The 72,089-nt window shown below is 42.8% G+C and overlaps 3 protein-coding genes across 3 annotated transcripts; 2 read left to right on the top strand and 1 right to left on the bottom strand.

Moving 5' to 3' along the window:
• The first annotated feature begins 12,645 nt into the window (after window positions 1–12,645).
• On the top strand, window positions 12,646–32,983 carry abcd3a (ATP-binding cassette, sub-family D (ALD), member 3a). Its single transcript, XM_065019252.1, has 21 exons — window positions 12,646–12,814; window positions 14,402–14,438; window positions 14,541–14,642; window positions 16,160–16,248; window positions 16,943–17,012; window positions 17,559–17,656; window positions 18,691–18,814; window positions 19,199–19,255; window positions 19,352–19,494; window positions 19,661–19,730; window positions 19,903–19,972; window positions 24,853–25,042; window positions 25,271–25,435; window positions 25,614–25,677; window positions 25,893–25,970; window positions 26,107–26,172; window positions 28,354–28,563; window positions 30,037–30,141; window positions 30,337–30,393; window positions 30,634–31,426; window positions 31,468–32,983. The coding sequence occupies exons 1-20, from the start codon at window positions 12,702–12,704 to the stop codon at window positions 30,709–30,711; spliced, it is 1,986 nt and encodes a 661-aa protein (XP_064875324.1). The 5' UTR covers window positions 12,646–12,701; the 3' UTR covers window positions 30,712–31,426; window positions 31,468–32,983.
• Window positions 32,984–36,316: 3,333 nt separating this feature from the next.
• On the top strand, window positions 36,317–40,674 carry LOC115127205 (tartrate-resistant acid phosphatase type 5-like). Its single transcript, XM_029656849.2, has 6 exons — window positions 36,317–36,497; window positions 36,975–37,165; window positions 38,232–38,359; window positions 38,609–38,800; window positions 39,492–39,639; window positions 39,788–40,674. Exons 1-6 carry the CDS (start codon window positions 36,428–36,430, stop codon window positions 40,025–40,027), a joined length of 969 nt encoding a protein of 322 aa, XP_029512709.1. The 5' UTR covers window positions 36,317–36,427; the 3' UTR covers window positions 40,028–40,674.
• Window positions 40,675–42,091: 1,417 nt separating this feature from the next.
• On the bottom strand, window positions 42,092–67,266 carry LOC115127206 (tissue factor-like). The gene is made up of 6 exons (XM_065019251.1): window positions 67,030–67,266; window positions 49,421–49,529; window positions 45,750–45,943; window positions 44,948–45,132; window positions 44,012–44,186; window positions 42,092–42,568 (listed from the first exon to the last, which is right to left on the bottom strand). The coding sequence occupies exons 1-6, from the start codon at window positions 67,100–67,102 to the stop codon at window positions 42,423–42,425; spliced, it is 882 nt and encodes a 293-aa protein (XP_064875323.1). The 5' UTR covers window positions 67,103–67,266; the 3' UTR covers window positions 42,092–42,422.
• Between the last annotated feature and the right edge of the window lie 4,823 nt (window positions 67,267–72,089).

The following is a 72,089-nucleotide window of genomic DNA, read 5'->3' as shown; positions in this document are numbered from 1 at the left end:
GTGGACCTAAGTTCATCTTTCAGTCACCCACATGGGTATAACCAATGAGGAGATGGCACGTCGGTGTATGCTCCTAAAAACCAATGAGGAGATGCAAGAGGCAGGACCAATTTCTATTTTAGTACAGCCATATTCTCTAAAATGATGTTGGAGGCAGCTGGATAAATGAACATTAAATTCTCTGGCAACAGCTCTGGTGGCCATTCCTGCAGTCAGCATGCCAATTGCACTCTCCCTCAAAACTTGAGACATCTGAGGCATTACGTTGTGTGACAAAACTGCACATTTTAGAGGGGCATTTAATTTTCCCCAGCACAAGGTGCACCTGTGCAACGATCATGCTGCTTAATCAGCTTCTTGATATTTCACACCTGTCAGGTGGATGGATTTTCTTTGCAAACGAGAAATGCTCACTAACAGGGAAGTAAAGACATCCGTGCACAACATGAGAGAAATAAGGTTTTTCTAATTATTTACAAAAATATATATTTTATTTCAGCTCATGAAACATGGGACCAAGATTTTACATGTTGCATTTATATTTTTGTTCAGTATATATCAAACACAAACATGAAAGTCATCATTACCCAAATATGTTGCAATACAAATTGAGAGTCTACATAACATGAGCCAGGAGAAACCAATGGTCATTTATCCCTAAAACACTTAATCAGAGTAGTTAGGCCTGAAATGACTGAAAAAGCAGAGATTTTACTAAATCAGTATATATTTGACTGAAACTGCAAAGATTTAACTGAAACAGACGAGATTTTACCAAAAGAGTAGAGATTTGACTGAAGTGTAATCTGGAAAGGCACATAGTTTCCTGCCTTGTGATGACAGAAAAAGAGAGGGGGTCCAATGTAAATAGGTCTATAATCAATCTCCACAATAAACTTCCTGTCCCAGTCCCACTGGGGAGGAGAGAAAATAAACCAGGATCAGAGCAGGCAGCGCTGTCCAGGTAAACGGGCCGGGTCTGAAACGACACCCTATTCCCTATATAGTAGACAACTTTAGACCAGAGCCCTATGGCATCCTATTCCCTATATAGTACACTACTTTAGACCAGAGCCCTATGGCACCCTATTCCCTATATAGTGCACTACTTTAAACCAGAGCCCTATGGCACCCTATTCCCTATATATTTTAGACTACTTTTGAACAAAGTTCTATTGGAGCTCCCTAAGGGCCCTTGGTAGGTTGGTAATCCCAGTGACGCCATTCCCCCAGGCTGTCGACGTCCTCTCTCCTCTCTGCCTAACAATGGAGATGTCTAGAGACCAGGGAGTCTCTCTCCTCTCTGCCTAACAATGGAGATGTCTAGAGACCAGGGAGTCTCTCTCCTCTCTGCCTAACAATGGAGATGTCTAGAGACCAGGGAGTCTCTCTCCTAACAATGGAGATGTCTGTCTCTCTCTCTCCTAACAATGGAGATGTCTAGAGACCAGGGAGTCTCTCTCCTCTCTGCCTAACAATGGAGATGTCTAGAGACCAGGGAGTCTCTCTCCTCTCTGCCTAACAATGGAGATGTCTAGAGACCAGGGAGTCTCTCTCCTCTCTGCCTAACAATGGAGATGTCTAGAGGAGTCTCTCTCCTCTCTAACAATGGAGATGTCTAGAGACCAGGGAGTCTCTCCTCTCTGCCTAACAATGGAGATGTCTAGAGACCAGGAGTCTCTCTCCTCTCTGCCTAACAATGGAGATGTCTAGAGACCAGGGAGTCTCTCTCCTCTCTGCCTAACAATGGAGATGTCTGGAGTCTCTCTCCTCTCTCTCCTCTCTGCCTAACAATGGAGATGTCTAGAGACAAGGAGTCTCTCTCCTCTCTGCCTAACAATGGAGATGTCTAGAGACCAGGGAGTCTCTCTCCTCTCTGCCTAACAATGGAGATGTCTAGAGACCAGGGAGTCTCTCTCCTCTCTGCCTAACAATGGAGATGTCTAGAGACCAGGGAGTCTCTCTCCTCTCTGCCTAACAATGGAGATGTCTAGAGACAAGGGAGTCTCTCTCCTCTCTGCCTAACAATGGAGATGTCTAGAGACCAGGGAGTCTCTCTCCTCTCTGCCTAACAATGGAGATGTCTAGAGACCAGGGAGTCTCTCTCCTCTCTGCCTAACAATGGAGATGTCTAGAGACCAGGGGGGTCTCTCTCCTCTCTGCCTAACAATGGAGATGTCTAGGCCCTGTGTCTGTCTGTCTGTGTCTGTCTGGGGTATGGAGGCATAATACATTTTTGAGAGTGGCCCTGTTTAATTTGGGTGGAAGAAGAAGGGAATACAAACAAATGCAGGCCAGCAGCTCTCCTTAGCATCGTCTTAACTTCACGCTACTGCTTTTTTACATCTATGTAACATTGCAAAAATCAGAAACGTTCTGCCCCAAAATGATGCAGAAAAATGTATCCATGCTTTTGTTACTTCTAGGTTAGACTACTGCAATACTCTACTTTCCGGCTACCCGGATAAAGCACCAAATAAAGTTCAGTTAGTGCTAAAAAACAAACAAATGTGATCATATTACTCCAGTGCTAGCCTCCCTACATTGGCTTCCTGTTAAGGCAATGGCTAATTTCAAGGTTTTACTGATAACCTACAAAGCATTACATGGGCTTGCTCCTACCTATATTTCCGATTTGGTCCTGCCGTACATACCTACACGTACGCTACGGTCACAAGACGCAGGCCTCCTAATTGTCCCTAGAATTTCTAAGCAAACAGCTGGAGGCAGGGCTTTCTCCTATAGAGCTCCATTTTTATGGAATGGTCTGCCTATCCATGTGAGAGACGCAGACTCAGTCTCAACCTTTAAGTCTTTACTGAAGACTCATCTCTTCAGTGGGTCATATGACTGAGTGTAGTCTGTATTATGTAGATTGATGAGGAAAAAATATAATTTAATACATTTTAGAATAAGGCTGTAATGTTGCAAAATCTGGAAAAAGGTCAGGGGTCTGAATACTTTCCGAATACACTGTAATTATAAATATGGCATCAAAATGTTAAATCTGAGAATGAGCTCGCCCGTGGTGGTTAGACAACCCTCAACATTCTGGTCCGTAGCCCTCCGTGGGATCGACTGTGCCACAAAAGAATGCTGAAGTGGCAAAGATGTTATCCACGTTTATAAACACAGGGTCGCTAGTTATTATTTGTGGTCATAAACATTATTTTCAGTTAACTCTATGAGGGGGAGGGTGTTCAATTTATTTGACAGTACAAGAGGGTCATGTGAAAATATTTTTAAAGTTGAGGAGGGGGGTGAATATTTGTATCACACTTTGAGTTGGACCAGCCCCCCCCCAGTAAATTGGACTAGCCCCCCCAGTAAATTGGACCAGCCCCCCCAGTAAATTGGATTAGCCCCCCAGTAAATTTGACCAGCCCCCCAGTAAATTGGACTAGCCCCCAGTAAATTGGACTAGCCCCCCAGTAAATTGGACTAGCCCCCCCAGTAAATTGGATCAGCCCCCAGTAAACTGGATCAGCCCCCCAGTAAATTGGACTAGCCCCCCAGTAAATTGGACCAGCCCCCCCAGTAAATTGGACTAGCCCCCCAGTAAATTGGACCAGCCCCCAGTAAATTGGACCAAGCCCCTCCAGTAAATTGGACCAGCCCCTCCAGTAAATTGGACCAGCCCCTCCAGTAAATTGGACCAGCCCCCCAGTAAATTGGACAAGCCCCCAGTAAATTGGACCAGCCCCTCCAGTAAACAGGACAAGCCCCCAGTAAATTGGACAAGCCCCTCCAGTAAATTGGACTAGCCCCCAGTAAATTGGACAAGCCCCCAGTAAATTGGACAAGCCCCTCCAGTAAATTGGACCAGCCCCCAGTAAATTGGACCAGCCCCCCAGTAAATTGGACTAGCCCCCCAGTAAATTGGACCAGCCCCTCCAAGTAATTTTCGAGCTGTCCAGTATTGAGATTTTAAAAAATTAAAAAATAAACGCATAAAGATGATCATATAACTAAGGAAAGTGTTTTGTTCATAATAACACATTTTTTAATTATATTTTGTAAATGTATTTATTCAACCTTTATTTAACTAGGCAAGTCAGTTAAGAACAAATTCTTATTTACAATGACGACCTACCCCGGCAAAACCCTAACCCGGACGACGCTGGGCCAATCACGGCCGGTTCTGATACAGCCTGGAATCTAACCAGGGGCTGCAGTGACGCCTCTAGCACAGCCTTAGACCGCTGTGCCACTCGGAAGCAACATTATCTTTGACAATCAAATAAAGTTATAATTATTATTATTCAATACGCATGTTCAACATTTTTCTTGAAAACATGTATTTTTGTTGACGTCACACTCTCTCTCTAAAGCTGTAGCTAGCACCTTGCAAATGACAACAGTAGGATTACAATGTGTTGATAGGCTACATTAAAGGGAACATATCTATTTGTATGAGTTATTACGGTAATATGAACATGTCTATGTATTATAAACACTTTTGTGGTTATATGCGGACAACATTTTACCCCAATTCTCCTGGATATCCTCATCCATAAGATCTGACCTAACTGTACAGAAATGTCTGAATCATGCAGCCAAAAAGTAATTCCATTGCTGAGATAAAATGCATTTCCTTTGTATTTCCCCCCAATATTTAACCAAAAATCACATCGTTTTATATAGAAATATCCACTTCTTCACCTCTGTAGGTGCCTATATACGAGCGATGGTTCTGTCAATCTAAGAGTCGCCGCCAGTTACTATTTCATCAAATAGGCTAGAGCAGCCTAGCACACTCACCTGCTGTGCGCTCCTGAAACATTACACCTCGTAAAATCCCCGCACAACAGAATCAATGCGTCTTTCCTAAAGCCTCTCTGTCTGAGGCGCTACTAAAACTTCCCCAAAATTGTGATTTTTGTCGGACGTCCGCCTCTCGGCTCACACTCCGGGCACGAATATCCTCCTCCTCTTCTCACGTGACTCAGTGGGCAACTTGTGATTGGTTGGTCTATGCGACTTGTGAAGAAGAGGTTTGGGTCCCATCCCCTCCCTAACATCAGGTGTCTTATGTTTTGTTGTGTCGTGACTCAATTGGTCTCGTCTAACTGGTGAGTCATTAAGTGTCTAATTAAACTGAACAATATGGATGGAGGGTGAAAGAGGCATAGTTGAATTTCCCCCACAACAAAAACCTGAATGTAGCCTATATAACCTACACTCGAATAGCCCAGGATTTCCCAAACACGGTCCTGGGGCAACCCCTGGGTGTACATTTTGGTTTTTGCCCTAGCACTACACAGCTCATTCAAATATCCAACTCATCATCAAGCTTTGATTATTTGAAGGGGGTCTGGACCGAGTATGGGAGACCCTGATGCAGACCTATATGGTGAAGGATTCAGAAATAAAAAAACATCTGGTATATAACTATATATTTCAAATGTATTATGCAAAAGTATTTGTTTTATTCAGTTACATGGTGCAGGGCTACAATAATTACAATTAGTGTTGTATGAATTGGCTACATTAAAAAATAAAAATAACTTTTATTGGTGTGGTAGATCTGATCTCAATGCTTTAGGTCTAATGCCCATTTCATTCAGCTAAAAGAAGAAGAATTGGAGAAGAAGCCACAATTTATTTATTTATTTATATTATTATTATGTTTTCTTCTTGGGCCTCTATAACTTTATCTATTGTTTTTATTTTTGTTGTTGTGTGATTTGGATTAATCCCCTCTACCACACGGAACCCCACTAATCTACTGACGGAACGCAAGAGGTGGCTAATAACAGACCTCCATCCTATGCTAGCTTGCTACCGATGGCCTGGCTAGCTGTCTAAATCGCCGTGACCCCCAACCAACCTCTCCACTCACCGGACCCTTTGGATCACTCGACTAAGCATGCCTCTCCTTAATGTCAATATGCCTTGTCCATTGCTGTTCTGGTTAGTGTTTATTGGCTTATTTCACTGTAGAGCCTCTAGTCCTGCTCACTATACCTTATCCAACCTATTAGTTCCACCACCCACACATGCAATGACATCTCCTGGTTTCAATTATGTTTCTAGAGACAATATCTCTTTCTTCATCACTCAATACCTAGGTTTACCTCCACTGTATTCACATCCTACCATACCTTTGTCTGTACATTATACCTTGATGCTATTTTATCGCCCCCAGAAACCTCCTTTTACTCTCTGTTCCAGACGTTCTAGACGACCAATTCTTATTGCTTTTAGCCGCACCCTTATTCTTCTCCTCCTATGTTCCTCTGGCGATGTAGAGGTGAATCCAGGCCCTGCAGTGCCTAGCTCCACTCCTATTCCCCAGGCGCTCTCTTTTGACGACTTCTGTAACCGTAATAGCCTTGGTTTCATGCATGTTAACATTAGAAGCCTCTCCCCTAAGTTTGTTCTATTCACTGCTTTAGCACACTCTGCCAACCCGGATGTTCTAGCTGTGTCTGAATCCTGGCTTAGGAAGACCACCAAAAATTCTGAAATTTTAATTCCAAACTACAACATTTTCAGACAAGATAGAACTGCCAAAGGGGGCGGTGTTGCTATCTACTGCAAAGATAGCCTGCAGAGTTCTGTCCTACTATCCAGGTCTGTACCCAAACAATTTGAACTTCTACTTTTAAAAATCCACCTCTCTAAAAACAAGTCTCTCACTGTTGCCGCCTGCTATAGACCACCCTCTGCCCCCAGCTGTGCTCTGGACACCATATGTGAACTGATGGCCCCCCATCTATCTTCAGAGCTCGTGCTGCTAGGCGACCTAAACTGGAACATGCTTAACACCCCAGCCATCCTACAATCTAACCTTGATGCCCCCATCTCACACAAATTATCAATGAACCTACCAGGTACTTCCCCAAAGCCTTAAACACGGGCACCCTCATAGATATCATCCTAACCAACTTGCCCTCTAAATACACCTCTGCTGTCTTCAACCAAGATCTCAGCGATCACTGCCTCATTGCCTGCATCCGTAATGGGTCAGCGGTCAAACGACCTCCACTCATCACTGTAAAACGCTCCCTGAAACACTTCAGCGAGCAAGCCTTTCTAATCGACCTGGCCGGGGTATCCTGGAAGGATATTAATCTCATCCAGTCAGTAGAGGATGCCTGGATATTTTTTTTAAATGCCTTCCTAACCATCTTAAATAAACATGCCCCATTCAAGAAATTTAGAACCAGGAACAGATATAGCCCTTGGTTCTCCCCACACCTGACTGCCCTTAACCAACACAAAAACATCCTATAGCATCGAACAGCCCCCGTGATATGCAGCTGTTCAGGGAAGCTAGAAACCATTATACACAGGCAGTTAGAAAAGCCAAGGCTAGCTTTTTCAAGCAGAAATTTGCTTCCTGCAACACTAACTCAAAAAAGTTCTGGGACACTGTAAAGTCCATGGAGAATAAGAACACCTCCTTCCAGCTGCCCACTGCACTGAAGATAGGAAACACTGTCACCACTGATAAATCCACCATAATTGAGAATTTCAATAAGCATTTTTCTACGGCTGGCCATGCTTTCCACCTGGCTACTCCTACCCCGGTCAACAGCACTGCACCCCCAACAGCAACTCGCCCAAGCCTTCCCCATTTCTCCTTCTCCCAAATCCGTTCAGCTGATGTTCTGAAAGAGCTGCAAAATCTGGACCCCTACAAATCAGCCGGGCTAGACAATCTGGACCCTTTCTTTCTAAAATGATCTGCCGAAATTGTTGCCACCCCTATTACTAGCCTGTTCAACCTCTCTTTCGTGTCGTCTGAGATTCCCAAAGATTGGAAAGCAGCTGCGGTCATCCCCCTCTTCAAAGGGGGGGACTCTCTTGACCCATATCTATCCTACCATGCCTTTCTAAGGTCTTCGAAAGCCAAGTCAACAAACAGATAACCGACCATTTCGAATCTCACCATACCTTCTCTGCTATGCAATCTGGTTTCAGAGCTGGTCATGGGTGCACCTCAGCCACGCTCAAGGTCCTAAACGATATCTTAAACGCCATCGATAAGAAACATTACTGTGCAGCCGTATTCATTGATCTGGCCAAGGCTTTCGACTCTGTCAATCACCACATCCTCATCGGCAGACTCGACAGCCTTGGTTTCTCAAATGATTGCCTCGCCTGGTTCACCAACTACTTCTCTGATAGAGTTCAGTGTCAAATCGGAGGGTCTGCTGTCCGGACCTCTGGCAGTCTCTATGGGGGGTGCCACCGGGTTCAATTCTTGGACCGACTCTCTTCTCTGTATACATCAATGAGGTCGCTCTTGCTGCTGGTGAGTCTCTGATCCACCTCTACGCAGACGACACCATTCTGTATACTTCTGGCCCTTCTTTGGACACTGTGTTAACAACCCTCCAGGCAAGCTTCAATGACATACAACTCTCCTTCCGTGGCCTCCAATTGCTCTTAAATACAAGTAAAACTAAATGCATGCTCTTCAACCGATCGCTACCTGCACCTACCCACCTGTCCAACATCACTACTCTGGAAGGCCAGAGCCTAAGTAGTTGTAGTTGTCCACGTATTCTAAGTCAGAACTTAGAATACGTGGACAACTACAAATACTTAGGTGTCTGGTTAGACTGTAAACTCTCCTTCCAGACCCATATCAAACATCTCCAATCCAAAGTTAAATCTAGAATTGGCTTCCTATTTCGCAACAAAGCATCCTTCACTCATGCTGCCAAACATACCCTTGTAAAACTGACCATCCTACCAATCCTCGACTTTGGCGATGTCATTTACAAAATAGCCTCCAATACCCTACACAACAAATTGGATGCAGTCTATCACAGTGCAATCCGTTTTGTCACCAAAGCCCCATATACTACCCACCATTGCGACCTGTACGCTCTCGTTGGCTGGCCCTCGCTTCATACTCGTCGCCAAACCCACTGGCTCCATGTCATCTACAAGACCCTGCTAGGTAAAGTCCCCCCTTAGCTCGCTGGTCACCATAGCATCTTCCACCTGTAGCACACGCTCCAGCAGGTATATCTCTCTAGTCACCCCCAAAACCAATTCTTTCTTTGGCCGCCTCTCCTTCCAGTTCTCTGCTGCCAATGACTGGAACGAACTACAAAAATCTCTGAAACTGGAAACACTTATCTCCCTCACTAGCTTTAAGCACCAACTGTCAGAGCAGCTCACAGATTACTGCACCTATACATAGCCCACCTATAATTTAGCCCAAACAACTACCTCTTTCCCAACTGTATTTTATTTATTTATTTTTCTCCTTTGCACCCCATTATTTCTATCTCTACTTTGCACATTCTTCCATTGTAAATCTACCATTCCAGTGTTTTACTTGCTATGTTGTATTTACTTTGCCACCATGGCCTTTTTTGCCTTTACCTCCCTTCTCACCTCATTTGCTCACATCGTATATAGACTTGTTTATACTGTATTATTGACTGTATGTTTGTTTTACTCCATGTGTAACTCTGTGTCGTTGTATCTGTCGAACTGCTTTGCTTTATCTTGGCCAGGTCGCAATTGTAAATGAGAACTTGTTCTCAACTTGCCTACCTGGTTAAATAAAGGTGTTCTCAACTTGCCTACCTGGTTAAATAAAGGTGTTCTCAACTTGCCTACCTGGTTAAATAAAGGTGAAATAAAAAAATAAAAAATGTACTGTATAACAGCATGGTCTTGGTCTAGCCAGCATTGGCTGAGAATGACACCTAGTGAGCAGAATAAAACGGTTGAAATATTGGTTGTTTTTCCTGGTCCATAGTAGCCTTTTAATCCACCAGGTGGCAGACGTGTGCTGACAACACTGCACTCATAAAAATGGCTGTTTAAAAAAAAAATGTATTTGTTTATTTATTTAACTAGGCAAGTCAGTTAAGAACAAATTCTTATTTACAATGATAGCCTACTGTGTAGAGAGGATCAACACTAATGTATCATGGGTAAATTGTGACTGGCTGATCTACAAATAAGAATGAGCAGTTATTTATGATGCAAGGTTCTTTGTAGATCTGTCAGTCGGCTGTAGGCCTATGTGACATGTGTGTTGAAGAGCGCCCATCACCTCAGACAGTTCACTCCTTTTTTTAAACGGAACAACAAAAGCATGAGGGCGCGTTGGAGCGGATCACTTTTGTCAAGTCGGTGACCATCATTGATCACCGCTTGTCAGTGTGTTGCATTATGGGGATTTATATTTGGAAGAAAAAAAAATGTCCAACATATCGATTGCATGAACTTTGCAACAACCGTGTGATTAAAGGTCATGAGGTTTTGCCTGTAGTCGGCTGGCTTGCATTCATTTGTCACATGTATTATAAGTTAGGATTTTCCAAAATGTTATGAATTTGCAAAACGTATATATGTTACGAATTCTAGCTAGCTCGTTAACATTAGCTGGGTTAGGGATTAGGTTAGGGTTAAATTAAGGAGTTAGGTTAAAGGGTTATGGTTAAGGGTATTTTCCTAATGTCTATTTGTAATGTTGAAGGGTAGGCCTATTACTGTATGTACAGTTCTGGCCAGTAATATAACTATTTAGAAATATTAATTAAAATACCCGTGTATGTTCATTTTGGACTGTTCATGTTGTTCGTGAACGCCAAACTCCACTCAGACCCCTCAAAGGAGCCCCGAAGCGAACTGAACTGAAACCGTCTCCAGAGGTGGTCTGAGTTCGTTTTGCTTGAATTCAGCGGTCCAATTTCCTTTTTTAGGGCAATGTGACGGGTTTACCCACTAGTAATTATCAGTCGGAAGGACGTTCAAGTTTTTCCCAGTCATATGTGGTAAATTCCCACTTGGTTACGAACGTAGCATTACATGTGCCCCCAGAGCTCTCTTTAACGAAGTAAGCTGTGTGAATTGTTCAGTTAGTTAGGAGCCCATTGTACCGTCAGTTATTGGCTATTTAGATTATTGTTTTTAAAGTCTAAATCAACTGTGTAGTGGTGTTAGGGCAAAAAATCAAAACGTGCAGCATTACACAGCGGATTCAAATAACAAATAATTATCAAGCTTTGATGATTTGATTCAGTGTAACGGATGTGAAACGGCTAGTTTAGTTAGCGGTGCGCGCTAAATAGCGTTTCAATCGGTTACGTCACTTGCTCTGAGACCTTGAAGTAGTAGTTCCCTTTGCGCTGCAAGGGCCGCGGCTTTTGTGGAGCGATGGGTAATGATGCTTCGAGGGTGACTGTTGTTGATGTGTGCAGAGGGTCCCTGGTTCGCGCCCGGGTATGGGCGAGGGGGACGGTCTAAAGTTACACTGTTACATCAGCTGTGTATTTCTAGGGCAAAACGTGCGGGGCTCCAGGACCGAGTTTGTTTACATATCCTAATAATTAGAAAAATTGCTCAGAAAACCAGGTGTTTTAATCAGCATATGCTTACTTCGATTTTTGACTTTACACCGATTAAGATACGGTGTTTAAATGACTATTTCCATACGCTGATTCCATAGGCATAAATCACTTTAATATTTAATCATATTTTAATTATTTGTGTTCATGTAAACGTACTCACTAAAGCATACTTACTTCTATTGCTACTTGCAGTATCAGTTCGAGTCGCCGATGGAGCGCAAACCAAATCTTTGAAATGTGGACTCACATTTAATTGCGGTATTCTGGTTGGGAAGAAAAATGCAATCATCACCTTCAATTAAGATTAGGGTCTCAAATCCATCCAACCCTCATTTGCAGTATTTAGGTATTTTTCTTCCAAAGATCAAATGAACTCACAGATTGGTATTGGGTAGCCTACTGAATGTCAGAGTCACTGAGGCTTTTAAAAAAAATCCTTATTTAACCCTTTCATCTACACGGAATAAAGTGGATTTATTAACAAGTGACATCAATAAGGGATAATAGTTTTTACCTGGTCAGTCTGTCATGGAAAGAGCATGTGTTCCTAATGTTTTGTACACTCAGTTTATATAGGCACATTCCACTAACCAAAACCATTGTCAAATAAACCGTACAGTCACATTCCACTAACCAAAACCATTGTCACATAAACCGTACAGTCACCTGCTTTTACAGTCATCTTTGAGGTGGGACCACACACCAGCACATCGACAAGTGAGTGTATTGCATACCGAACCCCGCCCTTGAGATAACGTAGCGGCATCACGATTTCAATGGTAGAGTTGAACCACTTGGTGCAAAATAACTAGATTTTACTACTGAAAGACCAAAATCACTATTGCAACGAGCTGTCAAAATGAAGACGAGACTTGACGTGTTTCACTATAACTAAGCGTAAAAATGTATGGTTTACGATAAATAAAAAAAATGTTTCTCCATGAAAAGTGGCTCTTTCATTCTCCAAACGGTAGGCTGGAGAGACCAATACCCAACCTATTCAGAAAAAAAATGTTTTCTGTAGATGATATTCGGCGATATGATATCATGCCATTGTTTATTTCCATGTCCTTGCTGTAACCGAGCCTAGATAAAAGCTGCACTCATACTTGCAATTACACAGCTTTTTCATTTTAATATCATCATGTCATATAATTATCCATGGGCTTTAGAATAGCCGGGATAAACGGATTATTCTGAGGTGTTCTGATTTTTCTAAGCCATAGCATGGTCAGTTATTTGAACCATTTCCTTCGACCCTACTGACCTATGCTCTCACTCGTCCGCGGTGACGGACTACTCTCATTTGTTCCCTGCCCACTACCCAGCATGCCAGTCGGTGCGCACTGATCCACTGATACTGTCGGTAATATGGCGGCCGTCAGTAAGTACCTGACAGCTAAAAACTCTTCGATAGCTGGCGGAGTCCTACTCGTTTTATACATCCTGAAGCAAAGAAGAAGAAGAGGAGGCAAGTCAAGCGGGTATGTTGCTGGGGGAAAAAAGTATAATCGAATCTCTGTTGTACTTTAATTGTGCGTAGCTAGACTGCCCATGCAGCGGGTTATTGTGTCACAGAACTTGTGGCCAGCAAGCTAAGAAACGTTTGCCCACTTGACGGGTGTAAAGTCTGAAAGTCAGAGAGATGTTGTAGTTGTATAATATCGCAGGTCTCTATAAGACAAAGGAGTTGATGGCTGTGCATATCGCATGTTGTAACATTAAGTTTGTGTTCTTATATCTCTGTCAATGTAAATCTCCATTCTCATTAGCAAACAATAGAGGTCTTTATACCCCGGTGCAGCTGGAATAGTCGCATGATGTGTATAAACCTTGATTTGCTAATGTTTTTTTTCCCCATTTTAATGAGGCATTGACGCCACCGGCAGCCATAGTGGTACTCCTCGGAAGGAGTGGTCCTTCCAATCAAATCTATCTATAAAGCCCTTTCATCAGCTGATGTCTCAAAGTGCTGTACAGAAACCCAGCCTAAAATCCCAAACAGCAAGCAATGCAGGTGCAGAAGCACGGTGGCTAGGAAAAACTCCCTAGAAAGGCCAGAACCTAGGAAGAAACTTAGCTAGCTTTGTCTTACATCCGAATTAGACGTTCATCCATCTTTCTCATGTCAAAGTGTTTAAGGGTAAGTTTAGACATGAACTCTGAAATCGTACAGGTAGGCATTAACTCTGAAATCGTACAGGTAGGCATTAACTCTGAATGATTAAGGTTTGGGATAGGATTAAAACAGAAATCTCAAAAACCACTTTCTGTCGCTGGATTCGACCTTGCAATCTTTGGAGTCAGAGGCTGATGCTTACTGCCATCCCCATATCGAATACTGTCTTGTATGTCAGGTGACCTGGCTGGTCCTCGATTGGGGAAAAAAAATGGACTTATACAGTATTTCAATAAAATTATTTTAGGACAAAATCATGTGCTTTGAAGTATGCCTTTGTTGTCGTGGGGATGGTAACACAGTACTTCAACAAATGTTTTTGTCTTTCTATTTTTAATGTTCAGTTCACATAATATAACTTAAGTATGTAATAAGATGTCAGTAATATAATATACTTTTCAAAAATGAATATAGATGTTGATAAATGCATTTCTATAACTTTCAGAATCTTTTTTTTAATTTTTTAGAAACTGCGGGAGGAGTACCAAAATGGCTGTGCGGTGGTTTCAATACCGCCCCCCCCCCCCCCCCCCAGTCAGTGTCATCTAGGGTTAAAATCTCGATAGTTCATTGGCTAATCAGGGCTAATATTTCAACAATGTAACAGAAGTCACTGTTGCTTATTAGCAGCTTGCTGTCCTTTGATGTAATTTTTGAAAATGTTCTTAGACAGTTAAAAATTGCACATTCGTTAGAAGTTCAATTCTGTGTCAAGACTCAAGTGATCTCTCTTTTTTTTTTTTTTACATTCAACCTTCACACCATTACACTCGATTTACGATGATGAAACTAAATCAATTTGACCCTTGGTATATTGTGTTCATTGCATGATGTTGCACGTGTCTAGTTGGAACGGTTGTATCTGACTATGTGCCGTTTACATCGTTTACAGCAAAAAAGGACGCTCAGAACTGGTGGTGAGCAATGAAGTAAGTACACAAGCACGCGTGCATCCAACAAATGTATGAAACTCTCAACTACATGCCACATTTGTCCCCTGACACCTGCATTTGGCTCTGTCATTTGTGAAGGACAAAGCAGCCAAGAAAGACCGTGCTGCGGTGGACTATGTCTTCTTCCTCAGAATCAGTAAGATCATCCGGATCATGGTGCCTCGCTGGTTCTGCAAAGAGGTGGGCCTTGTTGTTGTTGTTGTTACAGACCAATATGGTCACATATTGAGCAAAAAAAAACAAGCTCAGAGGAGTTCCCAGTGGCATTTTATAAGTCTGTTATTATGTCATGTGAATAATATTAATTAAAGGGGATGTTCCACTATTTTTTGTTACATGTGGCCTTATTTTTATTATGTGGTTGTAGCAGAATTGGTTGTCACGTTTTGCTGAGTCATCACTTGTGATTGGCTACAATGCATTATGACAAGTTCTCCACGACACTCCTATTACATCAGAATCTCATTCTGGATGTCTCTGCACAAAATGTTAGACTTTTATTTTTCTTATTCACTGTGCCATAAATTCATGTTTGAATGATGCTGTTTACAAAAAAAATGGATTCATGAGACAGAGGATTTATTTTATTTTTTCAAGAATTGAGTGCAGAGACATACAGAATGAGATTCTGATGGAATTTGAGTTGGTTTGGAGTGTTTTTGGAGAGCTTTACAACCTGCTTAGACACATTTTCATAATCCATTGTAGTCAATGGCAAGTGAGGACTCTGTAACGAAACAATATATATATAATAGTGGTTTGGGGATCAACTACATGCACAGAAAGAGTGAAAATAAGGCCACTTGTAAAAATGGATGAACTTCCACGGTAAGTAGAAGTTCTAGGCCGATAAGTTGTGTTCTGTAGCACCACGTGATAAGCATTAAACCTTGGAAGTAATTCGTCTCTGTGGTAATCGGCCTTGTCTTGTACAGATAGATCTGTGCTCCTTCATTGCGTCACTTTTACGGCCACAACTTATCTCTTCCTCTGTGCACGTTTGTCTCAACAGACATTTTAGTTCATTAAGTGTGGTCATTGACAATTTGCAAACGTTTTATAGTCTTGTGTGTTGTATAAAATAAATAAAAAACACCCACAGAGCCCAAACAGACCTGTCATACTGATCAGTTTGTTTGATAAGTCAAGGTCACGATGATATGAAGTCTGTTGGGTGTATCAGAGTTCATCCTCTACTGAATGAACTCTAAAATTACTAGTTGTTAGATAAGGACAGGACTATTCTACCAGTCGTGTTGTTAGATGAGGACAGGTCTATTCTACAGGTCATGTTAGTTAAGGACAGGTCTATTCTACCAGTCATGTTGTTGGATGAGGACAGGTCTATTCTTCCAGTCAGTTAGATAAGGACAGGTCTATTCTTCCAGTTAGTTAGATAAGGACAGGTCTATTCTTCCAGTCAGTTAGATGAGGACAGGTCTATTCTTCCAGTCAGGTAGATGAGGACAGGTCTATTCTACCAGTCAGGTAGATGAGGACAGGTCTATTCTACATTTGAACTGCCATGTATTAGTCATTCATCTAGTTTGCTCATATTATTTCCAATACAAACATGACATTGATTTGCTTAAAGAACTGTCCATTGCATTGTTTAATATGTGTATTTAATCACCTGATGGATTTGCTCATCTGGTCTGTTCCCTTCCACTTCTTTATTCCCTCCGTTGTCATCACAGACAGGATACCTTGTTCTCATAGCTGCCATGTTGGTGACCAGGACATATTGTGACGTCTGGATGATCCAGAATGGAACCATGATTGAAAGGTGAGAATCACTGAGATAGAATTAGAACGCTTTTATTCTATGGTTAGAACCCTGACTTGCCATGTGACCTGTGATTCTTCACTATAGCTAGATGACCAATGACTTTTGGTGGATGTGATTGTGTTGTTGGGGGGTTAAAATATGGTGGTCTGGTCCCCCCATGCACAGATTCAGCCTGATACTGGACTAAGACGCATGTTCAATGGAGATAATTATTTTAAAGTGTGCTTTTTAGTCCAGGATGAGGCTTTATTCCAGGTCTGGGAAACCAGCCCCGGATCATATTAACTGAATTCCTGCGCATGAAAATACATGCCTTTCAATCTCCCACAGTGGTATCATTAGCAGAGATATCAATGTACTACATGATTCTATATGTGTTATTTCATAGTTTTGATGTCTTCACTATTATTCTACAGTGTAGAAAACAGTAAAAAATAAAGAGAAACCCTGGAACGAGTCGGTTTGTCTAAACTTTAGACTGGTACTGTATGTGCTTGAGTTTAACGGGGTTTTTCCCCCATGACCATCATGGCAGAGGAGTTGGCTGAAGCATAAACAGATCTTACTGAGGCTAGAACCTAGGCACTACCGTTACAGATGAAATCCATTCAGCTGCCAATGTCTTGCCTAGCTGTGTGTCCCATGTCACTGACCCCGTTGGTTCGTTCTTGTGCATGTTTTGGGTCTGCAGCGCAATTATCGGTCGTTCCAACACCGATTTCAAGAACTACTTGTTCAACTTTTGCAAAGTCATGCCACTTGTAAGTGTGTTTTTTTTTTTTTTTGTTATTTCATTGCATCCAACAATTGACTCGGTTTTTCTAGATGTCTGTGGATTTGATTTGCCTCTGATATATAAATGTCATGTTACAGTAGTTGGTTAGTTTCACAACGCCGACTCCAGTCTACTTTCTTATTCTGTTTTAAAATCTCAGGTCGTCTGATATTATTATTATTAGCATAATAATATTGACTGTATATTATTCGTATCCTCTCTTAATACTGTAACTCATCACTTCCTAATATCATTTATATTTGATATATAATTAATCAATAACCAGATAATAGGATCGATCATACATTGCCTGGAAAACTGGAGAATATTCTGTTTGTTATATGTACGTTTTTACAGAATGTATCTCATCCTCTAGACAATTGGTGTTTAATTTTCTCTGCATGCTTTGTATTCAACTGTCTCTTTGCCTGTGGCTTGAACAAATCCAGATTTAATCTGTGTTTGGACAGTGTACTAAGGTTGTGTTTTGATGAAGAGCTGATGTTAAAGTGTATGTTTTGTTGACTGACAGATTGCATTGGTGAATAACTTCTTGAAGCTGGGTCTGAATGAGCTGAAGCTGAGGTTCAGAGTGAGGCTAACCAAACACCTCTACGACGAGTACCTCAAGTAAGCACTGTCTACCGCGCTGTCTGTCTACCGCGCTGTCTGTCTACCCTACTGTCTACCACGCCGTCTGTCTACCGCGCCGTCTACTGTCTGTATACCCTACTGTCTACCACGCCGTCTGTCTACCGCGCCGTCTGTCTACCGCGCCGTCTACTGTCTGTATACCCTACTGTCTACCACGCCGTCTGTCTACCGCGCCGTCTACTGTCTGTATACCCTACTGCCTACCACGCCGTCTACTGTCTGTATACCCTACTGTCTACCACGCCGTCTGTCTACCGCGCCGTCTACTGTCTGTATACCCTACTGTCTACCACGCCGTCTACTGTCTGTATACCCTACTGTCTACCGCGCTGTCTACTGTCTACCGCGCTGTCTACCGCACTGTCTACTGTCTGTATACCCTACTGTCTACCGCACTGTCTACTGTCTGTATACCCTACTGTCTACCACGCCGTCTGTCTGTATACCCTACTGTCTACCGCACTGTCTACAGCACTGTCTACCGCGCGGTCTACTGTCTACCGCGCTGTCTACTGCCTGTAAATCCTACTGTCTACCCTGCTGTCTGTCTACCCTGCTGTCTGTCTACCCTGCTGTCTGTCTACCCTGCTGTCTGTCTACCCTACTGTCTGTCTACCCTACTGTCTGTCTACCCTACTGTCTGTCTACCCTACTGTCTGTCTACTGTCTACCGCACTTGTCTACCGTGCTGTCTACTGTCTGTATACCCTACTGTCTACCGCGCTGTCTACTGTCTGTATACCCTACTGTCTACCGCGCTGTCTACTGTCTGTATACCCTACTGTCTACCGCACTGTCTACTGTCTGTATACCCTACTGTCTACCGCACTGTCTACTGTCTACCGCGCTGTCTACTGTCTACCGCGCTGTCTACTGTCTGTATACCCTACTGTCTACAGCGCTGTCTGTCTATGGCACTATCTTCTGTCTACTGTCTCTTCTCATAACCTTACATTCCCATAGTCAGTCTGTCTGTAATTGAACTCACTCAAAATGTGTGTCATCCCCAGAGGATACACGTACTACAAAATGGGCAACCTGGATAACCGTATCGCTAACGCTGACCAGCTGCTGACTCAGGATGTAGAGAGGTTCTGTAACAGCGTGGTGGACCTCTACTCCAACCTCAGCAAGGTACTGTAGTCTACACACCTAAACTATCATGCTGACTACTGTTTGTTTAAGACCGAAGTATACATTCTTGTCTATATCTTCTCGTGTGTGTGTGGTTCCAAGGTGTATGTTTAGGAATTTGTATGGTTGTTGTAGTACACCTTAGTCTATCATTAACTTGTTGTGTAAATCGTGATATTGCTGAAAGCTGTTATTTGTATTTATTATTGATCCCCATTGGTTCCTGCCACGGAAGCCACTACTCTTCCTGGGGTCCAGCAAAAATGAAGGCAGTTTATACAATTTGACAATACATTGACAGATTTCGCAACACACTGTGTGCCCTCGGGCCCCCTACTCCACCAGGGAGATCTACATGTTAACACTACTGCATATCCCCTTTAGCCTCTCTTGGACATTGGACTGTACATCTTCAAGCTGACGTCTGCCATCGGTGCCCAGGTGAATACGAATTCAGATTCCAGAAGCAACCAATAGATTCCATTCAGGTTTTTTAGAACGTACTGAAATATATTCTGTATGTGATGTCACCGTCAGGGCCCAGCGAGTATGATGACCTACCTGCTGGTCTCAGGCCTGTTCCTGACCAGACTACGACGGCCCATCGGTAAGATGACGGTGACAGAGCAGCGCTACGAGGGAGAGTACCGATATGTCAACTCGCGACTCATCACCAACAGGTGTGAAGGCCTGGATCTGAGTACATCATGGGTTGTCAATAGAGTGCTTTTATGGCCAGAAAAAAAAAAAAAAAATGTTTTAGTTGAAACTTGTTAAATCACCCCTGTCGTGGTGTTTAAAAAAAAAAAAAGAGAACTAAATAATGTTTAACGTGTTTTGTCTTAGTGAGGAGATTGCCTTCTACAACGGGAACATGAGAGAGAAACAGACGATTCACTCGACATTTAAGAAACTGGTGAGTTACCGTTAGTCCTGTGTGCCAGTCCGAGGTACATTAAAGATCTGTCTTCACTTCTGTCTAAACGGACAAACTGCTGATTTGTGAGTTTAAAAGTGTTTTGATAATAATGCCGTGATACAGAGAGCCTGGCCAGAGAGCGTATCACTGATGCCTTCTGTCTTCACAGGTCGACCATTTGCACAAGTTTATCTTCTTCCGTTTCTCCATGGGCTTCGTGGACAGCCTGATCGCAAAGTGTAAGATCTGATGTTTTAAACCCTACATATTAATATGGTGACATGGCCAGAGAGAGAGCTGTATATGGTGATATCGTCAGTGACATGGCCAGAGAGAGAGCTGTATATGGTGATATCGTCAGTGACATGGCCAGAGAGAGAGCTGTATATGAGCTGTATATGGTGATATCGTCAGTTACATGGCCAGAGAGAGGTGATATCGTCAGTGACATGGCCAGCTGTATATGGTGATATCGTCAGTTACATGGCCAGAGAGAGCTGTATGGTGATATCGTCAGTTACATGGCCAGAGAGACATGGTGATATCGAGAGAGAGCTGTAAATGGTGATATCGTCAGTGACATGGCCAGAGAGAGAGCTGTATATGGTGATATCGTCAGTGACATGGCCAGAGAGAGAGCTGTAAATGGTGATATCGTCAGTGACATGGCCAGAGAGAGAGCTGTATATGGTGATATCGTCAGTTACATGGCCAGAGAGCGAGCTGTATATGGTGATATCGTCAGTTACATGGCCAGAGAGAGAGCTGTATATGGTGATATCGTCAGTTACATGGCCAGAGAGAGAGCTGTATATGGTGATATCGTCAGTGACATGGCCAGAGAGAGAGCTGTATATGGTGATATCGTCAGTTACATGGCCAGAGAGAGAGCTGTATGGTGAATCGTCAGTTACATGGTGCCAGTTACAGAGAGAGCTGTATATGGTGATATCGTCAGTTACATGGCCAGAGAGAGCTGTATATGGTGATATCGTCAGTTACATGGCCAGATGAGCTGTATATGGTGATATCGTCAGTGACATAGCCTGTATATGGTGATAGTCAGATGGCCAGAGCTGTATATGGTGATATCGTCAGTTACATGGCCAGAGAGAGAGCTGTATATGGTGATATCGTCAGTTACATGGCCAGAGAGCTGTATATGGTGAGCGTGTAGCTGTATGGTGATATCGTCAGTGAGCATGATATCGTCAGTGACATGGCCAGAGAGCTGTATATGGTGATATCGTCAGTTACATGGTGCCAGAGAGAGAGCTGTATATGGTGAGCTGTAAATGGTGATATCGTCAGTGACATGGCCAGAGAGATAGAGCTGTATATGGTGATATCGTCAGTTACATGAGCATGGGCCAGAGAGAGAGCTGTATATGGTGATATCGTCAGTTACATGGCCAGAGAGAGAGCTGTATATGGTGATATCGTCAGTTACATGGCCAGAGAGAGAGCTGTATATGGTGATATCGTCAGTGACATGGCCAGAGAGAGAGCTGTATATGGTGATATCGTCAGTGACATGGCCAGAGAGAGAGCATGGTGTTACAGTGACAGCCAGAGAGAGAGCTGTATATGGTGATATCGTCAGTTACATGGCCAGAGAGAGAGCTGTAAATGGTGATATCGTCAGTTACATGGCCAGAGAGAGAGCTGTATATGGTGATATCGTCAGTTACATGGCCAGAGAGAGAGCTGTATATGGTGATATCGTCAGTTACATGGCCAGAGAGAGAGCTGTATGGTGATATCGTCAGTTACATGGCCAGAGAGAGAGCTGCCAGAAAAATGGTGATATCGTCATATGGCCTGTATATGGTGAGAGTGACAGCCAGAGAGCTTATATGGTGATATCGCCAGTTACATGGCCAGAGAGAGAGCTGTATATGGTGATATGACATGGCCAGAGTGACATAGCCAGAGAGAGAGCTGTATATGGTGATATCGTCAGTTACATGGCAGAGAGAGAGCTGTATATGGTGATAGTCAGTTACATGGAGAGCTGTATATGGTGATATCGTCAGTTACATAGCCAGAGAGAGAGCTGTATATGGTGATATCGTCAGTTACATGGCCAGAGAGAGAGCTGTAAATGGTGATATTGTCAGTTACATGGCCAGAGAGAGCTGTATATGGTGATATCGTCAGTTACATGGCCAGAGAGAGCTGTATATGGTGATATCGTCAGTTACATGGCCAGAGAGAGAGCTGTAAAATGGTTACATAGCCAGAGAGAGAGCCTTATATGGTGATATCGTCAGTTACATGGCCAGAGAGAGAGCTGTATATGGTGATATCGTCAGTGACATAGCCAGAGAGAGAGCTGTACATAGCCAGAGAGAGAGCTGTATATGGTGATATCGTCGTCAGTTACATGGCCAGAGAGAGAGCTCAGTTACATGGCCAGAGAGAGAGCTGTATATGGTGATATCGTCAGTTACATAGCCAGAGAGAGAGCTGTATATGGTGATATCGTCAGTTACATGGCCAGAGAGAGAGCTGTAAATGGTGATATCGTCAGTTACATGGCCAGAGAGAGAGCTGTAAATGGTGATATCGTCAGTTACATGGCCAGAGAGAGCTGTATATGGTGATATCGTCAGTTACATGGCCAGAGAGAGAGCTGTATATGGTGATATCAGTTACATCATATGGTGATACATGGCCAGAGAGAAAGCTGTATATGGTGATATCAGTCAGTGACATGGCCATCGTCAGTTACAGAGAGAGCTGTATATGGTGTAAATGGTGATATACATGGCCAGAGAGAGCTGTATATGGTGATATCGTCAGTGACATGGCCAGAGAGAGAGCTGTATATGGTGATATCAGTTACATGGCCATGGTGCCAGTTACATGGCCAGAGAGAGAGCTGTATATGGTGATATCGTCAGTTACATGGCCAGAGAGAGAGCTGTTACATGGCTGATATCGTCAGTGACATGGCCAGAGAGAGAGCTGTATATGGTGATATCGTCAGTGACATGGCCAGAGAGAGAGCTGTATATGGTGATATCGTCAGTGACATGAGCTGTATATGGTGATATCGTCAGTGAGCCAGAGAGCTGTATATGGTGATATCAGTTACATGGCCAGTTACATGGCCAGATGGCCAGAGAGAGCTGTATATGGTGATATCGTCAGTTACATGGCCAGAGAGCTGATGGTGATAGCTGTATATGGTGATATCGTCAGTTACATACATGGCAGTTACATGGCCAGAGAGAGCTGTATATGGTGATATCGTCAGTTACATGGCCAGAGAGAGCTGATCGTCAGTTACATGGCCAGAGAGAGAGCTGTATATGGTGATATCGTCAGTTACATGGCCAGAGAGAGCTGTATATGGTGATATCGTCAGTTACATGGCCAGAGAGAGCTGAGAGCTGTAAATGGTGATATCGTCAGTTACATGACATGTGCCAGAGAGAGAGCTGTATATGGTGATATCGTCAGTTACATGGCCAGAGAGATGGTGAGAGCTGTAAATGGTGATATCGTCAGTTACATGGCCAGAGAGAGAGCTGTAAAATGTCAGTTACATGGCCAGAGAGAGAGCTGTATATGGTGATATCGTCAGTTACATGGCCAGAGAGAGAGCATGTGATATCGTCAGAGAGAGAGAGCTGTATATGGTGATATCGTCAGTTACATGGCCAGAGAGAGAGCTGTATATGGTGAGTCAGTTACATGTATATGGTGATATCGTCAGTGGCCAGAGATCAGAGTGAGCATGATATAGCCAGAGAGAGAGAGCTGTATATGGTGATATCGTCAGTTACATGGCCAGAGAGAGAGCTGTATATGGTGATATCGTCAGTTACATGGCCAGAGAGAGAGCTGTATATGGTGATATCGTCAGTTACATAGCCAGAGAGAGAGCTGTATATGGTGATATCGTCAGTTACATGGCCAGAGAGAGAGCTGTATATGGTGATATCGTCAGTTACATCAGCTGTATATGGTGATATCGTCAGGCCAGAGAGATGGTGATAGCTGTATATGGTGATATCGTCAGTTACATAGCCAGAGAGAGCTGTATATGGTGATATCTGTTACATATGGTGATATCGTCAGTTACATGGCCAGAGAGAGAGCTGTAAATGGTGATATCGTCAGTTACATGGCCAGAGAGAGCTGTATATGGTGATATCGTCAGTTACATGGCCAGAGAGAGAGCTGTATATGGTGATATCGTCAGTTACATGGCCAGAGAGAGAGCTGTAAAATGGTTACATAGCCAGAGAGAGAGCCTTATATGGTGATATCGTCAGTTACATGGCCAGAGAGAGAGCTGTATATGGTGATATCGTCAGTGACATAGCCAGAGAGAGAGCTGTATATGGTGATATCGTCAGTTACATGGCCAGAGAGAGAGCTGTATATGGTGATATGGCCAGAGAGAGCTGTATATGGTGATATCAGTTACATAGCCAGAGAGAGAGCTGTATATGGTGATATCGTCAGTGACATGGCCAGAGAGAGAGCTGTATATGGTGATATCGTCAGTTACATGGCCAGAGAGAGAGCTGTATATGGTGATATCGTCAGTTACATGGCCAGAGAGAGAGCTGTATATGGTGATATCGTCAGTGACATGGCCAGAGAGAGAGCTGTATATGGTGATATCGTCAGTTACATGGCCAGAGAGAGAGCTGTATATGGTGATATCGTCAGTTACATAGCCAGAGAGAGAGCTGTATATGGTGATATCGTCAGTTACATAGCTGTATATGGTGGTCAGTTACAGCCAGAGAGAGAGCTGTAAATGGTGATATCGTCAGTTACATGGCCCAGAGTTACAGAGAGCTGTAAATGGTGATATCGTCAGTTACATACATGGTGGCAGTTACATGGCCAGAGAGAGCTGTATATGGTGATATCGTCAGTTACATGGCCAGAGAGAGAGCTGTATATGGTGATATCGTCAGTTACATGGCCAGAGAGAGAGCTGTATATGGCGGCCAGTTGATTTCTGCACTTCTCCGACTTGCCGCTGTCCATCCGCCACATTTTATCGTTGCTTGGCCAGACGAACATAAAATAACATTGTTCATTGCATCACCTCCTATACTAAACCAGTGCTTGGGTCTCTTCCTTCCCTCAGACATAGCCACTGTGGTGGGCTACTTGGTGGTGAGTCGGCCCTTCCTCAACCTAGCCGACCCCCGCCACATGAACAGCAGCCAACCTGAGTTGCTGGAGGACTATTACCAGAGTGGCAGGATGCTACTGAGGATGTCCCAGGCTCTGGGAAGGATCGTACTGGCTGGTAGAGAGATGACCAGGCTCTCTGGGTGAGACTTCTCTCTTCCCAATACACTATGATCCAATCACATATTGGATGGTATTTGATTCAATTCCATTTCTAATTCAAAGTAGTAGCCTGTTCTAGACATAGACCACTAAACTGCCTTATCTTTCCATGACCACTTCATTCTTCTGTCGGTGCTTTCCATGCTTTCCCTCCGTAGTGCTTGGGTAGGAGGTGTTCTGAGCTAGGCTGGTCTCGCTTCTTCTCCCAGGTTCACCATGCGTATCACTGAGCTCATGAAGGTCCTGAAGGAACTGAACTCTGGGAAGTACGAGCGTACCATGGTCTCTCATCAGGACAAGGAGTCAGAAGCCGTAGAAAGAGTCCCCCTTGTCCCGGGCAGCGGACAGATCATCAACGTTGACCACATCATCAAGTATGTGTGACAAAGCCTCTGTACAAAAGCCTCTCTGCATTTCTGTACATTATATTGGCTGCATAAAATCTCTTTTTAATATGTTACCCTCACTGAAGTTGTCCACGACCAAGGGGTTTTCTGAGGAGGAGTGGTCAGTAAGAGCAGTGTCTTTGACTGTTTTGTTTTGGTGCTGCAGGTTTGAACACACACCACTGGCAACACCCAATGGAGATATCCTGATCAAGGACCTGACCTTTGAAGTAGGCATCTCTTTCTTTTCTCTATGCTGGATAAGTCTCACTGAGAACATCTGGTTAGGACAATAAGACATAAAGAACTTTTTTTTTTTGTATTTTAAAGTCGGGAATGTTCAGACCACTTTGATTTTAATGAGTGATGTATTTAAAGTTTGAATGGTCACGCTGGATGTTACAATGAGGTTATTCTTTCTCTCTCTCTCTCTCTCCTCCCCCAGGTGAGGTCTGGTACCAACGTGTTAGTGTGTGGGCCCAATGGCTGTGGCAAGAGTTCACTCTTCAGAGTCCTGGGAGAGGTGATGAATGTTCAGTTTTATGTTCTATTGATATGCCTGTGGAGGATGGAAGTACTGCAACAAAATCAATGATTTGCGCTGACGTAACTTAAGAGTGATAACCCCTGGAGATAACATTCGGTGTGTTTCTCCATAGCTCTGGCCTCTGTTCGGAGGGCAGCTGACCAAGCCTGAGAGAGGGAAGCTCTTCTATGTTCCTCAGGTAACTAAATGGACACCTTGAGTATTTTATATGACTAATTAGGGATGTAACGTATTCGTACCAAACCGTTTGGTATGGAACCTCTGGTTTGGTCCACACTGTAAACCCAACTGCGTTGTAGGCCTGTGCCTGTTGAGTAAAACCGAGCCGGGAGAAACATCTTCAAGCTTTACCGTTAAAACACCATGATCAAAATTCAAATATTAACTGGCACAGTTCAAACTGTCCTTTTTGTGAGGAGCAGCCGGGAAGTACCTCTGTACTATGGTGAGTGGTGGGACATTTTTAGGAACATTTTGTCTTCCCAGTAGGTTACAACCGCGATGGGAAAGAGAGTTGTGGATTAAACGTTAACAGTATGTCTCAAACGCTCTAAAAGAAAAGCCAATGCAGCTGCCAACACTACCAATACGTTGACACATTTTACACCGACATCAGCCCAGTATACCAGAGCAAGACGGAAACGCAAATGAACAACAACACAACATCGTCTCCCTCTGCGTTCAAGCAGCCCTTTCTAATCGGCAGCTGATTGTAACCGGGCCAAAGAAATGACAAGAATGATAGATGGGCTATGTTTTATATTTTTTTACAGTCTTTGGGTTTATAGCCGCGGATATGTGGCCGTTCTCGGTGGTTGAGAATACGGGATTTTTCAGCACCTCGTGAAAGAGACTCACTCATTTCAGTAAACGGGTAGTACCCACTCTATATAAACAAGCCAAAGTTTTCAATGAATTGGCTAATGCACCTTGTGTTACACTCACTTAACCAGTGACAGCCCGTCACATGACCCCGGAGTGGGAGATGTACCGTGCTACAGACACGTTTATGGCACGGAAGAAGGCGGTGTCATGGTGCGTTCGTAACCAAGTGGGAATTTACCACATGCTACTGGGAAAAATCCACTTGAATGGCCCTCCTACTAGTGGGGAAAATCGTCAGTCATCCTGAGCACGCACGTCTCCACACATGGTGACCTCTTGACATCACCTACTAAGGAAATGGTCCCTATAACAGCATTTTCGGGCAGTTAAATGCAACAACACATGATTTATTTAAAAAAAGCTATCTATTAAATACAATTTTGAACTCTATCGTTTGTTTTTTCGAGCCTGACGACTGTACTTTTAGTTTATGGTTGACACAACTTGTTGGCCATTGTCCAATCGCCGTTCCTCAACTAGTTCAATCGCATGAATGCATCCAACTAGTATTTACGACTTCACAACTGGTAAATTCCCACATCCCACATAGTTACGAACGCGGCATCAGAGTGAAAACTTGACAAGCCCAAAATAACAATCCTGTCACAACAGACAAGGGAAGGAACGCTGAACGTTGTGAACGCTGAACGTTGTGAACGCTGAACATTGTGAACGCTGAACGTTGTGAACGCTGAACATTGTGAACGCTGAACGTTGTGAACGCTGAACGTTGTGAACGCTGAACGTTGTGAACGCTGAACGTTGTGAACGCTGAACGTTGTGAACGCTGTGAACGTTGTAAAGCGCTGAACGTTGTGAACGCTGTGAACGCTGAACGTTGTGAACGCTGAACGTTGTGAACGCTGAACGTTGTGAACGCTGTGAACGTTGTGAACGCTGTGAACGTTGTAAAGCGCTGAACGCTGTGAACGTTGTAAAGCGCTGAACGTTGTGAACGCTGTGAACGTTGTAAAGCGCTGAACGTTGTAAAGCGCTGAACGTTGTGAACGTTGTAAAGCGCTGAACGTTGTAAAGCGCTGAACGTTGTAAAGCGCTGAACGTTGTAAAGCGCTGAACGTTGTAAAGCGCTGAACGTTGTAAAGCGCTGAACGTTGTAAAGCGCTGAACGTTGTAAAGCGCTGAACGTTGTAAAGCGCTGAACGCTGTAAAGCGCTGAACGTTGTGAACGCTGTAAAGCGCTGAACGTTGAGCGTTGTGAACGGCATTTCATTCCCCTGCTGCACTGAAACCGAACCGTTGCCCCAAAAACTTAATGAATGCCGAACCGTGGGTTTGGTGAACCGTTACACCCCTATTACCGTATTCTATTCCATGTTTTGGCAAATTGTAAATTGACAGCCAACTCTAGTCTGTCTGTTTACATCTCATTGTAGAGATCCTCCATGACCCCTGACCTCTTCCATCTTATTGTACAGACCCAACATGACCTTTGACTTATTGAATCCTATTATAGAGACCGTATATGACCCTTGGCACCCTGAGGGATCAGGTGATTTACCCTGACACCTATGAGGAACAGAAGCGAAAAGGAATCTCTGACCAGGTGTTGAAGGAGTACCTGGACAATGTCCAGCTGGGTCACATCCTGGAGAGGGAGGGGACCTGGGACACCGTACAGGACTGGATGGACGTCCTCAGTGGAGGAGAGAAGCAAAGGATGGCGGTAAGACGGATGAGAGGAATACTTCCTGAATGGAATAGTTTTTATTTGAAATTTTAAAAAATACAATCTAAATGGTTTCTCGTACCTCATTGGAGATACTTCACCATCTATCGTCAGGTTATCACCGAGTGACATCATACTGGCCTTCTAAAAACTAGGTATTTAGGGTATATGAACAATGTTTTATAGGATGTGACATACTGAAAATGTAGGCGGAGCCTAACGTGTTGTTTATTGCATTAGATTAAACTAAATACTACCATTTAGTACTCGGGAATGTACACTGAACAAAAATATAAACGCATGACCTGACATAAAATATCCCCGAAATGTTCCATATATCAAGAAGCTGATTAAACAGCATGATCATTACACAGGTGCACCTTGTGCTGGGGGGGACAAAATAAGAGCCACTTTAAAATGTGCAGTTTTGGCCCAGGCTCTGTCGCAGCCGGCCGTGACCGGGAGGTCCGTGGGACGACGCACAATTGACCTAGCGTCGCCCGGGTTAGGGAGGGTTTGACCGGTAGGGATATCTGTGTCTCATCGCGAACCAGTGACTCCTGTGGCGGGCCGGGCGCAGTGCACGCTAACCAAGGTAGCCAGGTGCACGGTGTTTCCTCCGACACATTGGTGCGGCTGGCTTCCGGGTTGGAGGCGCGCTGTGTTAAGAAGCAGTGCGGCTTGGTTGGGTTGTGTTTCGGAGGACGCATGGCTTTCAACCTTCGTCTCTCCCGAGCCCCTACGGGAGTTGTAGCGATGACACAAGATAGTAATTACTAACAATTGGATACCACGAAATTGGGGAGAAAAGGGGGGTAAAATTTTATATATATATCAACAAAAAAAAAGTGCAGTTTTGTCGCACAATGCCACAGATGTCACAAATGTTGAGGGCGCATGCAATTGGCACACTGACTGCAAGAATGTCCATCAGAGCTGTTGCCATATAATTAAATGTTCATTTCTCTAACATATGCCGCCTCCCAACGGCATTTTAGAGAATTTGGCAGTACATCCAACCGGCCTCACAACCACAGACCACGTGTATGGCATTGTGTGGGCGAACGGTTTGCTGATGTCATTGTTGTGAACAGCGTGCCCCATGGCGGGGTTATGGTATGGGCAGGCATAAGCTATGGACAACGAACACAATTGCATTTTATCGATAGCAATTTGAATGCACAGAGGTACCGTGATGAGATTCTGAGGCCCATTATTTTTTATTGTTTTAATGTATCTGTGACACAGATGCATATCTGTATTCCCAGTCATGTGAAATCCATAGATTAGGGCCTTATTTGTTTATTTCAATTGAACAATTTCCTCATATGAACTTTAACTCAGTAAAATCTTTGAAGTTGTTGCTTTTTATTTTTGTTCAGTGTAGTTTTAGTAATGTAGTATGCAAGACAGATTTCGGACACAAGCCATTTTTTGACTTGGTTTGGTCTGCTTCACGTGTGTCTGTAGATGGCTCGGTTGTTCTACCACAAGCCCCAGTTTGCAATCCTGGATGAGTGCACCAGTGCTGTGAGCGTTGATGTGGAGGACTTCATCTACAGCCACTGCAGAACGGTACGGCCTTTTAGCCCGGACTCGTAGCATGTACTGCTATATGTCTGAGTGTTTTACTTCTGAATCTGTCTTTTTTATAATTCTCCAGTTTTGAATAAATAATAATATACGTTACGTACAAGTGGTCTGCAGCATGGTTCATCTAGTTGTTTGGTGTGGTTGTCTAGCTGCTTATGTCTGGTCTGTTTTCAATAGGTTGGCATCAGTCTCTTCACCGTCTCTCACAGGAAGTCTTTGTGGAAACATCACGAGGTAAGATCGCAACCTTTTCTGGAAATACTGGGGGGAGTTTGTGGCTACTGATGTGTCCATATACTGTTGGGAATGCTCTGGGAGATTACTGTGGGGGACTACTTCTGGCAGTTTTTAAAATATGTATATTTTGTTGAATTTGTGTCATGTAAACAAAGGGTTTATCTAAGTTGTCTCTGGTGTAACCCCCAAACCCAAATCCTTTTTGGGTGAACTGAGACTGAGCTTTGTTTTTTCCAGTACTACCTTCACATGGACGGGAGAGGGAACTACGACTTCAAACCCATCACTGAGGAGACCATTGAGTTTGGCTCCTAGACGAACAACACAACACACACACACACACCATAATTTGGCCTAGAAAAAGTTGCTCACTAATTCTGCACTTAAAACCAAGTTTTTGAAGTAACCCTGTTTTTTTTTTGTTTTCTTTTTGACAAATCTGTATTTAAAAGCATCTTGTTAGTCACGTGATTGTATATAACTTGTAATTTATGGTCCAAATTGGTCCAAACTCATGCAGATTACAGAATGGGCTAATCCCAATCCAGATGAATTATGTTTGTGTTATACAACTGTGAACTGAATCATGCTTCATAATGATTAAGATGAGTTAGCCCCTACAGAGGACTCTAATCTGATGAATTAACACAGGGAGGTGGTTGTTTTAGTGGTCTTTTAGACACGTCACTGAGGGCAGGTAACAGTATAAACTGCTATCTTGTCTTTTTTTTTTTTTAAAGGTAAATGTATAATATGCAAATGAAGCTGCTTGTTTCCTCTGCTGGGGTGAAATCCTTCCATGTGCTTTCCTAGCCTGGTCGCTGATATTTGTACTGTCTGGGACCAGGCTAGTCCATCTAGGCCTTTCCTAGCCTGGTCGCTGATATGTTTGTACTGTCTGGGACCAGGCTAGTCCATCTAGGCCTTTCCTAGCCTGGTCCCTGATGTTTGTACTGTCTGGGACCAGGCTAGTCCATCTAGGCCTTTCCTAGCCTGGTCCCTGATGTTTGTACTGTCTGGGACCCGGCTAGTCCATCTAGGCCTTTCTAGCCTGGACCAGGCTGGGACCAGGTCCATCTAGGCCTTTCCTAGCCTGGTCCCTGATGTTTGTACTGTCTGGGACCCGGCTAGTCCATCTAGGCCTTTCCTAGCCTGGTCCCTGATGTTTGTACTGTCTGGGACCAGGCTAGTCCATCTAGGCCTTTCCTAGCCTGGTCCCTGATGTTTGTACTGTCTGGGACCAGGCTAGTCCATCTAGGCCTTTCCTAGCCTGGTCGCTGATATGTTTGTACTGTCCAGGACCTGGCTAGTCCATCTAGGCCTTTCATAGCCTGGTCCCTGATGTTTGTACTGTCTGGGACCAGGCCAGTCCTATGCCTTTTCGTATAGTGGTCCCTGATGTTTGTACTGTCTGGGATCAGGCTAGTACTATGCCTTTTGTAGCCTGGTCCCATGATATGTTTGTACTGTCTAGGACCAGGCTAGTCCTCCTAGGCCTTTCATAGCCTGGTCGCTGATATGTTTGTACTGTCTAGGACCTGGCTAGTCCATCTAGGCCTTTCATAGCCTGGTCCCTGATGTTTGTACTGTCTGGGACCCGGCTAGTCCATCTAGGCCTTTTGTATCCTGGTCCCTGATATGTTGGTACTGTCTGGGACCAGGCTAGTACTATGCCTTTCGTAGCCTGGTCCCATGATATGTTGGTACTGTCTGGGACCAGGCTAGTACTATGCCTTTCGTAGCCTGGTCCCATGATATGTTGGTACTGTCTGGGACCAGGCTAGTACTATGCCTTTCGTAGCCTGGTCCCATGATATGTTTGTACTGTCTAGGACCAGGCTAGTCCTCCTAGGCCTTGGGTTATGAAGCCTGACCTACTGTAGAGTAAAGAGGAAGTGTTGCCTGAAGCTGGAGAATCCCTGTCCCCAGGTGCTTCCTCTATGGCTTTTTCTCCGTTTTGTCTTTCAGCGTGTTCTCACCTCCCTCTGAAAACGCATTGAAAGAGAAGGTCTGAGGAGAGGAGCCTTGGGATTTCTCCAATGTAGTTTGAGAAAGAGATGAGGAAAGGGCCGATGAGAGGAGCCCGGTGTGTGTTCGAGGAAGACTCTGAATCACTCACATTTACAAATCATCTATCACAAATAAGTTTCTGCACAGCGCTCGGTTGAATCCCCTGGACCAGGTTTTCTGTCTCCTGTCTTTTTAAGCATTTACGTACATAATCAGTCATTCTCTCCAGCTGCTTGTAGCAGTATGTGGACTTGGCACTAGATGACAAATCGACTGATCTATGAGAATTGTGTGACGTGTGTTGTTCTTCAGAGTGATCAGTGGTGCAGTTGATCTGCAGAAACCCAGAAGGCTTTCTCCCCCTACCACAACAGTAACCACTACTATAATATACTGACTGTAACAATGGTGTTATTGTTTTTTTGTGAACTGTAAAGAAACAGGCTCTGTAGAACTCATGGTTATATGGGAGAGAGACTGTGTAATATAGTGATTTGACTCTTTAAAAAAAAAAAAGTGCATGCACCTGCAATAAACTGTATCAACAATGCATTTTCATTAAAACAGAGAGACTGGACTCTCTGTTTTATCACAGGGACTATTTCAGTTGCCAAATGTTGTTGAACCTTGCAGATGGAAATGCTTTAAATTGAGCCCACGTAATTCCTTGTTCTAGTTGTCAGATAGGCATGTTTGTTCTACATGACATATTTCTATCTGGAAAGTTCCAAAATGTTATATCCTGCTGACAGTGTTTAGTGGGCTTCTGTTTTATGTCTTTTTTTAAATCTCTAAAGGATTCAGTATTAAGGAGAAAGTAACACACTGTGGTAGGTAGGTAACACTGTGGTAGGTAGGTAACACTGTGGTAGGTAGGTAACATGAGGGCGGGAAGTAGGTAAGTAGGTTACACTGTGGTAAGTAGGTAACACTGTGGTAGGTAACATGAGGGCGGGAGGTAGGTAAGTAGGTTGCACTGTAGTAAGTAGGTAACACTGTGGTAGGTAACATGAGGTAGGTGGATATGTACCACTATGTGGTGGGTACAGTTGAAGTCGGAAGTTTACATACACTTAGGTTGTAGTCATTAACTTGTTTTTCAACCACTCCACAAATGTATTTTTAACAAACTATAGTTTTGGCAAGTCTGTGTCATGCACAAAGTAGATGTCCTAAGTCATTTTTTTCCAACAATTGTTTACAGACAGTGAAATAAACTATCACAATTCCAGGGGGTCAGAAGTTTACAAACACTAAATTGACTGTGCCTTTAATAAACCGCTTGGGAAATTCCAGAAAATTGTCCTGGCTTTAGAAGCTTCTGATAATTGACATAATTTGCGTCAATTGGAGGTGTACCTGTGGATGTATTTCAAGGCCTTACCATCAATCTCAGTGCCTCTTTGCTTGACATCGTGGGAAAATCAAAAGAAATCAGCCAGGACCTCAGAAAAAAATGTAGAACACAAGTCTGGTTCATCCTTGGGAGGAATTTCCAAACGCCTGAAGGTACCACATTTATCTGACAAGCTCTGTCAGGAAGAATGGGACAAAGTCACCCAACTTATTGTGGGAAGCTTGTGGAAGGCTACCCGACACGTTTGACCCAAGTTAAACAATTTAAAGGCAATGCTACCAAATACTAGTTGAGGGTATGTAAACTTTTTTTTTACTAGGATTAAATGTCAGGAATTGTGAAAAACTGAGTTTAAATGTTTTTGGATATGGTGTATGTAAACTTCTGACTTCAACTGTAGGTAGGTAACACTGGTAGGTAGGTTACACTGGTAGGTAGTAACACTGGTAGGTAGTAACACTGGTAGGTAGATAGCACTGGTAGGTAGATAGCACTGGTAGGTAGGTAACACTGCTAGGTAGATAGCACTGGTAGGTAGGTAGCACTGGTAGGTAGGTAGCACTGCTAGGTAGGTAGCACTGGTAGGTAGGTAGCACTGGTAGGTAGGTAGCACTGGTAGGTAGGTAGCACTGGTAGGTAGGTAACACTGGTAGGTAGGTGAACCCTGACTTGGACACAGGGAGAGAAGCACTCCCTGAAGAATGGTAAGTATAGGTGACTCCTCCCTGAATAATGATTAGATCTTGAGGATGACCCTGAATAATGCTTGAGGGACTCCTCCCTGAATAATGATGGGATTGAGGAGACTCCTCCCTGAATAATGATTAGATATTGAGGATGACTCCCCTGAAGAATGATTAGACTCCTCCTGAATAATGATTGATTGGATGACTCCTCCCTGAATAAATAATGATTGAGGATGACTCCTCCCTGAATAATGATTATTGAGGATGACTCCCTGAATAATGATTAGATGACTCCTCCCTGAATAATGGATGATGACTCCTCCCTGAATAATGATTGGGTATTGAGGATGACTCCTCCCTGAATAATGATTGGGTATTGAGGATGACTCCTCCCTGAATAATGATTAGATCTTGAGGATGACTCCTCCCTGAATAATGATTAGATCTTGAGGATGACTCCTCCCTGAATAATGATTGGGTATTGAGGATGACTCCTCCCTGAATAATGATTGGGTATTGAGGATGACTCCTCCCTGAATAATGATTGGGTATTGAGGATGACTCCTCCCTGAATAATGATTGGGTATTGAGGATGACTCCTCCCTGAATAATGATTGGGTATTGAGGATGACTCCTCCCTGAATAATGATTGGGTATTGAGGATGACTCCTCCCTGAATAATGATTGGGTATTGAGGATGACCCCCCCCCCTGAATAATGATTGGGTATTGAGGATGACTCCTCCCTGAATAATGATTGGGTATTGAGGATGACTCCTCCCTGAAGGGTAAAGGTTAAAAATGCACCTCTTCAAACAATACCTGTGTTCTGTCCTCTGTGACATGTCATGTTCTGAATGAACTCCATAGACTTTATCTGTTATCCTTCATAGATTTAGATTTTGCTTCATGAGGACACTTGAGTAGCTCATAGATATGTTTCATACAGGGGCATCATGTAATGTAGCTAAGGACTTTTCCAATTCCAAATTTGAACCTTGGCTCAGAGTCATAAAAAAAAGTAACCTGAGTCGTAATTTTTTTTTGTTGCCTTGAACACGCCCTTTCTCGGTCTTACTGGGTGAAAGGTCATTGATATCCAACTACAGGCTTTTGGGGCGTAGAACTAAAGTACACACATGATGTGGCCTGACCATTCTTTCCCATCAAAATCATTAGATCAAGAGACATACTGAGTGAACCTTTATAGCCAGGCTATAGATTAAGTCAGGTGTTAAAGTTCTGTTTTTATTTATTTATGTGCTAAATGTCTTGTTTTCATGTAATTGTATTCATATACCGTACAGTACCTGTCGAAAGTTTGGACACACCGACTCATTCCAGGGTTTTCCTTTATTTTTTTACTATTTTCTACATTGTAGAATAATAGTGAAGACATCAAAACTATGAAATAATGCATATGGAATCATATAGTAACCAAAATAGTGTTAAATAAATTGAAATATATGTTCTATTTTTTATTCTTGAAAGTAGCCACCCTTTGCCTTGATGACAGCTTTGCACACTCTTGACAATCTCTCAACCAGCTACACCTGGAATGCTTTTCCAACCTATGCTGATATCTTGTATGTAGCTCATTTATTTACATTCCAAATATACTATTGCAATCTTATACACCCCCATTGTATGCTAGTTTGATCAATTAACTTGATTGTCTAGACTGATCGGCATTGGTTTCTAGTGTGATCGCATCTATTTTTAAAGGTAACTCAAAGTTCCTGTTTGCAGAGTAGATAGACATTGCTTAGCCAATCAGCTGTTGTTCTGAGTCTTTTCTTCAGATTGCTCAATGCAGGAAGTTATTCTGAAACCACAATACTGCTTCCTCTTTATAAACAGTTCTAAAAGAGAACCATAAGCATTTTGTTTTTCTGTATCCAGCGTGTGACACTTTGGGAAAACTGCTAAATCGATCATTGTCTTTGTTTGGTAGGTCTGCACCTCTCCATACTGGTGGAATGTATCATCTTCATCTGCTGCTAATGCTGTGCTTGGCATTCTGGCCACGCTGCCAGCCACTGGAACAAGGTACCCTTTTCTATCTACCAGATCTACCAAATCAACTTCATTACTTAAATTACTGCGTGGTTGTTCCCTAATATCCATTTATATTCAGACTGTAATGTAATTATACCAAAGAGTGTCTTTGGTTCGAGCACCTGAGATGGTATGAAATAGGAAATAAAATAAGAATGAGATTTTGGTCTGCTGTGTATACAGGTGGGCTTCTTAAAGAAAAACTAACAGGTCTGTGAGAGCCAGAATTCTTACTGGTTGGTAGTTGATCAAATACTTATGTCATGCAATAACATGCAAATGAATTACTTAAAAATCATTCAATGTGATTTTCTGGATTTTTGTTTTAGATTCCGTCTCTCACAGTTGAAGTGTACCTATGATTAAAAAATTACAGACCTCTACATGCTTTGTAAGTAGGAAAACCTGCAAAATCGGCAGTGTATCAAATACTTGTTCTCCCCACTGTATGTGTCACCTGTCCTTTAGCATCGCTGCGGTTTGTTGGGCTGGGGGACTGGGGAGGCATCCCGTTATTTCCCTACTACACCCCTCACGAGCAGGCCATCGCTGCAGAGCTCGCCCGGACGGCACAGACTCTGGGATTGGACTTTGTCCTCAGTCTGGGAGATCATTTCTACTACAAAGGAGTGGAGGACGTGAATGATCACCGCTTTAAGGTCACTTCACACTACAGTTCGCAATACAGTCGCTCTGCAGCACTGTTCACACTGCAAACACATAGGCTGCGTTTACACAGGCAGTCCAGATCTGATCTGTTTGTTCAAAATACCAATTATTGGCAAAAATAAATGAATCAGAAATGTTCGACCTGTGTAAACGCAGCCATAGGCTTGGGTTGAAACGCCACACGACAGCAAACATTATCGTGATGAAAAACTCATCAACTGTTGTGACAACTCCTAGTAAACATATCTTACCATAGGCAGTTAGATTGTAACTTAACATCTCAACATATCTAACCTATCTGTCGTGTGTGGCATTGTGAAGAATGTGAACACGGAACACACATACAACAGACATACGGAAGGACTTTGAAAATGGCAAGAGAGCAAACAAAATATCTAATGCTCCATTCTGTGTAACAGATTGTGAAATATGCATTGCGATAAGAAGTGTTGCGTCACAGTTGTTCCCTGTTTCTAAGCAGAGCTAGCCAACTTTGTGAGAGAGAGAGAATGTGTTTTAAAAACAATTTTTAAAAATGTGACCTTTTATTAACTAGGCAAGTCAGTTAAGAACAAATTCTTATTTACAATGATGGCCTACCCCGGCCAAACCCTAACCCAGAAGACTCTGGGCCAATTGTATGCCGCCCTATGGGACTCCCAATCACGGCCGGTTGTGAATCCTAGTTGAAGAGCACTGTGACGTAACACAAACTGACAAGACGGAGCCGTGTTCAGGTCACCGTGTTCCTCTATAGCGAAGAGGACACTTTCTTTTCTCACTCCTAGAGCACTTGATTCTCCTTTTTTTCCCCCTGAAATAAAGTGAAGCGTCATGCCCTCTTGTGGTAAAATATTGTACATCAACTATTTCTTCAGAGCATTCAGATTGTATTAGTGTTGCAGCACACAGAAATTGTATTCATTATAACATGACTATTGATATGTTATATATATATATCCGTTATATATCATATCACTCTAGTTTTTCATCCTTCAGTCATTTTCCTGGGTTGGTAATTATCTATTTTTTTTGTCTTTTTTATTTCTCCTGCAGTGTACCTTTGAGAGTGTCTTCTCCCATTCCTCGCTGGTTGACATCCCTTGGTACTTGGTGGCAGGGAACCATGACCACATTAACAACGTCTCCGCTCAGATCGCTTACTCGAGCAGATCGAAGAGATGGTGAGCAGCTTAAGTAGAGATCTTTAAAAACTGTGTGTTTTAAACCGTTTAACGCCACGCATCCTGAAAACAACATTCACATGCCAATCAGCAGATGCTTTCATTCAAATAGTGTATACATTTAGAGTATGTGATCCCTGTTGGGAATTCAACCCACAACCTTCTTGTTGTTTGCTAGCGACACTCTCTTACCAACTGAGCCACACAAAACAGGACAATCTGTGTTGTTCTCCCCTCTTGTTGCCTCAGGAGGTTCCCGGAGTTGTACTATGAGCTCCAGTTCAAGGTTCCCCAGAGTAACGTGTCAGTGACCATCCTGATGATTGACACAGTGGTGCTATGTGGGAACACCTATGAGGGGACCCAGCCCAAAGGAGAGGAAAACCTGGGGGCTTCTGCCAAGCAGTTGGACTGGATCAACTCCAGACTGGCAAACAGCAAGTAAGGTCCATATGGTCCAGTTTCCTGGAACCAGATTAAGCATAGATAGTCTAGGACTATGCTTAATCTGGGTTTGAGAAACTGGCCCTGAAAGGCAACAGGTCAAACACAGCCTCTCATTAAGTATGCACGGTTCAAGCACATCGGTGAAACAGCAGACAACTTGTTCTGTGAGTAAATAATGGCTTGGATGGATTAAATGTTTTTCAAGGTGAAGGAAAATAAAAGTATTTGATTTAATAAGTTGTCGTTTGAGCCTTGAGAAAAGAATGTGAAGATTTCGAACCATGAAGAGATCCCTGACTGGCCGCACCCCTCTTTTAGAGATCCCTGACTGGCCACACCCCTCTTTTAGAGATCCCTGACTGGCCGCACCCCTCTTTTAGAGATCCCTGACTGGCCGCACCCCTCTTTTAGAGATCTCTGACTGGCCACACCCCTCTTTTAGACTCCTCCACTCTCATCACTATTTGAATCAAGAAATACCTTCACACTGCTACACACACATTCCTCAACTGTTACTGAATGTGGAATAGAAAACTCCTGTAACAAGAGTTGGGTTTGTTGAACAACACGCGCATAATGAGTAACCTTTCCTGACACATGAAGACTTGTGCTAGCTTCCAGAAGATAATACCTCTGCTTTAGCTCAGGTGGCTAACACAGTCTTTTATCTGTCATTCTCTCCCAGGTCAGAGTTCCTTGTGGTGGCTGGTCACTATCCTGTGTTTTCCATTGGTCATCACGGCCCTACAAAGTGTATTGTGCGTAGACTACGGCCTCTGCTGAAGAAGTATAATGTCACAGTCTACCTGAGTGGTCATGACCACAGCATACAGGTGGTTCTTATACACATATACATACATATACATACAATAACAAAGTGACAGTTTGAAGTGATAAGTTTTGAAAGACAAAATGTTCCCATTTTACAGTCACTTATTTGGAACAACTGACGTTGACCTGACTCTCTATTACTCTCACCAGTTTATCAGAGAGGATGATGGGAGTTCCTACGTGGTCAGCGGGAGCGGGAACTTTGTAGACCTGTCCACCAAACACGTCAAGACCTTCCCGTCGTCGTGGCAACGGTTCTCCAACGCCGTCAACCTTACGTCCGGCGGATTCGCTTACTTTGTGGTCACAGAGAACAGTATGACCATCAGCTACATTCAGACTGATGGGAAATGTGTTTACCAAACAGCAGTGGCAAGACGCAAGGTCTGACACACACACACACACACACGCACGCACGCGCGCGCACACACACAGACACTGACACACACACACAGACACACACACACACTGACACACACACACACACGCACGCACGCACGCACGCACACACACACACTGACACACACACACACACACACACACACAGAGGCATCATCAGATAGTCAACAATGAACTGCTATAGGTCTAATATGCTGTCTGTTTTTAACCTCTTAAACTCTGACATTGTTGACCAAACCAGGCATAATATTGTATACTACGTTGATAGAGTGCATTTCAGTTACAGAACTGTAAGTCCAATAAACACCTGCTTATTACTGCTAGAAAGGTAGGAACTGATAAAGGTGTCAGAAACTGGGACTCCAACAGAGCCTGTGGTACAGCAGGACAAAACAACTGAAATTCATATTTGTATTAATTCATTTTTTTCAGGGAGTATGTGAGGGGGGTGTGGTCCCCCATTGTCCCCCAATTGTCTCCCAATTGTCTCCCAATTGTCCCCCAATTGTCCCCCAATTGTCCCCCAATTGTCTCCCAATTGTCCCCCAATTGTCCCCCAATTGTCCCCATGTTGGTGCATAAGAGATTTTAAAGTTTCAAAATAAAATATGTCACCAATTACTGTTCTAAAAGGATAACACAGTTGTTTTATTGTTAGATATTTGACCTAATGGTGGCCCTCTACACAGTTGTTTTATTATTAGATATTTGACCTAATGGTGGCCCTCTACACGGTTGTTTTATTATTAGATATTTGACCTTATGGTGGCCCTCTACACAGTTGTTTTATTATTAGATATTTGACCTAATGGTGGCCCTCTACACAGTTGTTTTATTATTAGATATTTGACCTAATGGTGGCCCTCTACACGGTTGTTTTATTATTAGATATTTGACCTAATGGTGGCCCTCTACACGGTAGTTTTATTATTAGATATTTGACCTAATGGTGGCCCTCTACACAGTAGTTTTATTATTAGATATTTGACCTAATGGTGGCCCTCTACACAGTAGTTTTATTATTAGATATTTGACCTAATGGTGGCCATTTTAAAAGCGCAGTTGTTTTTGCAACTTGCCAAGCTGAAGTCTCTATCTATCCATTGATTAAAATGTATGTATCCCCCTGTCTGATACCCAGTTTGTCCCCTAGATGGCAGTAAGAGATCACATGATGTCTCTTGGCCACTTGGAAACCAGTTGCGTCTGGTTTTGGGTACCAAAATGGTTGAACGTATTTTCAAGCCTGACATCTTAAAATGAATGTAGCAATCAGTCCTTTCATGTTATATAGTTTAATTTATTGAAGTAAAACACAGACAGATGAGGAAACTTCAAATGTAAACGAGTGAGCTATCTAAATGGAGCATTCAAGGTCATTTGGAAGTAAAATGCATTGTTTTACAATGACCATCGGGATGTACCCTTTTTCCAAGCATACTACCTGTTTGCAATTTTGGAGACTTGACCTACATTGCATACTCTATGAATTTGACCATAGTGTATTATTTATGGCTTTTACTCTTACGTATTTGCCTAACTGTTTGGTATAAATATATATTAAATCTCCAGACAATACTATTTACTGATCACTCAAACCTCTGAACCAGGGGTCCTCAACTGGCGGCACGCGGGCCGAATTTGGCCTGCGGGTGTTTTCTGAGCAAAATAACAAATAAAACATATTTTTATTTTGTGGACACAATAGACTGTAAAAACACCAGGAAAATCAGCCTCCTAGTGATTTTAATTTGAACAAGTCTTCCTGTTTGGCATAATGGAGACAAACGTGATCTTATACAAATGTAGTGAAGATTTGAACTGACTTCCTGTTTGGGCTTCTTGTGGTCAATTTACAGTCTACAAATGATTTGTAATGATGTTCCAGCCCCCCGACCATCTGCTGAAGAAGAAAATCAGCCCTGCGGCTGAATGTAGTTGTTGATCCCTGCTCTACAACATAAATATATCTTCAAATGAACAAATAGTTCTTCCAGAATGACTACACATAATACATTAGGGATCTTCGTAAAAAAGGATATTTCCTACTAATCATCATTTCCCAGATCATTTATTTTCAGCCGTCTCCCAAAATCAAAATATGTTTTCCAAAAGACGATATCAAGTTAAAAAAATATATATATATAAAACACATTGGTAGTGGTAGTGTTTCTGAAAGCTAATATTCACAGCAGTAGAAGTGTCACTTCCACAAATAAAAAGGAAAATATTTGCAGCGTTTTTGGAAACTAAATCTACACTACAGTTATGTGTCACATATTGACTGTGCGACTTCACGGAAGAATGTTGACCTGCAGCCTCCATTTCAAAGTCCAGTTTAGCTGTACATTGTGTTTCCCAATTGTGTGTCGACGATACATTTTTTTTACGCACTTCTTAGTGGCACTCCTTCTTTCCCACTTGTGTTGGCTTTCCTTGTGCGTTGGCAGCACACCACTGTGACTAGGATAGCCACTACTATGATCGTAATGACGAGGAGGAGGAACCCAGCGATCACACCGATTCCAAACTCTGGAGAGGAAATGGGATGGTGGACTGTTATTGGGCTGCATGATGATTCACATATACGCACACACGAGCGCACGCACACACACACACGAGCGCACGCACACACACACACGAGCGCACGCACACACACACACAAACGAGCTCACGCACACACACACGAGCGCACACACACACACACACGAGCGCACGCACACACACACACACGAGCGCACGCACACAAACATACACGAGCGCACGCACACACACACACACACGAGCGCACGCACACACGAGCGCACACACACACGAGCGCACACACACACACACACGAGCGCACACACACACACAAGCGCACACACACACACACAGGAATTTTTGCAGTGTTGCACTTAACATGAGTCTAAACATGAGTCAATAATATTTATTTCACCCTTTGCATCCCATACACATCGACCCACTATGACAAATGATAAGCACCTAAAACCCTCACAGTGAGTAATGATAAGCACCGAAAACCCTCTTCTCCTCATCACTCACAGTGAGTAATGATAAGCACCGAAAACCCTCTTCTCCTCATCACTCACAGTGAGTAAATGATAAGCACCTAAAGCCCTCTTCTCCTCATCACTCACAGTGAGTAATGATAAGCACCTAAACCCCTCTCCTCCTCATCACTCACAGTGAGTAAATGATAAGCACCTAAAACCCTCTCCTCCTCATCACTCACAGTGAGTAATGATAAGCACCTAAAACCCTCTCCTCCTCATCACTCACAGTGAGTAATGATAAGCACCGAAAACCCTCTTCTCCTCATCACTCACAGTGAGTAATGATAAGCACCTAAAACCCTCACAGTGAGCAAATGATAAGCACCGAAAACCCTCTTCTCCTCATCACTCACAGTGAGTAAATGATAAGCACCTAAAACCCTCTCCTCCTCATCACTCACAGTGAGTAAATGATAAGCACCTAAAACCCTCTTCTCCTCATCACTCACAGTGAGTAATTCTATATTTGTAATACCAGGTCTTGGCATTAGCTAAGTGTTCAATATTCTCAGTGTTCTACTGAGGAGGAGGAACCCAGCGATCACACCGATTCCAATGTTCCAATATGAATATCAACTCCCTTCATTATAATGTCCAACATGAATTATGGAGTTATATATTAAAACAGGGACAGATTTCCTTAATGAATGCAGTAACATGACACTTAACAGATACACAGCCGCCCACGGTACAGTGACAGCACAGGAGGTTGGTGGAACCTTAATTGGGGAGGACGGGCTCGTCCAATGACAGGAGCGGTTTAAGTGGAACGGTATCATTCCATTTGCTCCGTTCCAGACATTATTATGAGCCGTCCTCCCCTCGCCAGCCACCTGTGAGTGACAGCATCCGTTATATTATTAGCATGTGATCCCTGTGGGACTTGAACCGATAACCTTGGCATTGCTAGTATCCTTACCTTCAAAGAAGGACTTATTGGCACCCGGTGAACACTGTGTTTGACTGAGCTCTCCCAGCTGTTTGTCTGTGCTGCGGGAGGGGATGTAGGCCTGGACGTTGAAGCAGTAGCTCACCCCAGGATCTATATCCCTCCTGTCTAGCTCTATCTCACTGCTGGCAGACATCTTGGTTTTCTAGAGGGACGATTACAAAAAGAAGGGCTTGTAATTATGTCTTCTTCTGTAGTTCAATTTCTATTACGTGTTCAATACTGTTGTAACGTCATTAAAATAGTGTTTATTAATGACACACATGGTAGAGATTTCCCATGCAATATAATCAGAAGTTTCACGCTGGCCAAACTCATATCATCCACTGCAGTTTATTTAATTATATTCCTTGACTTGCTCCTCCTACACCATTGAGAAATGTCCTCTATCTCACTGGGTTCAGCCCCAGGCCCTAGAGTACTCTGAGGAACTGTACATTTTACTCTAGCCGTAGGCCCTAGAGTACTCTAGCCCCAGGCCCTAGAGTACTCTAGCCCCAGGCCCTAGAGTACTCTGAGGAACTGTAAATATTACTCTAGTGTAGGCCCTAGAGTACTCTAGCCCCAGGCCCTAGAGTACTCTAGCCCCAGGCCCTAGAGTACTCCGAGGAACTGTAAATATTACTCTAGTGTAGGCCCTAGAGTACTCTAGCCCCAGGCCCTAGAGTACTCTAGCCCCGGGCCCTAGAGTACTCTGAGGAACTGTAAATATTACTCTAGTGTAGGCCCTAGAGTACTCTAGCCCCAGGCCCTAGAGTACTCTAGCCCCGGGCCCTAGAGTACTCTGAGGAACTGTAAATATTACTCTAGTGTAGGCCCTAGAGTACTCTAGCCCCAGGTCCTAGAGTACTCTGAGGAACTGTAAATATTACTCTAGTGTAGGTCTGTCCTCCCTTTTGAGCTTACCTTGCCCGTGCTCGTTGCTTTCCCAAAGGTGACTTTGTACTGCAGCTCATCCGCGAAGACATCCCGCATGGTCTTTAGTTTGTTCTGCTCGTTGAACAGGGCTATGGGAGGGTCTTCCACATACAGGGTGATCTTCCTCTTATCTTTGCTCACCTCAATCTTGAACTCAGGTCTGCCTATAAGAGCTGGAAGGGAAATACCACGAGACGTTGACATGCTTCCTTGTCACACCTGGCGCCCACTTGGTGACGCTGGCATGCTGTTGAACTATCCCAGTGATTTATAGAAGAACCCTCTTTTCCCAGTGATTTATAGAAGAACCCTCTTTTCCCAGTGATTTATAGAAGAACCCTCTTTTCCCAGTGATTTATAGAAGAACCCTCTTTTCCCAGTGATTTATAGAAGAACCCTCTTTTCCCAGTGATTTATAGAAGAACCCTCTTTTCCCAGTGATTTATAGAAGAACCCTCTTTTCCCAATGATTTATAGAAGAACCCTCTTTTCCCAGTGATTTATAGAAGAACCCTCTTTTCCCAGTGATTTATAGAAGAACCCTCTTTTCCCAGTGATTTATAGAAGAACCCTCTTTTCCCAGTGATTTATAGAAGAACCCTCTTTTCCCAGTGATTTATAGAAGAACCCTCTTTTCCCAGTGATTTATAGAAGAACCCTCTTTTCCCAGTGATTTATAGAAGAACCCTCTTTTCCCAGTGATTTTAAAGAATAATCAACATTTTGACACTGGCATGTGGATGTCACCATATGACAGGAGTCAGGTGGTTGTTACAGCGGGAGTACCTACTGTCTTGGTAAGGGGTGAACCCTTCCGAACTGGTGTGGGGGAACTCTGTGAGGTCAGAGTTCACTCTGTGTAGGGGTTCTGAGAAGACGTCAGCTGAGTATGTGGCCTTCAGGTCAGTCAGAACGTTGGACAGGTCACACTCAGTCTCCATGGTCCGAATACATTGTTGGTTCCACTCTCTTATCTGACCAACACTTAAATAGATAGAATGGTAGGGTTATCGTTATCTTCACACACGTTTGTTTTGTTGCATTAGGTCATTCATCGGGTCTGAATTAACATCTCAAATCAAATCAGGTTGTATTTGTCACATGCTTCGTAGACAACAGGTGTAAACTAACAGTTAAATGCTTGGTTGAACACTAAGAAAAGTACAAAATTGCAATCTTTGAACTTGAGTTATAATCTTGAACTCATTGCACCACGTCACACACATTGTACTTCAATTAAACAGAGGCTAGTATTCCTTCTCCCTCCTACTGCCCTCCAACACATCGACCTGACTCTTCAAGGTCAGAGACGACTGAGTCTCCAACACATCGACCTGACTCTTCAAGGTCAGAGACGACTGAGTCTCCAACACTTTGACCTGACTCTTCAAGGTCAGAGACGACTGAGTCTCCAACACATCGACCTGACTCTTCAAGGTCAGAGACTGAGTCTCCAACACATCGACCTGAGTCTCCAACACATCGACCTGACTCTTCAAGATCAGAGACTGAGTCTCCAACACATCGACCTGACTCTTCAAGGTCAGAGACTGAGTCTCCAACACATCGAACTGACTCTTCAGAGACTGAGTCTCCAACACATCGACCTGACTCTTCAAGGTCAGAGACGACTGAGTCTCCAACACATCGACCTGACTCTTCACAGACTGAGTCTCCAACACATCGACCTGACTCTTCAGAGACTGAGTCTCCAACACATCGACCTGACTCTTCAGAGACTGAGTCTCCAACACATCGACCTGACCCTTCAAGATCAGAGACTGAGTCTCCAACACATCGACCTGACCCTTCAAGATCAGAGACTGAGTCTCCAACACATCGACCTGACTCTTCAAGATCAGAGACTGAGTCTCCAACACATCGACCTGACTCTTCAAGATCAGAGACTGAGTCTCCAACACATCGACCTGACTCTTCAAGATCAGAGACTGAGTCTCCAACACATCGACCTGACTCTTCAAGGTCAGAGACTGAGTCTCCAACACATCGAACTGACTCTTCAGAGACTGAGTCTCCAACACATCGACCTGACTCTTCAAGGTCAGAGACGACTGAGTCTCCAACACATCGACCTGACTCTTCACAGACTGAGTCTCCAACACATCGACCTGACTCTTCAGAGACTGAGTCTCCAACACATCGACCTGACTCTTCAGAGACTGAGTCTCCAACACATCGACCTGACCCTTCAAGATCAGAGACTGAGTCTCCAACACATCGACCTGACCCTTCAAGATCAGAGACTGAGTCTCCAACACATCGACCTGACCCTTCAGAGACTGAGTCTCCAACACATCGACCTGACCCTTCAGAGACTGAGTCTCCAACACATCGACCTGACCCTTCAAGATCAGAGACTGAGTCTCCAACACATCGACCTGACTCTTCAAGATCAGAGACTGAGTCTCCAACACATCGACCTGACCCTTCAGAGACTGAGTCTCCAACACATCGACCTGACCCTTCAGAGACTGAGTCTCCAACACATCGACCTGACTCTTCAAGGTCAGAGACTAAGTCTCCAACACATCGACCTGACTCTTCAAGGTCAGAGACTGAGTCTCCAACACATCGACCTGACTCTTCAAGGTCAGAGACTGAGTCTCCAACACATCGACCTGACTCTTCAAGATCAGAGACTGAGTCTCCAACACATCGACCTGACTCTTCAAGGTCAGAGACTGAGTCTCCAACACATCGACCTGACTCTTCAAGATCAGAGACTGAGTCTCCAACACATCGACCTGACTCTTCAAGGTCAGAGACTGAGTCTCCAACACATCGACCTGACTCTTCAAGGTCAGAGACTGAGTCTCCAACACATCGACCTGACTCTTCAAGGTCAGAGACTGAGTCTCCAACACATCGACCTGACTCTTCAAGATCAGAGACTGAGTCTCCAACACATCGACCTGACCCTTCAGAGACTGAGTCTCCAACACATCGACCTGACCCTTCAGAGACTGAGTCTCCAACACATCGACCTGACCCTTCAGAGACTGAGTCTCCAACACATCGACCTGACCCTTCAGAGACTGAGTCTCCAACACATCGACCTGACTCTTCACAGACTGAGTCTCCAACACATCGACCTGACCCTTCACAGACTGAGTCTCCAACACATCGACCTGACCCTTCAGAGACTGAGTCTCCAACACATCGACCTGACTCTTCAGAGACTGAGTCTCCAACACATCGACCTGACTCTTCAAGATCAGAGACTGAGTCTCCAACACATCGACCTGACTCTTCAAGATCAGAGACTGAGTCTCCAACACATCGACCTGACTCTTCAAGATCAGAGACTGAGTCTCCAACACATCGACCTGACCCTTCAGAGACTGAGTCTCCAACACATCGACCTGACCCTTCAGAGACTGAGTCTCCAACACATCGACCTGACTCTTCACAGACTGAGTCTCCAACACATCGACCTGACCCTTCAGAGACTGAGTCTCCAACACATCGACCTGACCCTTCACAGACTGAGTCTCCAACACATCGACCTGACCCTTCAGAGACTGAGTCTCCAACCTGACCCCTTCAGAGACTGAGTCTCCAACACATCGACCTGACCCTTCAGAGACTGAGTCTCCAACACATCGACCTGACTCTTCAGAGACTGAGTCTCCAACACATCGACCTGACCCTTCAAGGTCAGAGACTGAGTCTCCAACACATCGACCTGACCTTTCAGAGACTGAGTCTCCAACACATCGACCTGACTCTTCAGAGACTGAGTCTCCAACACATCGACCTGACTCTTCAAGGTCAGAGACTGAGTCTCCAACACATCGACCTGACTCTTCAGAGACTGAGTCTCCAACACATCGACCTGACTCTTCAGAGACTGAGTCTCCAACACATCGACCTGACTCTTCAAGATCAGAGACTGAGTCTCCAACACATCGACCTGACTCTTCAGAGACTGAGTCTCCAACACATCGACCTGACTCTTCAAGATCAGAGACTGAGTCTCCAACACATCGACCTGACCCTTCAGAGACTGAGTCTCCAACACATCGACCTGACTCTTCAAGGTCAGAGACGACTGAGTCTCCAACACATCGACTTGACCCTTCAGAGACTGAGTCTCCAACACATCGACCTGACTCTTCAAGGTCAGAGACGACTGAGTCTCCAACACATCGACCTGACCTTTCAGAGACTGAGTCTGGGAAGAATAGATTAGTGCAGGCCTCCCATGGTCATGGGATTATAGGCACCATCTTTTTTATGTTTCATGGAGACATTTCATTTCTTGAATAATAGTAGGAAGTAATAAAAGCATTTGCCTCCTGATATGTAGGAAACTGGAGCTTTTTCAATGTTTAGTTAATAATAATTGAAGTGGCAGTTAAATACACTATTTTTTGGAATTGTTCGGTCTTCCTATAAGTTCACAACACTGTAATATCAGCATGTAAATGATTTACTTACGCAGAATATTCAACAGTGTATGAATAGTTGAAAGGTTTAGGATCCCACATAAGCAGTGTTTTGAAGTTGATAGACCACCAGGAAACGTTCTGTGCCTTGGGATAGTTACCTACATGAAGGATAAGATCAGTTACCTACATGAAGGATAAGATCAGTTACCTACATGAAGGATAAGATCAGTTACCTACATGAAGGATAAGATCAGTTACCTACATGAAGGATAAGATCAGTTACCTACATGAAGGACAAGATCAGTTACCTACATGAAGGATAAGATCAGTTACCTACATGAAGGATAAGATCAGTTACCTACATGAAGGACAAGATCAGTTACCTACATGAAGGATAAGATCAGTTACCTACATGAAGGACAAGATCAGTTACCTACATGAAGGACACGATCAGTTACCTACATGAAGGACAAGATCAGTTACCTACATGAATAACAATATCAGTTACCTACATGAAGGATAAGATCAGTTACCTACATGATTAACAAGATCAGTTACCTACATGAATGATAAGATCAGTTACCTACATGAAGGACAAGATCAGTTACCTACATGAAGGACAAGATCAGTTACCTACATGAAGGACAAGATCAGTTACCTACATTAATAACAAGATCAGTTACCTACATGAAGGATAAGATCAGTTACCTACATGAAGGATAAGATCAGTTACCTACATGAAGGATAAGATCAGTTACCTACATGAAGGATAAGATCAGTTACCTACATGAAGGACAAGATCAGTTACCTACATGAAGGATAAGATCAGTTACCTACATGAAGGATAAGATCAGTTACCTACATGAAGGACAAGATCAGTTACCTACATGATTAACAAGATCAGTTACCTACATGAAGGATAAGATCAGTTACCAACATGAAGGATAAGATCAGTTACCTACATGAATAACAAGATCAGTTACCTACATGAATAACAAGATCAGTTACCAACATGAAGAACAAGATCAGTTACCTACATGAAGGACAAGATCAGTTACCTACATGATTAACAAGATCAGTTACCTACATGAAGGATAAGATCAGTTACCTACATGAAGGATAAGATCAGTTACCAACATGAAGGACAAGATCAGTTACCTACATGAAGGATAAGATCAGTTACCTACATGAAGAACAAGATCAGTTACCTACATGAAGGATAAGATCAGTTACCTACATGAAGAACAAGATCAGTTACCAACATGAAGAACAAGATCAGTTACCTACATGAAGGACAAGATCAGATACCAACATGAAGAACAAGATCAGTTACCTACATGATTAACAAGATCAGTTACCTACATGAAGGATAAGATCAGTTACCTACATGAAGGACAAGATCAGTTACCAACATGAAGAACAAGATCAGTTACCTACATGAAGGACAAGATCAGTTACCTACATGATTAACAAGATCAGTTACCTACATGAAGGACAAGATCAGTTACCTACATGATTAACAAGATCAGTTACCTACATGAAGAATAAGATCAGTTACCTACATGAAGAACAAGATCAGTTACCTACATGAAGGATAAGATCAGTTACCTACATGATTAACAAGATCAGTTACCTACATGAAGGATAAGATCAGTTACCTACATGAAGGACAAGATCAGTTACCTACATGATTAACAAGATCAGTTACCTACATGAAGGATAAGATCAGTTACCTACATGAAGAACAAGATCAGTTACCTACATGAAGAACAAGATCAGTTACCTACATGAAGGACAAGATCAGTTACCAACATGAAGAACAAGATCAGTTACCTACATGATTAACAAGATCAGTTACCTACATGATTAACAAGATCAGTAACCTACATGAAGGACAAGATCAGTTACCTACATGAAGGACAAGATCAGTTACCAACATGAAGAACAAGATCAGTTACCTACATGATTAACAAGATCAGTTACCTACATGATTAACAAGATCAGTAACCTACATGAAGGACAAGATCAGTTACCTACATGAAGGAACAAGATCAGTTACAAGATCAGTTACCTACATGAAGGATAAGATCAGTTACCTACATGAAGAACAAGATCAGTTACCTACATGAAGGATAAGATCAGTTACCTACATGAAGGACAAGATCAGTTACCTACATGATTAACAAGATCAGTTACCTACATGAAGGACAAGATCAGTTACCTACATGATTAACAAGATCAGTTACCTACATGAAGGACAAGATCAGTTACCTACATGAAGGATAAGATCAGTTACCTACATTAATAACAAGATCAGTTACCTACATGAAGGATAAGATCAGTTACCTACATGAAGGACAAGATCAGTTACCAACATGAAGGACAAGATCAGTTACCTACATGAAGGATAAGATCAGTTACCTACATGAAGAACAAGATCAGTTACCTACATGAAGGATAAGATCAGTTACCTACATGAAGAACAAGATCAGTTACCAACATGAAGAACAAGATCAGTTACCTACATGAAGGACAAGATCAGTTACCAACATGAAGAACAAGATCAGTTACCTACATGATTAACAAGATCAGTTACCTACATGAAGGATAAGATCAGTTACCTACATGAAGGATAAGATCAGTTACCTACATGAAGGACAAGATCAGTTACCAACATGAAGAACAAGATCAGTTACCTACATGAAGGACAAGATCAGTTACCTACATGATTAACAAGATCAGTTACCTACATGAAGGACAAGATCAGTTACCTACATGATTAACAAGATCAGTTACCTACATGAAGAATAAGATCAGTTACCTACATGATTAACAAGATCAGTTACCTACATGAAGGATAAGATCAGTTACCTACATGAAGGACAAGATCAGTTACCTACATGATTAACAAGATCAGTTACCTACATGAAGGATAAGATCAGTTACCTACATGAAGAACAAGATCAGTTACCTACATGAAGAACAAGATCAGTTACCTACATGAAGGACAAGATCAGTTACCAACATGAAGAACAAGATCAGTTACCTACATGATTAACAAGATCAGTTACCTACATGATTAACAAGATCAGTAACCTACATGAAGGACAAGATCAGTTACCTACATGAAGGATAAGATCAGTTACCTACATGAAGGATAAGATCAGTTACCAACATGAAGAACAAGATCAGTTACCTACATGAAGAACAAGATCAGTTACCTACATGAAGAACAAGATCAGTTACCTACATGAAGGAAAAGATCAGTTACCTACATGAGTAACAAGATCAGTTACCTACATGAAGGATAAGATCAGTTACCTACATGAAGAACAAGATCAGTTACCTACATGAAGGATAAGATCAGTTACCTACATGAAGGACAAGATCAGTTACCCATGATTAACAAGATCAGTTACCTACATGAAGGACAAGATCAGTTACCTACATAACAAGATCAGTTACCTACATGAAGGATAAGATCAGTTACCTACATACAGTTACCAACATGAAGAACAAGATCAGTTTCCTACATGAAGGACAAGATCAGTTACCTACATTAATAACAAGATCAGTTACCTACATGAAGGATAAGATCAGTTACCTACATGAAGGACAAGATCAGTTACCTACATGAAGGACAAGATCAGTTACCTACATGAAGGACAAGATCAGTTACCTACATGAAGGACAAGATCAGTTACCTACATGAAGAACAAGATCAGTTACCTACATGAAGGATAAGATCAGTTACCTACATGATTAACAAGATCAGTTACCTACATGAAGGATAAGATCAGTTACCTACATGAAGGATAAGATCAGTTACCTACATGAAGGACAAGATCAGTTACTACATGAAGGATAAGATGTTACCTACATGAATAACAAGATCAGTTACCTACATGAATAACAAGATCAGTTACCTACATGAAGAACAAGATCAGTTACCTACATGAAGGACAAGATCAGTTACCTACATTACCTACATGATTAACAAGATCAGTTACCTACATGAAGGATAAGATCAGTTACCTACATGAAGGACAAGATCAGTTACCTACATGAAGAACAAGATCAGTTACCTACATGAAGGACAAGATCAGTTACCTACATGAAGAACAAGATCAGTTACCTACATGAAGGATAAGATCAGTTACCTACATGAAGGACAAGATCTACATGATGAAGATCAGTTAAGAACAAGATCAGTTAACATGAAGATCAAACAAGATCAGTTACCTACATGAAGGAACAAGATCAGTTACCTACATGAAGGACAAGATCAGTTACCTACATGAAACAAGATCAGTTACCTACATGAAGGACAAGATCAGTTACCTACATGATTAACAAGATCAGTTACCTACATGAAGAACAAGATCAGTTACCTACATGAAGGACAAGATGAAGAACAAGATCAGTTCCTACATGAAGAACAAGATCAGTTACCTCAGTTACCTACATGAAGAATAAGATCAGTTACCTACATGAAGGATAAGATCAGTTACCTACATACAAGATCAGTTACCAACATGAATTAACAAGATCAGTTACCTACATGAAGGACAAGATCAGTTACCTACATGATTAACAAGATCAGTTACCTACATGAAGAATAAGATCAGTTACCTACATGAAGAACAAGATCAGTTACCTACATGAAGGATAAGATCAGTTACCTACATGATTAACAAGATCAGTTACCTACATGAAGGATAAGATCAGTTACCTACATGAAGGACAAGATCAGTTACCTACATGATTAACAAGATGAATGAAACAAGATCAGTTACCTACATGAAGAACAAGATCAGTTACCTACATGAAGAACAAGATCAGTTACCTACATGAAGAACAAGATCAGTTACCAACATGAAGAACAAGATCAGTTACCTACATGATTAACAAGATCAGTTACCTACATGATTAACAAGATCAGTAACCTACATGAAGGACAAGATCAGTTACCTACATGAAGGACAAGATCAGTTACCAACATGAAGAACAAGATCAGTTACCTACATGATTAACAAGATCAGTTACCTACATGATTAACAAGATCAGTAACCTACATGAAGGACAAGATCAGTTACCTACATGAAGGAAAAGATCAGTTACCTACATGAGTAACAAGATCAGTTACCTACATGAAGGATAAGATCAGTTACCTACATGAAGAACAAGATCAGTTACCTACATGAAGGATAAGATCAGTTACCTACATGAAGGACAAGATCAGTTACCTACATGATTAACAAGATCAGTTACCTACATGAAGGACAAGATCAGAATGATTAACAAGATCAGTTACCTACATGAAGGATAAGATCAGTTACCTACATGAAGGACAAGATCAGTTACCAACATGAAGAACAAGATCAGTTACCTACATGAAGGACAAGATCAGTTACCTACATGATTAACAAGATCAGTTACCTACATGAAGGACAAGATCAGTTACCTACATGATTAACAAGATCAGTTACCTACATGAAGAATAAATCAGTTACCTACATGATTAACAAGATCAGTTACCTACATGAAGGATAAGATCAGTTACCTACATGAAGGACAAGATCAGTTACCTACATGATTAACAAGATCAGTTACCTACATGAAGGATAAGATCAGTTACCTACATGAAGAACAAGATCAGTTACCTACATGAAGAACAAGATCAGTTACCTACATGAAGGACAAGATCAGTTACCAACATGAAGAACAAGATCAGTTACCTACATGATTAACAAGATCAGTTAATGATTAACAAGATCAGTAAGTACATGAAGGACAAGATCAGTTACCTACATGAAGGATAAGATCAGTTACCTACATGAAGGATAAGATCAGTTACCAACATGAAGAACAAGATCAGTTACCTACATGAAGAACAAGATCAGTTACCTACATGAAGAACAAGATCAGTTACCTACATGAAGGAAAAGATCAGTTACCTACATGATTAACAAGATCAGTTACCTACATGAAGGATAAGATCAGTTACCTACATGAAGAACAAGATCAGTTACCTACATGAAGGATAAGATCAGTTACCTACATGAAGGACAAGATCAGTTACCTACATGATTAACAAGATCAGTTACCTACATGAAGGACAAGGTTACAAGATTAACAAGATCAGTTACCTACATGAAGAATAAGATCAGTTACCTACATGAAGAACAAGATCAGTTACCTACATGAAGGATAAGATCAGTTACCTACATGATTAACAAGATCAGTTACCTACATGAAGGATAAGATCAGTTACCTACATGAAGGACAAGATCAGTTACCTACATGATTAACAAGATCAGTTACCTACATGAAGGATAAGATCAGTTACCTACATGAAGAACAAGATCAGTTACCTACATGAAGAACAAGATCAGTTACCTACATGAAGGACAAGATCAGTTACCAACATGAAGAACAAGATCAGTTACCTACATGATTAACAAGATCAGTTACCTACATGATTAACAAGATCAGTAACCTACATGAAGGACAAGATCAGTTACCTACATGAAGGACAAGATCAGTTACCAACATGAAGAACAAGATCAGTTACCTACATGATTAACAAGATCAGTTACCTACATGATTAACAAGATCAGTAACCTACATGAAGGACAAGATCAGTTACCTACATGAAGGAAAAGATCAGTTACCTACATGAGTAACAAGATCAGTTACCTACATGAAGGATAAGATCAGTTACCTACATGAAGAACAAGATCAGTTACCTACATGAAGGATAAGATCAGTTACCTACATGAAGGACAAGATCAGTTACCTACATGATTAACAAGATCAGTTACCTACATGAAGGACAAGATCAGTTACCTACATGATTAACAAGATCAGTTACCTACATGAAGGATAAGATCAGTTACCTACATGAAGGACAAGATCAGTTACCAACATGAAGAACAAGATCAGTTACCTACATGAAGGACAAGATCAGTTACCTACATGATTAACAAGATCAGTTACCTACATGAAGGACAAGATCAGTTACCTACATGATTAACAAGATCAGTTACCTACATGAAGAATAAATCAGTTACCTACATGATTAACAAGATCAGTTACCTACATGAAGGATAAGATCAGTTACCTACATGAAGGACAAGATCAGTTACCTACATGATTAACAAGATCAGTTACCTACATGAAGGATAAGATCAGTTACCTACATGAAGAACAAGATCAGTTACCTACATGAAGAACAAGATCAGTTACCTACATGAAGGACAAGATCAGTTACCAACATGAAGAACAAGATCAGTTACCTACATGATTAACAAGATCAGTTACCTACATGATTAACAAGATCAGTAACCTACATGAAGGACAAGATCAGTTACCTACATGAAGGATAAGATCAGTTACCTACATGAAGGATAAGATCAGTTACCAACATGAAGAACAAGATCAGTTACCTACATGAAGAACAAGATCAGTTACCTACATGAAGAACAAGATCAGTTACCTACATGAAGGAAAAGATCAGTTACCTACATGAGTAACAAGATCAGTTACCTACATGAAGGATAAGATCAGTTACCTACATGAAGAACAAGATCAGTTACCTACATGAAGGATAAGATCAGTTACCTACATGAAGGACAAGATCAGTTACCTACATGATTAACAAGATCAGTTACCTACATGAAGGACAAGATCAGTTACCTACATGAAGGATAAGATCAGTTACCTACATTAATAACAAGATCAGTTACCTACATGAAGGATAAGATCAGTTACCTACATGAAGGACAAGATCAGTTACCAACATGAAGAACAAGATCAGTTACCTACATGATTAACAAGATCAGTTACCTACATGATTAACAAGATCAGTAACCTACATGAAGGACAAGATCAGTTACCTACATGAAGGAAAAGATCAGTTACCTACATGAGTAACAAGATCAGTTACCTACATGAAGGATAAGATCAGTTACCTACATGAAGAACAAGATCAGTTACCTACATGAAGGATAAGATCAGTTACCTACATGAAGGACAAGATCAGTTACCTACATGATTAACAAGATCAGTTACCTACATGAAGGACAAGATCAGTTACCTACATGATTAACAAGATCAGTTACCTACATGAAGGATAAGATCAGTTACCTACATGAAGGACAAGATCAGTTACCAACATGAAGAACAAGATCAGTTACCTACATGAAGGACAAGATCAGTTACCTACATGATTAACAAGATCAGTTACCTACATGAAGGACAAGATCAGTTACCTACATGATTAACAAGATCAGTTACCTACATGAAGAATAAATCAGTTACCTACATGATTAACAAGATCAGTTACCTACATGAAGGATAAGATCAGTTACCTACATGAAGGACAAGATCAGTTACCTACATGATTAACAAGATCAGTTACCTACATGAAGGATAAGATCAGTTACCTACATGAAGAACAAGATCAGTTACCTACATGAAGAACAAGATCAGTTACCTACATGAAGGACAAGATCAGTTACCAACATGAAGAACAAGATCAGTTACCTACATGATTAACAAGATCAGTTACCTACATGATTAACAAGATCAGTAACCTACATGAAGGACAAGATCAGTTACCTACATGAAGGATAAGATCAGTTACCTACATGAAGGATAAGATCAGTTACCAACATGAAGAACAAGATCAGTTACCTACATGAAGAACAAGATCAGTTACCTACATGAAGAACAAGATCAGTTACCTACATGAAGGAAAAGATCAGTTACCTACATGAGTAACAAGATCAGTTACCTACATGAAGGATAAGATCAGTTACCTACATGAAGAACAAGATCAGTTACCTACATGAAGGATAAGATCAGTTACCTACATGAAGGACAAGATCAGTTACCTACATGATTAACAAGATCAGTTACCTACATGAAGGACAAGATCAGTTACCTACATGAAGGATAAGATCAGTTACCTACATTAATAACAAGATCAGTTACCTACATGAAGGATAAGATCAGTTACCTACATGAAGGACAAGATCAGTTACCAACATGAAGAACAAGATCAGTTTCCTACATGAAGGACAAGATCAGTTACCTACATTAATAACAAGATCAGTTACCTACATGAAGGATAAGATCAGTTACCTACATGAAGGACAAGATCAGTTACCTACATGAAGGACAAGATCAGTTACCTACATGAAGGACAAGATCAGTTACCTACATTAATAACAAGATCAGTTACCTACATGAAGGATAAGATCAGTTACCTACATGAAGGATAAGATCAGTTACCTACATGAAGGATAAGATCAGTTACCTACATGAAGGATAAGATCAGTTACCTACATGAAGGATAAGATCAGTTACCTACATGAAGGACAATATCAGTTACCTACATGAAGGACAAGATCAGTTACCTACATGAAGGACAAGATCAGTTACCTACATGATTAACAAGATCAGTTACCTACATGAAGGATAAGATCAGTTACCAACATGAAGGATAAGATCAGTTACCTACATGAATAACAAGATCAGTTACCTACATGATTAACAAGATCAGTTACCTACATGAATAACAAGGTCAGTTACCTACATGATTAACCAGATCAGTTACCTACATGAAGGACAAGATCAGTTACCTACATGAATAACAAGCTCAGTTACCTACATGAAGGACAAGATCAGTTACCTACATGATTAACAAGATCAGTTACCTACATGAAGGATAAGATCAGTTACCTACATGAAGAACAAGATCAGGTACCTACATGAAGGACAAGATCAGTTACCAACATGAAGAACAAGATCAGTTACCAACATGAAGGACAAGATCAGTTACCTACATGATTAACAAGATCAGTTACCTACATGATTAACAAGATCAATAACCTACATGAAGGACAAGATCAGTTACCTACATGAAGGATAAGATCAGTTACCTACATGAAGGATAAGATCAGTTACCAACATGAAGAACAAGATCAGTTACCTACATGAAGGACAAGATCAGTTACCTACATTAATAACAAGATCAGTTACCTACATGATTAACAAGATCAGTTACCTACATGATTAACAAGATCAGTTACCTACATGAAGGATAAGATCAGTTACCTACATGAAGGACAAGATCAGTTACCTACATGAAGGACAATATCAGTTACCTACATGAAGGACAATATCAGTTACCTACATGAAGAACAAGATCAGTTACCTACATGAAGAACAAGATCAGTTACCTACATGAAGGAAAAGATCAGTTACCTACATGATTAACAAGATCAGTTACCTACATGAAGGATAAGATCAGTTACCTACATGAAGAACAAGATCAGTTACCTACATGAAGGATAAGATCAGTTACCTACATGAAGGACAAGATCAGTTACCTACATGATTAACAAGATCAGTTACCTACATGAAGGACAAGATCAGTTACCTACATGATTAACAAGATCAGTTACCTACATGAAGGACAAGATCAGTTACCAACATGAAGAACAAGATCAGTTACCTACATGAAGGATAAGATCAGTTACCTACATGAAGGAAAAGATCAGTTACCTACATGAAGGACAAGATCAGTTACCAACATGAAGAACAAGATCAGTTACCTACATGATTAACAAGATCAGTTACCTACATGATTAACAAGATCAGTTACCTACATGAAGGACAAGATCAGTTACCTACATGAAGAACAAGATCAGTTACCTACATGAAGGACAAGATCAGTTACCTAGATGAAGGATAAGATCAGTTACCTACATGAAGGATAAGATCAGTTACCTACATGAAGGAAAAGATCAGTTACCTACATGAAGGACAAGATCAGTTACCTAGATGAAGGATAAGATCAGTTACCTACATGAAGGATAAGATCAGTTACCTACATGAAGGACAAGATCAGTTACCAACATGAAGAACAAGATCAGTTACCAACATGAAGAACAAGATCAGTTACCTACATGATTAACAAGATCAGTTACCTACATGAAGGACAAGATCAGTTACCTACATGAAGGACAAGATCAGTTACCTACATGAAGGATAAGATCAGTTACCTACACGAAGGACAAGATCAGTGTCACGCCCTGGTCGAAGTATTTTGTGTTTTTCTTTATGTTTTGGTCAAGCCAGGGTGTGACATGGGTTTTTGTATGTGGTGTGTAGCTTAGTGGGATTGTAGCTTAGTGGGGTGTTCTGGGAGAGTCTATGGCTGTCTGAAGTGGTTCTCAATCAGAGGCAGGTGTTTACCGTTGTCTCTGATTGGGAACCATATTTAGGCAGCCATATTCTTTGGTTGTATTGTGGGTGATTGTCCTGAGTGTCTTGATGTCCGTGTTAGATGTTAGTTGACACATGTATAGGCTGTTTTTGGTTTTCGTTTATTGTTTTGTAGTGTTGTTTAGATTCGTGTTACGTTTGTTTATTAAAACATGAATCGCAATCGACACGCTGCGTTTTGGTCCGACTCTCCTTCACCATTATATCCTTCCTGTTTGGCCCTGTCCGGGGGTTTCCTCGGATGGGGCCACAGTGTCTCCTGACCCCTCCTGTCTCAGCCTCCAGTATTTATGCTGCATTAGTTTATGTGTCGGGGGGCTAGGGTCAGTTTGTTATATCTGGAGTACTTCTCCTGTCCTATTCGGTGTCCTGTGTGAATCTAAGTGTGCGTTCTCTAATTCTCTCCTTCTCTCTTTCTTTCTCTCTCGGAGGACCTGAGCCCTAGGACCATGTCCCAGGACTACCTGACATGATGACTCCTTGCTGTCCCCAGTCCACCTGGCCATGCTGCTGCTCCAGTTTCAACTGTTCTGCCTTACTATTATTCAACCATGCTGGTCATTTATGAACATTTGAACATCTTGGCCACGTTCTGTTATAATCTCCACCCGGCACAGCCAGAAGAGGACTGGCCACCCCACATATGCTCTCTTAATTCTCTCTTTCTTTTCTCTCTCTCGGAGGACCTGAGCCCTAGGACCGTGCCCCAGGACTACCTGACATGATGACTCCTTGCTGTCCCCAGTCCACCTGACTGTGCTGCTGCTCCAGTTTCAACTGTTCTGCCTTATTATTATTCGACCATGCTGGTCATTTATGAACATTTGAACATCTTGGTCATGTTCTGTTATAATCTCTACCCGGCACAGCCAGAAGGGGACTGGCCACCCCACATAGCCTGGTTCCTCTCTAGGTTTCTTCCTAGGTTTTGGCCTTTCTAGGGAGTTTTTCCTAGCCACCGTGCTTTTACACCTGCATTGTTTGCTGTTTGGGGTTTTAGGCTGGGTTTCTGTACAGCACTTTGAGATATCAGCTGATGTACGAAGGGCTATATAAATAAATTTGATTTGATTTGATTTGATTTGATTAGAAAGCCGTTACAGAATCACCCACCACAGGACCAAGCAGCGTGTCAACAGGCAGGAGCCACAGGAGAAGCAGCAAAGGCAGCAACAGCGGCGCAATGAGGATTGGACATGGGACGAGATATTGGATGGCAAGGGTTGCTACACATGGGAGGAGATCCTGGCGGGAAGGGATCGCCTTCCATGGGAACAGGTGGAGGCAGCCGGAGAGAGGAGCCGGCGATATGAGGGAACACGGTTGGCAAGGAAGCCTGAGAATCAGCCCCAAAAATTTCTTGGGGGGGGCTCACAGGGAGTATGGCTACGCTAGGTAGGAGACCTACGCTAACTTCCTGTGGTTACCGGGGGGCTAGAGAGACCGGGCAGGCACCTTGTTATGCAGTGGTGCGCACGGTGTCCCCAGTGCGGGTACATAGCCCGGTGCGGTATATTCCAGCTCCTCGTATCGGCCGGGCTAGAGTGGGCATCGAGCCAGGTAAGGTTGGGCAGGCTCGGTGCTCAAGAGCTCCAGTGCGCCTGCACGGTCCGGTCTATCCAGTACCACCTCCACACCCCAGCCCTCCGGTAGCAGCTCCCCGCACCAGGCTTCCTGTGCGTGTCCTCGGTTCATTACCACCAGTGCCAGCACCACGAATCAAGCCTACAGTGTGTCCCACCTGTCCAGCGCTGCCGGAGCCTCCCACCTGTCCGGCGCCGCTGCCGGAGCGTCCCGCCTGTCCGGCGCCGCTGCCGGAGCGTCCCGCCTGTCCGGCGCCGCTGCGGAGCCTCCCGCCTGTCCGGCGCCGCTGCGGAGCGTCCCGCCTGTCCGGCGCCGCTGCCGGAGCGTCCCGCCTGTCCGGCGCCGCTGCCGGAGCGTCCCGCCTGTCCGGCGCCGCTGCCGGAGCTTCCCGCCTGTCCGGCGCTGTCAGAGCTACCGCCCCTCATGCCAGAGGCGCCAGAGCCCCTCATTCCAGAGGCACCAGTACTCCTCTGTTCAGCGCAGCCAGAGCTGTCAGCCTGCATGAAGCATCCAGAGCTGTCAGTCTGCCCAGCGCCGCCAGTGCTACCAGTCTGCCCAGCGCCGCCAGTCTGCCCAGCGCCGCCAGTGCCCCCAGTCTGCCCAGCGCCGCCAGTCTGCCCAGCGCCGCCAGTCGGCCAGGATCTGCCAGTAGTGCCAGTCGGCCAGGATCTGCCAGTCGGCCAGGATCTGCCAGTCGGCCAGGATCCGCCAGTCTGCCAGAAGTGCCAGTCAGCCAGGATCCGCCAGTCAGCCAGGATCCGCCAGTCAGCCAGGATCCGCCAGTCAGCCAGGATCCGCCAGTCAGCCAGGATCCGCCAGTCAGCCAGGATCCGCCAGTCAGCCAGGATCTGCCAGACCGGCTAGTCAGCCAGGATCTGCCAGTCAGCCAGGATCTGCCAGATCCGCTAGTCAGCCAGGATCCGCCAGTCAGCCAGGATCTGCCAGATCCGCTTGTCAGCCAGGATACGTCAGTCTGCCAGATCCGCCAGTCAGCCAGGATCCGCCAGTCAGCCAGGATCCGCCAGTCAGCCAGGATCCGCCAGTCAGCCAGGATCCGCCAGTCAGCCAGGATCCGCCAGAACCGCTAGTCAGCCAGGATCCGCCAGTCAGCCAGGATCTGCCAGAACCGCTAGTCAGCCAGGATCCGCCAGTCAGCCAGGATCTGCCAGTCAGCCAGGATCTGCCGGAACCACCAGCCAGCCAGGATCTGGTAGATCCATCAACCTGCCTGAGCTTCCTCTCACTCCTGAGCTTCCTCTCACTCCTGAGCTTCCTCTCACTCCTGAGCTTCCTCTCACTCCTGAGCTTCCTCTCACTCTCAAGCTTTCTCTCACTCTCGAGCTTTCTCTCACTCCCGAGCTTCCCCTCAGTCCCGAGCTGCCTCCGTCCCGAGCTGTCCTTCAGTCCCGATCTGCTCCTCAGTCCAGTGGGGTTCTGGGTGAGGACTACTAGGCCATGGTCGGCGGCGAGGGTGGACTATCCAGGGACGCGAGGAAGAGGGACTAAGACAGTGTTTGAGTGGGGTCCGCGTCCCGCACCGGAGCCGCCACCATGGACAGACGCCCACCCGGACCATCCCTGTTGTTTTGAGGTGCGTTCGGGAGTCCGCACCTTGGGGGGGGGGTTCTGTCACACCCTGGTCAAAGTATTTTGTGTTTTTCTTTATGTTTTGGTCAGGCCAGGGTGTGACATGGGTTTTTGTATGTGGTGTGTAGCTTAGTGGGATTGTAGCTTAGTGGGGTGTTCTGGGAGAGTCTATGGCTGTCTGAAGTGGTTCTCAATCAGAGGCAGGTGTTTACCGTTGTCTCTGATTGGGAACCATATTTAGGCAGCCATATTCTTTGGTTGTATTGTGGGTGATTGTCCTGAGTGTCTTGATGTCCGTGTTAGATGTTAGTTGACACATGTATAGGCTGTTTTCGGTTTTCGTTTCGTTTATTGTTTTGTAGTGTTTAGATTCGTGTTACGTTTGTTTATTAAAACATGAATCGCAATCGACACGCTGCGTTTTGGTCCGACTCTCCTTCACCATTAGAAAGCCGTTACAATCAGTTACCTACATGAAGGACAAGATCAGTTACCTACATGAAGGACAAGATCAGTAACCTACATGAAGGACAAGATCAGTTACCTACATGAAGGATAAGATCAGTTACCTACATGAAGGATAAGATCAGTTACCAACATGAAGGACAAGATCAGTTACCAACATGAAGGATAAGATCAGTTACCTACACGAATAACAAGATCAGTTACCTACATGAAGGACAAGATCAGTTACCAACATGAAGGATAAGATCAGTTACCAACATGAAGGATAAGATCAGTTACCTACATGAAGGACAAGATCAGTTACCAACATGAAGGATAAGATCAGTTACCTACATGAAGCACAAAGTCAGTTACCTACACGAATAACAAGATCAGTTACCTACATGAAGGACAAGATCAGTTACCTACATGAAGGACAAGATCAGTTACCTACATGTGATGTTAGACAATGACAATGATTGAAAGTGAAATAATTAGGACAGTGTGCCTTTGCATAAGAGCATCACATGGGACATTCCCTGTACTAAGCCTGATCCAAGAAGTTGCCAACAAAAAGTGAGGACATTGTGGCCTTTAAATGCAGTATGTGATTTATCCATATAGACTTGTGTGTTGTTTAGCAACAAAACCAACAGGTGTGCAAAACAGACGGGATTGCCTTAGGTTGTTGACAACATGTAAACCATATTTAGTCTCCTATGTTTATTGAAAACAGAAATACATTTTCACAATGAGCACTTGTTGTCTCTCAAATACATTGTTACAGTTGTTGGTTAGTCAGCGAGCAATTTTTTTTTGACATATTAGCATAGAAATGACATCAGTCAATACGCCTCAAAACAAGACATAGTATCAAGAACAACAAGATAAAACTATCTAAAACGAGACACCTGATTCTCCACAGGACAGCGTCTTGTCATTGACCCGTTTACATGCACACCAATATCCCGTTATTATTCAGGATACGTAAGTATTCAGTTTCGCATGTCATGTGTGTTGTGTGATGACTCTGTCCGATTGTCAAACAAATTACTTCAAAAAGTAGGCTACCTGAGCATTTCAAACCTCCGTAATAATTCCATAATAATCTTTCTTTTTTTTGCTGATACTCTGTACTGGACATTGTAGCCTAAAGTTACTTGACCCTAATTTAGACACGTTTCTTCTTATAATTTCCGACATTTGTTAGGCCTTATTATAATTTCCGACATTTGTTAGGCCTTATTATAATTTCCTACATTTTGTCAGGCCTTATTATAATTTCCTACATTTGTTAGGCCTTATTATAATTTACGACATTTGTTAGGCCAATGTTTGTCAACTATAGTTTGATACATGCAGCTTCTCTTCTGTCATAACTTGTTGCCCCCAGAATATTAAATAAAGTAGTTCACACCAGAATAATGTCTTACATTGATAGAATGAATGAATGCATTAGTAATCTATTTAACACCGCTAAAGTTGTCTGTTTCATTTAGGGACCGGGGAGAATGCATTAGTAATCTATTTAACACCGATAAAGTTGTCTGTTTCATTTAGGGACCGGGGAGAATGCATTAGTAATCTATTTAACACCAATAAAGTTGTCTGTTTCATTTAGGGATCGGGGGGAATGCATTAGTAATCTATTTAACACCGCTAAAGTTGTCTGTTTCATTTAGGGACCGGGGGGAATGCATTAGTAATCTATTTAACACTGCTAAAGTTGTCTGTTTCATTTAGGGACCGGGGGGAATGCATTAGTAATCTATTTAACACCGATAAAGTTGTCTGTTTCATTTAGGGATCGGGGGGAATGCATTAGTAATCTATTTAACACCGCTAAAGTTGTCTGTTTCATTTAGGGACCGGGGGGAATGCATTAGTAATCTATTTAACACTGCTAAAGTTGTCTGTTTCATTTAGGGACCGGGGGGAATGCATTAGTAATCTATTTAACACCGCTAAAGTTGTCTGTTTCATTTAGGGACCGGGGAGAAAAATATGCAAGAACTCCAAAACAGTGGTAAAATTGGTCCTGTGCAAAATGTCCAAATGTCATCAGTTTGACCGGTTTTAAGGAAATAAAAGCTGAGAAAACGATGAAACACGTTTCTGATAAGACTTCAGTTCATCTTGAGTGCATATTTGATGTGGTTAAAATACTGTCTTCTTGCATAACAGTGTTAAAGATAACACGTTACACTCACATTCGTATTTCCTCAAGAGATGCTGAAAGAAAGAAATCATAAGTTGCTCTGGAAAAGAGCGTTTGCTAAATGACTAATATGTAAACAAACAAAAATATTTGTCCGCTGCTGTTCACGAGACAAAATTAAACTTTATTGTACCATTTAATATTATAGGCCTACAGTCATTGTCCAGATTTCAGTAACTATTCCATGTAACCCATATGAAATTAAATTAGGAATTGTCTTTATTTATGGTACAGGGATACTCGTGAGCGGGATATTAAAAGTTAATGTAAACAGTTTACCCCGAATAAAATCTTAAGCGGGGTATGAGCTACTATCCCGGATACTGTGCGCATGTAAACATGCTCATTGTTCCTAACTATCTGAACATCCAGAATCACAACGACACGTGGACTTCTGCCCCATTGAAGCGCGTGCATGGTTTTCGTGATGTTGTCAGCTAAACCCGTCTGGACTATTTGTCTAGTGTACAGCTTTTAGGATTGTAGAGGCTAGTTTTATATTTTAATTGCACGTGGAGTTTTTGACTCACCTGAAACACAGTTTGTAAAAAATAGCACAGTACACAATCTCATACAAAACGTTTTCCTTTCCATTTTCAACATATTATATTCCAACAGGTCCGTGTGAAAACCGCAATCCAGTGGAGGTAGAAGTGAAAAGTGACTCGGGTCTCTGGGCGCCACTGAAACGAGTCGGCAGCGATACACCTCTGATTGAAACCGCTCCCTTGTCTTGGCCAGCTACTGTCTGTCAGTGTTTAAACGCGCTGTCTAAAAAAGAAAAAGACGCGTTGTGGTTTATTGCCCGGTGGGATGGGCTTCTGATACTAGTGTATGCAACTTGCTTAACTTGTTTGTGATGACTTCCGTCCTTGACTATTCTTAAATAAGTATATACAACACACTGTCAGTGTTAGAATCTTAATATCACATACAGAACTGGATTTTATAACCATTTTTTGAATGGTTTCCCCCGTCGCCTCTTCTTCTCCCGACAGTTGAAAGTGCAGTGACCCTAGCGGATAATCACCCAGATAATTGGCCCATACCGAAACTAATTTCACACATATAACAACAGATGAGATAAATTAGGTAACGTATGATGGGGAGAAAGGAAGTGAATGGTTGAGTTGATGAGTGAGGGGAAGCGAAGGATGCATAATTATGTAATCATTGTGAATGAAGAACAGGGCCGGCCATTCTATTGTGTTGATCGCTTCTAGTTCCACTGAACAAAAATATAAATGCAACATGCAACAATTTCAAAAATATTACTGAGTTATAGTTCATATAATGAAATCAGTCCATTTAAATACATGATTTAAGGCCTAATCAATGGATTTCACATGACTGGGAATACAGATATGCATCTGTTGGTCACAGATACAGGGTCAGTTAATACCATACTATATACAGGGTCAGTTAATACTATACTATATACAGGGTCAGTTAATACCACACTATATACAGGGTCAGTTAATACCATACTATATACAGGGTCAGCTAATACCATACTATATACAGGGTCAGTTAAATACCATACTATATACAGGGTCAGTTCAGAGGAAGTGATGTTGCCTACCCTCACCACCTGTGGTCGGCACGTCAGGAAGTCCAGGATCCAGATGCAGAGCGAGGTGTTCAGACCCAGAGTCCTAAACTCGGGACTTCCTTAATATTAGCTGTTATTTACAAATAGACACAGACCTCCACCACTTGTCTTACCGGAGACAGCTGTTCTATCTTCCCGATGGACTAAAAACCCACCATCTGTATGTTATCCATGTCGTCGTTCAGCCACGGCTCGGTGAAACATAAGATATTACAGTTTTTAATGTCCCGTTGGTAGAATAGTCTTGATCGGACCTCATCCAGTTTATTATCCAATGATTGCGAGTTGGCTAATAGGACTGATGGTAGAGGCAGGTTACCCACTCGCTGTCGGATCCACGTTGGCTAATAGGACGGATGGTAGAGGCAGGTTACCCACTCCCCGTCGGATCCACGTTGGCTAATAGGACGGATGGTAGAGGCAGGTTACCCACTCCCCGTCGGATCCACGTTGGCTAATAGGACGGATGGTAGAGGCAGGTTACCCACTCCCCGTCGGATCCACGTTGGCTAATAGGACGGATGGTAGAGGCAGGTTACCCACTCCCCGTCGGATCCACGTTGGCTAATAGGACGGATGGTAGAGGCAGGTTACCCACTCCCGTCGGATCCACGTTGGCTAATAGGACGGATGGTAGAGGCAGGTTACCCACTCGCCGTCGGATCCACGTTGGCTAATAGGACGGATGGTAGAGGCAGGTTACCCACTCCCCGTCGGATCCACGTTGGCTAATAGGACGGATGGTAGAGGCAGGTTACCCACTCCCCGTCGGATCCACGTTGGCTAATAGGACGGATGGTAGAGGCAGGTTACCCACTCCCCGTCGGATCCACGTTGGCTAATAGGACGGATGGTACAGGCAGATTACTCACTCGCCGTCGGATCCTTACAAGACACCCTACTACTTTGAAGAATCTAAAATCTCAAATATATTTTGATTTGTTTAACTCTTTTTTTTTGGTTAGTACATGATTCCATATGTGTTATTTCATCATTTTATTATCTTCACTATTATTCTACAATGTAGAAAATAATTTAAAAAAAAATAAAGAAAGAAAAGCCCTTGAATGAGTAGGTGTGTCCAAACTGTTGACTGGTAGTGTACGTTCCCTGTGTCTCTTCTTCATGTGTTCAGTGTTCTTCATGTCTCTTCTTCTTGTGTTCAGTGTTCTTCATGTCTCTTCTTCTTGTGTTCAGTGTTCTTCATGTCTCTTCTTCGTGTCTCTTCTTCGTGTCTCTTCTTCATGTCTCTTCTTCATGTCTCTTCTTCATGTGTTCAGTGTTCTTCATGTCTCTTCTTCATGTCTCTTCTTCGTGTCTCTTCCTCATGTCTCTTCTTCGTGTCTCTTCTTCATGTCTCTTCTTCGTGTCTCTTCTTCATTTCTCTTCTTTGTGTCTCTTCTTCGTGTCTCTTCTTCGTGTCTCTTCTTTGTGTCTCTTCTTCGTGTCTCTTCTTTGTGTCTCTTCTTCATGTCTCTTCTTTGTGTCTCTTCTTCATGCGAATGACGGGGATTTGGGCCTTGTCCGATGTCTGAAGTAAATCCATTGCGTCCGACTCATTAAATTAAAAACCTTCATCCAGTTCAAGGTGAGTAATCGCTGTTCTGATATCCAGAAGCTCTTTTCGGTCATAAGAGACGGTAGCAGCAACATTATGTACGAAATAAGTTACAAATAACGCAAACAAAAAAACACACACACACACATAATAGCACAATTGTTTAGGAGCCCGTTAAACGGCAGCCTTCTCCTTCGGCGCCATTCTTCATTATGGGGTATTGTGATGTCATTATGGGGTATTGTGATGTCATTATGGGGTATTGTGTGTAGACTAATGAGAAAAAACAACAAATAATTCATCCATTTTAGAATAAGGCTGTAACGTAACAAAATGTGGAAAAAGTCAAGGGATCTGAATTCTTTCCGAATGCACTGTATGGCCAATATATCACGGCTAAGGGCTGTTGTTATGCACGACGCAACGCGGAGTGTCCGGACAAAGCCCCTAGCCATGGTATATTGGCCATATATCACAAACCCCTGAGGTGCCTTATTGCTATTAGATACTGGTTACCAAGATAATTAGAGCAGTAAAAATAAATGTTTTGTCATACCCGTTTTATAAGGTCTGATATAACACGGCTTTCAGCCAATCAACATTCAGGGCTCTAACCACCCAGTTTATAATTGTGTTTATATACAGACATAGTTCTTTTTTCCCACCCTACAATCCTGTGTCTGTACAACGTGTCTGGAAGATGATATCGGATATCTCGATGTAGCCCACTAGACTCCTGGAACATAGTTGAAACAGCCCAATGACTAATATCTAAAGTTACAGGTCTTGACTGATATGTACACACTATGCTGTTACAGCAACAAGACACATGGTAACTGTACAACCTGCCAAATCAAGCAAACACGGCTATCTTACCGATCTCAACTTTGATAACATTGTTCCAGTGTCACACCCTGACCATAGTTTGCTTTGTATGTTTCTATGTTTTGTTTGGTCAGGGTGTGATCTGAGTGGGCATTCTATGTTACATGTCTAGTTTGTCTATTTCTATGTTTGACCTGATATGGTTCTCAATCAGAGGCAGGTGTTAGTCATTGTCTCTGATTGGGAACCATATTTAGGTAGCTTGTTTGGTGTTGGGTTTTTGTGTGTGATTGTTCCTGTCTCTGTGTTTGCACCAGATAGGACTGTTTTTTTTCTTCACATTTCTTGTTTTGTTAGTCTATTCATGTATAGTTTCTTTATTAAAGAACCATGAATAATAACCCCGCTGCGTTTTGGTCCGCCTCTCCTTCCACGCAAGGATACTGTTACATCCAGAGCCAAATTCATGTTATGATTAAAAGCATGACTGATGAATAATGTCACAAGAGTAAACTGGGTGTGGTAAAACATACAACACTATTGTCGCAACTATCATGTTCACCAATTGGGAATTCACACAGACACCCACACCCCAGCTTACGCTGACTGCTCGTCTGAAATCTGACACACTATCCAGTCTGATCGGGACCAGGAGTTTCCCCAACCACTGCGTGCGTGTGCCTGTGTGCGTGTGTGTGTGTGTGTGTGTGTGTGGACGTGTTTAACTATTCTTGTGGGGACCAGAAGTCCCCAAAAGAATCGTAAATGAACGAAAGTCTGACTAACTGGGGACATTTTGTTAGTCCCCAAGAGGTCAAATGCTATTTCTAGGGGGTTTAGGTTAGACTTACGTTAAGGGTTAGGGTTAGGGAAAATAGGATTTTGAATGGGACTGAATTGTGTGTCCCCACAAGGTTAGACTGCGGGTGTGTTTGTGAACAACGATGTTGTGTGAAAGAAACACACTCCTTGAGGGATGTCTCAAATCAAATCAAATCAAATGTATTTATATAGCCCTTCGTACATCAGCTGATATCTCAAAGTGCTGTACAGAAACCCAGCCTAAAACCCCAAACAGCAAGCAATGCAGGTGTAGAAGCACGGTGGCTAGGAAAAACTCCCTAGAAAGGCCAAAACCTAGGAAGAAACCTAGAGAGGAATCAGGCTATGTGGGGTGGCCAGTCCTCTTCTGGCTGTGCCGGGTGGAGATTATAACAGAACATGGCCAAGATGTTCAAATGTTCATAAATGACCAGCATGGTCAATAATAATAAGGCAGAACAGTTGAAACTGGAGCAGCAGCACGGCCAGGTGGAAGTTGAAACTGGAGCAGCAGCACGGTCAGGTGGAAGTTGAAACTGGAGCAGCAGCACGGCCAGGTGGAAGTTGAAACTGGAGCAGCAGCACGGTCAGGTGGAAGTTGAAACTGGAGCAGCAGCACGGTCAGGTGGAAGTTGAAACTGGAGCAGCAGCACGGTCAGGTGGAAGTTGAAACTGGAGCAGCAGCACGGCCAGGTGGAAGTTGAAACTGGAGCAGCAGCACGGTCAGGTGGAAGTTGAAACTGGAGCAGCAGCACGGTCAGGTGGAAGTTGAA

Source organism: Oncorhynchus nerka, linkage group LG6, assembly GCF_034236695.1.
Source record: "Oncorhynchus nerka isolate Pitt River linkage group LG6, Oner_Uvic_2.0, whole genome shotgun sequence".
In the NCBI taxonomy this organism is placed as follows: domain Eukaryota; kingdom Metazoa; phylum Chordata; class Actinopteri; order Salmoniformes; family Salmonidae; genus Oncorhynchus; species Oncorhynchus nerka.
The sequence above is the reverse complement of the archived record's forward strand: the minus strand, read 5'-3'. Positions and strand labels throughout refer to the sequence as shown.

Bases quoted from the DNA above. Each gene is read 5' to 3' on its own strand.
- LOC115127206 (XM_065019251.1), bottom strand. From the start codon at position 67,102: ATGTTGAAAATGGAAAGGAAAACGTTTTGTATGAGATTGTGTACTGTG. The intron at 49,530-67,029 runs GTGAGTCAAAAA...TCCTTCATGTAG, and splicing joins TTTTACAAACTGTGTTTCAG to GTAACTATCCCAAGGCACAG. The intron at 45,944-49,420 runs GTAAGTAAATCA...TATCTATTTAAG, and splicing joins TACACTGTTGAATATTCTGC to TGTTGGTCAGATAAGAGAGT.
- LOC115127205 (XM_029656849.2), top strand. From the start codon at position 36,428: ATGTATCATCTTCATCTGCTGCTAATGCTGTGCTTGGCATTCTGGCCA. The intron at 36,498-36,974 runs GTACCCTTTTCT...CCTGTCCTTTAG, and splicing joins CTGCCAGCCACTGGAACAAG to CATCGCTGCGGTTTGTTGGG. The intron at 39,640-39,787 runs GTGGTTCTTATA...TACTCTCACCAG, and splicing joins GTCATGACCACAGCATACAG to TTTATCAGAGAGGATGATGG.
- abcd3a (XM_065019252.1), top strand. From the start codon at position 12,702: ATGGCGGCCGTCAGTAAGTACCTGACAGCTAAAAACTCTTCGATAGCT. The intron at 14,643-16,159 runs GTGGGCCTTGTT...TTGTCATCACAG, and splicing joins CTCGCTGGTTCTGCAAAGAG to ACAGGATACCTTGTTCTCAT. The intron at 19,731-19,902 runs GTGAGTTACCGT...CTGTCTTCACAG, and splicing joins ACTCGACATTTAAGAAACTG to GTCGACCATTTGCACAAGTT.